The sequence below is a fragment of the Platalea leucorodia genome, assembly GCF_965183815.1.
Source record: "Platalea leucorodia genome assembly, chromosome: 2".
In the NCBI taxonomy this organism is placed as follows: domain Eukaryota; kingdom Metazoa; phylum Chordata; class Aves; order Pelecaniformes; family Threskiornithidae; genus Platalea; species Platalea leucorodia.
This window is the reverse complement of record NC_138824.1, coordinates 131,781,757-131,853,845: the sequence shown is the minus strand read 5'-3', so window position 1 is coordinate 131,853,845 and position 72,089 is coordinate 131,781,757. Positions and strand designations below refer to the sequence as shown.

At 43.6% G+C, this 72,089-nt stretch overlaps 1 protein-coding gene across 1 annotated transcript in view; it reads left to right on the top strand.

Annotated features, from left to right (window-relative positions):
• Positions 1-71,199: 71,199 nt before the first annotated feature.
• HAO2 (hydroxyacid oxidase 2) overlaps positions 71,200-72,089 on the top strand; it is a gene marked incomplete at both ends in the record, with an annotated part of 8,480 nt that continues 7,590 nt past the window's right edge. Inside the window, one exon of the mRNA XM_082337680.1 lies at positions 71,200-71,330. Within this exon, the coding sequence (XP_082193806.1) occupies positions 71,200-71,330 (131 nt within the window). The remainder of the gene's footprint in view (positions 71,331-72,089) is intronic.

Below are 72,089 nucleotides of genomic sequence, written 5' to 3'. Positions count from 1 at the left end.
CTGTGATTGATCCATGACTGAGGCCTAGGAAAAATGAATTTTGGTAATGAGATTAGAGACAGATTAAAGCATTTTTCTTAAAAATAGCAGACCTCTGAGTTCTTTGACAGATCCCCTTTTGGTTTTGTGTCCTTCCCAAAACATCTTGTGATTTTCTGCAGTCAGACAGAATAGTATCAGGTATTATGACATACATACAATGCGATGCACCTAACCGATTCTCCACATAAATATATACTCACAATTTTGTAGGTTTAGATACCTCAACTGATGCTGGATATCCACAGATACTGCATGCTGTGTATGTACAGAATGACACTAAGGGCTAGTTATACACTGGAAGCTAATTAAAAATATCCCTGATGGGATCAAGTTTGTCTTTCAATGATGCCAGAGCACACTAGTTTATATTAACACACATTAGTTAAGCACGTTAGTTGAGTTTAGATCAACAAATCGAAATGGAATCAGACGATAGCTGGTTTCTTTCTGGCTTGCACATACTTCTTACATATTTAGGTCCTACTCTGGACAAGCAGAGCTCAGTGCAGTAACGTATTTCTTTTTGCTAGCTTTGCACTTCACCTGATGGATTCTGGAGGACCATTCGCTTCCCCTCTTTAACATGTTTCAAGAATGGCCAAACTATGGCTTGCAAGGTAGGTATTTCCTGACACATGGTGAGTCCAGCGTGCAATCCATTTCTTGCCATCCTCTTCTGAAGGCCCTCAAGGCATGCGTACAGAGAGCAAGTCGTAGGCTCTGTGGGTTGTTCTCCTGGTTAGTGCCACCAGGTAATCCCTGTAGTCCTCATTCCCAAAGATACGTGTAAGTGATGTGATGCCATGTGATAGGACACATCAGGTGATGGAAGTCCAGCTATTGATCACATAACAGGTACATATCTGGGAACTTAACAGAAAGGCTCTAGCTGAAGAGAACAACCCAAAAATGTCCCCATAGGAGGGTCTAGGGCCCACCTCAGCAGAAAGGTGGGAAGTGAGTGCTGTCCCAGGGCATAAGGCACTCCGGCCATACCTTGTGCCTTCTCCAGCACATTGTCCGTGCCCTTGTGCCAGATTCTTCAAGCAAGCAGGATGGCCCGGGTGAGCAGTGCCATGGAAACTCCGCTGTGTCCCAGGGATTTCCAACTCATTCGTTCTGCCGCTCTTCCAGTCCTGGTACGGAGGCCACAGTGAAACACAGCCTTTGTTTTTGTACATGGATCCGCACCGCTTTAAGCTGTGCTGGTTCAGCACGATCAGAAAGAAATCAGTAGGTGTTAAAAGATATACTTTTCTGAGTAAAGGGAAAAAATCAACCCTCAGGAGATCAATCTGGGTTGAAGATTGAAATACGAATACAAAGAGTGAAGAAGTAACATTGCAACCTGGTCATTTGGTTGGACTTTAGTGTATTTTGATGTATGTGAGGATAGGGGAAAAGATAATAAATTAAATTTTGTTGTCTAAAATAAGCAAGGGTGCACTCACCTAATCCTGGGCAGACATGTAGTTTTTGTCACTGGCTCTTGAGCATATATATTTAAATTGGAAAACCCAAAGCTTTTGGGTTTGGGTTTTGCAACATAGTTCAGTTGGATTATGAATCGGGAATTATGAAATCTGAAGTGGCAAATGGTTGTTGTTGATGCTTTTCTTTAAAGGTTTGACTGCTTCCCCTTTTGTCTAGTTTTCCTTCTGTGTGTATCTTGTGTGTCCCTACTTTATTTCTGTGTCTCTCACCTGCGCCTAACATGCCTGTTGTTAACATGTGCTGTTAATACCATAGACTTAATTTTCGGAGGGGCAGCACAAAACCAAAAGCAGCTGCCTTTGGCTTCAACTGGAATTCAGCACCTCTGAAAATCAGGCGCTGGCATTTTTCAGTTGGAAGAACAGATTCCCTTCTATAAAATAACGCTTTGCATTTACAATTTAAGGAACTTCCAATCTATGTAGGTTTTAAAACACTGTGTGCACGCTACATTCGCACAGGAATCTGGCAGCCATTGCTAGGGAGCATTAAGCAACAAGATCTTGTAGTGAACAGCGGAATTATTTTTTATTTAGAGATTACATAACTCTGACAAAATGGAAACCAGCCCCCGTGCTTCACTGTAGACCAGAACTTTCTCTTCCCATATGGAGGATGACCTTTAATTGTGTCAGTTCCACCCCACATCCTCAGAAAACAAGGGCAGCTGCTTCACACATGAAGGGAAGGGGAGACTGAAGCAGCCATGTTGATCAAGGATAGATCATGACTGAGGTAACCTTACAATAGCTACACGAATCAGACCCCATCCGTCAGTCAGGTCTGCAAGAGTCTCCAGGCAAAAAGAATTGATCTTAAATGTCACAAATTGAATTAGCCCCTCCCTGCCTCTGTCCCGTTAGCAGCCACTGTCGTAGCAATACTGACGTATCTGGAGAAGCTGCCCGTCACGGTTAACCCGTGGGGGACCGAGCAGGGTGTGATGCTAGCAGTGCAAAGAGTGACGCTGCACTGGAGCTCACGTGGCGGTGGCCGTAGGGGAGGACTGGGCAGACGGGGAGCTGATGGTGCCCTCGGGCTCAGTTTGCTGGAGGAGGAGTTGCCACGTGGACTTCATGTAGCCGGGACTCATAGCAAAGACAGAGAAACTAGAAACACACCAAGTGTTCTGCCCCGAGTTATTCATCGGTAGTCCCATACATGCCTCATCAGTAATTGTCCTAAGAACTCCAGCACCACTTATGCTCCCCGATCTTTCACTCTTTTTGTTCCAGCCACTCTCCTAAACGTTCAGGTTTTTGATTCTCTTTCCCTGTTCCTTTAATGTCTTCCTGGTGCTGAGGGGGTGGGTAGGCAGGAGGTGCTGGGACCCCTTCTGTGGAGCAGCTGTGATTGCTTCCCGAGGATGTGTGAGAGTCGGGAAAGATAGCGAGGCATGATTTTTTGCTGTACGCTGAAAGGCTTTCTCCATCAACCTGAAGAAGGACCTGAGAAGTGGTGAAAAGGTATAGAGTTGTCAGCCCCGAAACAAAAGCGTTCGCACAGTTGGGAAGTACCTGGACAGTGTCTGCATCCTCTGATGAGCTGAGACAATTCCATTACCCACAACTTGCCGTAAATCAGCAGGTCCTCTGCGCTGAAATAGGCATTCGGTGTTTGCTCTGCTCTTCCTTAAAGGCTGGGGCTCTTGGGCAGAGAAATGACTTCGGCGCAGTGTGGAGTCGCGGCAGTAAAGACTTTATCATTTCTTTTGACAAAGTTGTCGCTGAACGCAGTCGCATGCTAAAATACGATTTTAAAATATGAATTCACTTTGACTATGTTTATGTTAACTTTCTGTGAACAGTCAAGCAATTTACTTTTATTGACAAGAAAATCTGTAAAAAGTCAGTGTCGAAGATCCATATGTGTGCGTTTAAGTGAACTAGTTTTAAGTTCTCATGCATAGGCATTCAGTTTTGAAGTGCTTACACATTCCCTGGGCAAAAGGAATGGAAACAATACGATGTGATTTATCTGGCCAATCAAACCTAACCCAGACAGCTGCAGCGCAGGCTCTCCTGCTGGCTGCTATTTCCACGCCGGCAGAAGAGGAGGGTGGATGCCTCAGATGATGGTATTTTTGTTGTGAGCTGGTCACTCGGCTCTTCTTGCTGATGACTTGGAAGCTAGAAAAAGCACAACCTGCACCCGAGGGTCACATTTGAAAAGCACAGGAGCCCACTAAACCTGGCGCTCCCCGAACCGCTGCCTATCGGTGGCATTCACTAAATTGGGCCTTTCATTTCTGTATTTAAATGTGAATATGTTGCTAGGGAGCAGTTTGGATGCCGTGCTGGGTATGAAATCTCACGCCCCGCAATTGATTCAAAATCGTTAAAAGAACTGTTGACAAGTTCCATGCAGCAAGTAGCATATTAGGACAAAATGGTAAAAAATATGCTGACGTTTGGTGTCGCAGTGTTGTTCTCATGTAACACGGGGGATGCATGACATCATCACTGAAATAACAGCTTCAGGCTATACCTGTGCAACACTCCTGTGTGAACGTTCCGATGAACAATTCAGAAATGGAATGCAAAGGCCTCATTAAAAAGAAAAAAATACACCACCAAGAACCAACATCTAGATCGCTCAAGGATATCACAGAATCACAGAGTCACGGAATCATTTTGGTCGGAAAAGACTTTTAAGATCATCAAGTCCAACCGTTAACTATGGATATGCCAAAATGCTGGCAAAGCTGCTGCCAAACCTGAAGGTGTCTAAATTCCCTACAGGGCTATACCTTTGCCAGCAAAGCTCCGTGTGATCTCGAAGGTCTGCCACTGAGCAGTTAAGTCTTGACTGCGTTAGGTAGCACGGCACGTAACCTGCAAGATCTCGAGAAGAAAACCAGCGTGGTGTGAGCGAGGTTCCCCTGTGCACCCCTTGGGTTTCTGTGACACAGCAGAAGTCCAAGCCCGGGGTGCGAGCAGGTCATCCGCGGGCTCGTCCCATCACCTCCTCTGCCGGTGATCCCACCCGGCAGCACGGATTAGTTCGTAGCTCTCTGTCCACGCTAGTCCTTGCCATCTCTCTGACTTGTCCTTCCTCCATCTTCATCCATCGCAGGGAGTCTCTGCGAAGAACTTGGGAGAAAAGGTAATCTGAGGACAGATCTGTATTTTCAAGGGGTGCGGTTTGACTGAGGTGTGGATTTGGAACAAATGCACTCAATGCAATACTCCTCAAGTCGTGTACTTCATCAGCTCTGGTAGCATGACCTGCTTGCTGTCTAAAGTGTGTTTTCAAACAAAGGTCTCCCTTTAAAAACATATTATTTTGAAAATCAGAAAAAGTGGGGTTTTTTTCCCTTTTTAAAACAGAAATCAAACCCAGATGGATTTATAAATTTGTGAATACCGTGATTTTCGGCTTGTCACTGAGCTCCTCCGCGCTTTCGGGCCAAACCCGAGTGCAGCCCCGCGTGCCCGTTGCGGGGAAGGGGCCTTTCTCCCAGGCGGGGGGCAGCTCCCGGGGCTGCTCCGGCCCCCGGCGCGGCCCGGCCCCCGCAGCGGGGCGGGTGCCGTTTGCCCCCGGCCGCCCCCCGGGGTGGCTGGCTGCGCCCAGGGAGCTTCGGGTGGCCCCTGCGAGGGCGGCAGCGGCGGACATCTGCTGCACACGTTTTACTTATGTCTTGTTTGGAACGGCTGTGTGAGTGGCGCGGTAAATCTCACACGTTTTCTCAATCTGTACCCCAACCAGGTAGGATTGACAGCTGGAGAAAACCATATATTCCAAGTGCTAAATAGGTTATCCACCGTCCGTAAGAAAGAAAAGCAGTGAGCTTTACAACCGTGCCTCCCAGCCGTGCCCTTGTTTTTGACTTTGCCACTGGCAAGGCTGAGTGCCTGACCCCTGCTAACGTGCGGTGCCTTTAATAAGGAGAGGGAGGGAAGTAATTTTATACTCAGCGTGTGAGTGATTCATGTTCTCAAAGGGGATAAAAATGTTATTAGAAAATTCTCCTGCCAAATGTGTGGCAAACGAAACCAATTTATTAATGCTGTGAAGCCAATGTGTGAAATTGGGATAAAAGGTGAGGTGCGGTCTCAGCCCCGTGCTCGCTGCGGCAGAACGGGCGGCAAGACAAAGGGCTCTTGTCCTCGGGAAGGGGATGCTGCTGTTGTGACCACAAGCACTAGCAGCAAACAAACAAAACATTTTCTTCAGCCTAGATTCACTTCAAAGTGCTGGGGTGAGAGATGGCGAGTCTGACCTTGATCATGAGCCATCGAGCTGCTGCTTGAAACCTGTAAAACATTGTCAGGACACCTTTGAAAAGGCTTTTATTCTTTCCGTAGTTCAAGGCTTCCTCTTCATTTAGGGTTATTATTTATTTTATTATGTGTTAAGCAGTCTCAGTGTGCTCTGTGCTGAACACGACACAAAACAAAAACAGTCCCAGACCCCAGAATACTCCCAATTTGAAACAAAGTTCACACGAGTAAGGCATGGTGTTGGAGCCAAGCGAGAGGCCCAGACATGGCCCGCGCGTTTATACCGATGTATTTTACAGGGGATAATGGTGAAGGTGACCATATGTTCATGAAGCACCTATAAAGCAGGTGCTGTACTATTGACAAAAGCAAGGTGAAAGAAGTTTATATTGAATGACTCCTGAAGGGTCGAGAGTCCTCTGCCTGGTGCCCTTAAACTGAAGAAGTCTGTGACTCTTCCTACATCCCCCTCATTTTTGCTCTCTCTGCCAATGCCATGTTCGATGCGACTGAACGAGACTGAAACAGCCGGGATGGAGCCATCAGCAGGATGAGCAAGTCTCGGCTCTACATCTTTTTACCTCATATGCAAATAGCGTCATCTCCCTGTTTTCAGCACCTGGAAAACATCAGCAGCCGGACAAAGAAGAGCCAGGCAGAGCCTGGCAGGACAGGGGAAATCTGCGGGGGAATTTCTGCCTTGAAAAACTCATCTTCTCCAGAACAGAACGTACTCCTTCATCTAACGGTATCTGACTTCAAATTATCATGGAAGTAGGCATGCTCAGTTCTTCTGGATTCCTTTCTCTTCCTGAATAGCCCCCCAAACATAGATACTAACAACTCCATTTCTTAGCTGCAGGTATCTCGATATCTGGGCCTTGTTCCATCAGATTTTGATTTCACTGTGGCAATCATCATCTCCAAGGTTGGTTTGTTGAATTATTTTGTACGCAGAAACAAGGCTGAGGATTGTTCTGATGAGTTTCTGGAGAACTATAACCCAGCCGTTGGCTCACTTAGCCCATCCAAGCCCAGTCTTTCTGCTCACCTTTCATTCAGGAAAGCACTTACCATATTATCCCCAGACTCTGGCAGTAGGGCAGAAGAGGCGACGTGAAGTCAAACTTTGAGCAAAGAAGTGAAATCTGTCAGATGTTCCTGAGCAAGAAGTGTGACAACTGTCTATTACTCTTTCAGGCTAAAGAGGAATGTTCAGGAATTTGATGGAAGAGTATAAGGAATAAAATTTAGCTGCTGTAGTCGAGCACGCACACGGTATAAGTGGCTGCATATCTTTTTTCATTTTCTTCATGGACTTGACCTCTAAATAAACTTATGCAGATTTAGCTAGTCTCAAAACTGTAAGGGTTTCTTTTGTTGTTGGATTCGATTTTTTTCAGTCTAACTTCTATTAATGAATCTCGTCCTGGTAAATTTATTCAGATACAGGATTTCTTCAAGCTTCCCTCAGCTCCCATTGTACCACTTTTCTGCCTGCCTTTGAACCAGCAAGCTCATTCCACAAGATCTTAACATTACTTGTATTTTATCTACAGCAGGGATAAATTAATTAGTTTCTGACATAAAATTAACATATTATTAGTGTTGGTCACACAGCACGGTAGCTCAACCAGAGCTGAGTGATCCAGAATCCGAATTAATTGTTGGAGTTAGTATGAAGTACCCATGGTCATCTGCCAGATGAGTGTCTCCGTCTGGCTCTGTTTGTGGCTGGAGTCGAAGGGGGAAGGTCACACAACCCGTAGCCCTGTCCCTGTACTCCATATCATCAGATTACAGCGTTCAGCTTTCTTGCCGTTACACACAAGTCCTTGGAAGAGCGAGGTGATTGTCAGGACGTAGTATTCGGAAGTAGAATCCAAGGTCTCTAACATATAAACAACCATAAATAAATAAAACCTACAACTGACCGGCAGAAAAAAAGATACAAACTCTAAGTCCATATATGCCTCAGAGTTCCCAGCTTCATGGGAGGGTCCTGTGTAATTCTCCTAATCCAAGTCCCACAGTGTTTTTACCTTCATAAGCTGGTCCTTGTTGTTGCAAGTTCCTGGTTCCTGCGTCTCTTAACTTTCTGGGTGAGCTTCTACATACTCTACATTTTACGAAGAGCTTTGAGACTCAAAGCCTAATTCTGGCGTTTCTCCACCCTCTTTATGGAAGTGACCTCAGAAGTACTCAGCCGTGGGCTTACTCTGTTGTCACAGCCAAGGAAAAATCTTAGGTGTTTACTGCACTTTGAAATACGTTCAAGTATACGCTTGCCTGTAGTATGGACGTACTTAGTATTTTCCATCTGATTAGCTCTTTCAATGTATTCTTTGGGCCCTTCAACAACGTCAAGAACCCAGTACAGTCAATCCATGGACTTTCCTAGAGGGGCCTTCGGAGAAGGTGGAATCTGTAGACTCCTAGGCAAAGGATACCTGTGCGTAGATTAAGGCAAGATGGACACCTGGAACTGCATCTCAGAAGCCCTGAGATGAACAGGCTGTTCAAACTGTTCTCCAGCAATCTGTTAACCATATTCCCACCATTTTTTTTCTTCTCTCTCATTAACAGGAAACTATCGCGACAATCCGCTCAGCCATCAAGAAAGCCAGGAAATTGTCCCTGTTGGCAGAGGAAGCGAAGTCTCCTCCATGGGGTCCCTGGAGAGCATTATGTTGCATTTCATGGGATCTAAGAGTTTACAGTCTAGTGCTAATTCTGGAAATGCATTCCTTGAATAGAGGCTGTTATTTTCTCAGTTCCAGTTTGCAGACCTATTGTCTGAATTGGCTAATCCCCTGCTAAAGCCTGTCCTGGGTCAGCAATTACAGGAGTATCGTCTGAATAGCCGTAAACACAATAGAAGACAAATAACTCCATGAATTCTGGAATTAAGGGGTTGCATGGTTGGCATTTGGTGGTAGTTTGACTTTGGTGTCTGATAATGACACCAGAGAACTGAAGTTCTTCCTCTAATTGGCTTCAAGAGCGGCTTCCTGAATGGGTTCTCTGGGGTCAGTGAAGAGCTGAGCTTACCTTGCCGAAGCACTGGTAAAGGCTCTCCTCAACAGCTAGTGACTGACATGTTGGCTATCTGGAGTTAATAACCCTGAAATGTTGTCACCTGTGTCAGCTGTAGTTGAAACTGGCTAACCTCTTCGAGCAACATTGTGAGAAGAAAGAGAATAGAAAGGAAATCAGAAGCAAACGAACATGACAATCTTCCATCTTCCCCTTCGACAACCCACATGTCTTTATAAACACCCAACAGTCTTTTCTGCCACAGTTTGATAATTTTGTATGCTGCGTGGACACTTAACGGGCAGAGCGACGGGAAGCACAATTAACCACTTTCTGGCATCACCTGTGCTGGTGTGTCGGTCCTCGGGAGCTCTGCTGAAGTCACCGGAGTTACTCCACATTTCCACTGGTGTGAGTAGATCAAAACATAGCCTCATTTGTGCCATAACTTACTTTTTTAGGGAAGCATAAGAATTTCCATGTTGTATTACAATACTTAATTGGGAGTTATTTATTATTATACCATGCTTATCATATGGCCTAAGAGTTAGTGGTCAGAGTCATCTCTCAGTGTAATTTTGCGTTTCCTTGGATCCCAGACCCTTGGATGTCTCAGATACAGGGCTTTCGCCAGTAGCAGCGCAGACGTGACTGAGCTGTAACAACCTCCTGGGATTGCTTTACCATATAAACTGTGATTTATAGCTGGGTAGCGCCTCATTTGCATTTGTTGTTGTTTGCAGCTATGTGACAGCAGTGCTCTTCACAGCGTGCCAGAACTGTATCTGGTCTCGGATGTTAACATTTTCACAACAGGACTGTGATTTTGGCTGGGGCTGGTTTGCATTCGTATGTATATATATGTATGCATTCATGTACGTATCCCCTTGTGCCTGCTCCACTGTTCTGCGAATCCATTTGATGCTCATCTCGTACAAGTAGCACAATTACCCTGCTTAGGGAATTCCTCAGAGGGAAGATGTGGGCCATAGCCTGGCACTTTCTGTTGAAGTGAGCTTGCCACCTACGCGACGATCAGCGCTTCGGCCGTCAGGAGCGTTCAGTACATGGGCTGCGTTCTGCGTGGAGCAGTAACTGCGCTCCTTTGCACCTGTTTTTCTGTAAACTCAAAGAAAGACATTTTCTTTAGTCACAGTTTACTCTGATCGTAATGCTTATCTGTAGGAAACTTAGTGTTTGTATCTCAGCAACTAGACGTTTCAAAGTATTGAGACTTTTTTTTGCATACTGTCTCAGCAAGAGCGGTTTGCCCTGCAAGGAAAGGCGAGGTGGGAGCTGAGGGTGACAGCAGGGCAGGCAGGGGCTGGCACCTCACCGGCAACGCAGCGCAGTCCCTCAGCACCCAAGCAGGTTGAGCGGGGCAGGCCCAGTGAAGCTAACAGGGCTCAGCCAAGGAGCCAGGGATCGCCACGCAGGTCTACAGCGGCAGGGCAGGTGCAAGGCCAAGCCAGGAGGTCAAGTCCGTGAGTCAGGCACAGGATTAATGTGGTATGAGGCCAGGCACCGTCAGGGAGCAAAGCCCTGAGCCTCCATGCAGTTCCTGAGCAAAAGTGGATGCTTCCCTTCCTCCAACGAGGCATCTTCAAACTCTTTCCGCGGCACCTGATCCAAGTTACACAGCTGTGCCATTCCAGAGCTGGTCGTGCTCCAGGTGGCCAAGCCTCTTGGATGGGGAGAGAAGAGGTTGCAGAGCATGTTGATAAACTCGGGGCGGGCTCTGGTACATATTGAGACACTTTAATTCATGCGTTTATTCAGCAATCATGGATACCTCATGGATTCCTGTTCTTATCTAGTCTCCTTGTATCTGAGAGACAATTGACCAAGTTACCTCCTCTTTCTCTTTTATTTGCTTCAGGAAAATAAATGAATACTTCAGGAAAGTTCTTCATTATCATATTTCAGAAGGCTTGAAAATAACCTTTTTGCTGGCCTTTTTGCTGTCTCATGGTCTCCTTGTGCACCCCTACCTGTCTAGTGTCCCCGCTTAAGGAGGAAGATTCGTCTTTATCACAGTCACCATTCTAAGAAATAATAAAATGCAGAAGCTACTGTCATGAGGTGCTATCTGAAATAGTTTTTCTGTACCAAATAGTTGTTCAGGTTGTTCCCATTCGCATAATTTGGTGTTTACATTCAGCTTTTTAGTGCATTCTTCCCTGCGGTCAGGGGATGGCAGGGGCCATCACGGTTCTGGTGCTTTCAGTATTTGAAGAACTATTGCTTTGATCAACACGATGTCTATACACAATGAAGGTACAGAATTTTCTGCGTGTCCAATATCTTATGGGACATGGTGAGTTTTAGCACACCCAGTCCCTGTGGACCAGACCCTTCTGCCTTTGAAAGACTTTCCAGAATTACAGAATATTTTTCCTTATGGACTCAAAATGTTACAGCTTTGTTTGGAGTCTATTCTGGGCTGCTCGTGTATGGAAAACATTCGCCAGACTTTCTGCTAGTTCTAGGCTGCTGGTTCCCAAAACAAAGCCATCTCAGGCAGCAAGGACTAGGCAGCATTGGAAGTAGTTGTCTGGAACAGAGGTAAGACAGGAAAATGGGGAAAATATGATACGTGTTCCCTAGTCCTACCTTTCATTTCATTTGTCCATAAGTAATGCATTTACCCAAACACAAGGCAGCTTTGAATGGAAGACAGTCAATATTTTCTGTGTGTGTGCACTTTGGAAAGAGGGTGTTTAACTGCACACAAGACAAAAAATACAGTGTTTGCCTATATTCAGATTATAAACTAGGTCAGGATTGTCCAGTCTTCCAGCACAGCAAGCCTGCTGCTGTGAACTGCTTCCGTCTCTGTGTGAGGTGCTGGGAAGCATGCCTCCTTGGGAAGCTGGCTGGAAGCAGGGGTCCTGCCTGCCCTCCTCTGTCAGGGAGGGCAGTCTATGGGCATTCAGTATAGAACGAGACACTAATGTGGAGCGGGAGTTCAGACTGTATTTTCTGAAGCTCTTTCTTCCCCCATCCCACAAATTGTCTTATATTTAGGGGAGTCTGAAAGGTTGGGGTTTTTTTATTTTTTATTATTGAACTTTTGAAGAAGGCCTTCAAAAGTACAAAGTGAATTCAAGATACATCTTCCTGACTTTGTAGACCATCTATAATGATAAGAAGCCATATGATATGGATGCTCTGTTCGTATTGGTGGGAGGTACTAGACTCCAGTAATAATATTTAAGTACTACAGTGTTTATCACCACAAAGAAATATTCATAAAATCATAGAATACCAGGTTTGAAGGGACGTCAAGGATCATCTAGTCCAACCTTTCTAGGCAAGAATTTGCACAGTCTAGATGAGATGGCCCAGCACCATGTCCAGCTGAGTCTTAAATGTGTTCAGCGTAGCGGAGTCAACCACTTCCCTGGGGAGATTATTCCAATGACTGGCTGACAAGCAGCTACACTGGCATTTCCCATGGCCTAGGCTGCGAGTTCCTGACTGAGAGATGAAGGTCATGGTGGGAGATGTAGGAAATCTGTGCCATTACGATGAAGAGTCTTTCAACAGTATGTGTGGGGGCAGTTGGATTAATTTACCTAAAATTTGGGAAGCACATCTTTAAGGAGTTCTCTTCTTAGTAGCTGAGTGTTGCCAGGGAGCAGTGAGGGCCAGCTGCTCCCTAAGGATGGGGACCTGGGAGCCGAGGACAATAACATGCCTGGCAGGGCAACGGCTTTACCAGGCAAGGTCTAGTTCCACCATGCCCTCATGAGGTGAGCAGAGCAGACCAGTGCTAGGTTTAGCCAAGAGTCCAGATCATCAGGCAAGCTTGTGTTGATGAAGCAAGTCCAAAGTCAAGCCAGGAAGCCAATCCACAAGTCAAGGTTAGGTCTGGTGGGGTAACAGGGTCAGACAGAGACCAGTGATCGTGAGGAAGGTCTGTAGTGACAAGATAGGTCCATGGTCAATGTCCAAATCAATGGGGTTGAAGATCAGGCACAGGCAAGGCTGTGGCTGATCTGAAGACCGGTAGTCCTACAACAAAGCTCAAGCAAGGGCTGAAGTTAGCCCAGGGCTGAACTTGCAGGGAGCTCCTGGGCCCATGGGCAAGGTGTGTGGGAGAGGTCCAGAGGAAAGGCTGGTCAGGGCAACTAAAGCCTATTAGTGCAGTCAGGGCCCTGGCAGCTATTAAACTGAAAATACTGTAGGGAGAGTTAGAAATTTGGCTCATTGCGTAGATGAAATTTTTCTCTGTACAAAATGCTCTGTGAGTATCTTTCCTATGTGCTTGAATTTGACTTGAACTAGCCCGTGTGAAAAAAACATTTTCTGTCAGGAAATAGATTCTTCTATCTAAATTGATCACTGTCTAGAGCCAATGTGGGGCTGCAGCTTCACCTGCAGGAGCTCACAGAGGAGCTTTGCCTGCAAGATTCAACCCATTTCCACAGAATGTGGGTAGTGTGTGTTCATCGGGCTTTTTCTTAGGCTCTTGGTCTCATTTTGTGTGAAAGGGAGTCAAGATCATGATCTCTTCTCTTAATAGAAACAGATGCTATGCCTTCTGTTTGGGGAAGTATTAGATTAGGTTAAAAGAAACACTCGTCTGAGAACAGGTCTCCAAAAGAGACTTGTTCTGCAAACAAGAGAGAGGTATCTTCACCTTCTCTGGAAGACCTGTAGGCTAAGTGGCTCAACTACATTGTGGGAAACTCTGCTTAAAGTCCCCACGCTGCCTGATCCACACTTGCAGTCCTTCTCTCATGCATTTCCAGTGAGAACTGAGGCCAGAGAGCTGTTGAGGCTTCTCTGGAAATCCAGCAGTTCGTGTGGCAAATGCCACTTTCCATGAGTAAAAGTATTAATTGGAGCAGGGACTTGAACTTTGGTTTCACCTGCACCAGACAAGTGCCATATCTGCTAATCTGCAGAACCAGTTACTTGGAGTCAATGGGAGTCACTTTGACTCCCATTCTGGCCCACCAAATATCTGATTGTTTATTTGAAGTGGAATCCTGTCAACAGGAGAAATCAAAAGGCAGAAAACTTGTCTCTTCATTTCCTTCTTTCAAAGTCAGAACAAAATCTCCTAACTTATTTTTAGAATAGCAGTAGTGAGCACAGCGCAATTCTTTTGTTTCATAGCTAAAATGGCTTCAATGGTTGGTCAAAAGTGTTGTTAGTTTTCTAGTTAAAAAGGCTCTAAGTATACGCAGCATAGTTTTCATGCAGCCAGCAGCATGGTGTTTTGAGAGAAGTTCAAGTAATTGGGCTTTGCATGGGTAAAACTCAAATCCACAGGTCTGGTCAGGAAAATGTGGCTGCAGCAAAGAGTCCTTTGCACCGTTAGATCAATATAATTACAGCTCTTAGTGATTGCCATCTCTCCTAGCACTGGACTATATGGTGTTGGAGTCGATACTCCACAACTGAGTGGAAGGAAAGAATGCAAGATAATAGGAATAACATATGTTGCTGTCTTGATAGGATGCTGAGCATTGTAAATCAGTGTGGACTTCAGCCAGAAACAGTCTTCAGCCCCTGCTGAGAGTGTCAGGAGCATAGAGTTCCCCGAGTTTATGTCCCTTTGCGCAAAACTTGTGCAAATTGGAGCTCCTCCTCTCTGGTCCAATAAATTCTGAAATAGAGAGATCTTGATTCTCCGTTCCTGGAACTGCTGATTTCAATCTCTAGGGATTTAGCTTTTTTCTGTATATTTCCCCCTTAAATTGTCTCTAGTTGAATGAAATAAAACTGTTTTGCTACAGTGTATTGGCAGAAATAATAGACCATCAATCATAGAATCCCAATATATTTTCAGCCAGTGCCTACAAGCCTGTTCAGATATGCTGAGAATGGACAGTCAAACCCGATGCTGGCCTTAACATCAGCTAGTAATATACTGTCTTCAGACAAATTGCATCAGCTTACACTAAGGTTAAGTTGGGTATTTGGAGGGCAGTTGCTTTATGCTTTTGCTCCTGTTTTGACAGAGCGTGCCCTTTGTGGTGAGCTCTTTGAGTGAAATTCCACAGTCCCCAGCTGGAATGTCAATAGAAGTGGAAATCCTTAGGTGGTGAAAAGTGTTGTATCTGTAGTTGGCCAAAAGTCAGGTGAGTAAACACCATTTCCATGACAAATATAACCCATACTCAATGAATAGCGTGACTGAGTGGCACATGATCAATTTATTTTTCTCTGCATGTAGCTGAGCACTCAAGTAGGATTCTGTATCTAGAAATAACCCACACTGGGATCTCACCTAGACTCCTCCTTACCTGGTAGGTTTCTTCCTTTTTGGTTCATGTTCAATTTCCCTCTCTCTCAGGATGTAAATGGTGCAGCCTGCAGAATTCTTGTTGAGCTGTCGCACAAAAGATATTCCTTCGATAGCAGGAAACGCAACTTAAATACATGGTCTGAAAAGGAACTGGCTAGATCTGTTAAATCCCACAGTTAGTGCCACGCTGTAGGGGTGAGTTGTCAAAGTGCTCGTATTGTGAAGTTCTGGATGAGGCTGACACAGCGTACTCCTCTCCTGCTGGAATAAAGTCCTTTTTTTCACCCATTTGGGGTTAATGGAATGCTATACACTAGGAGGACAAAGCAAGTAGGTAGCCCTTGTGTGACAAAGTCTGTCAGTTGTGAAGCAGTAACCCAGAAAGGAAAGTCCAGCTTGCGGTGAATGACTGCCTATGACCTTTTGGTGCAGTGCTATGGCTGAGTGAGCCCAGTGAGTGATGGCTGGGTCATCACTGAGTGTATAAACAGGCAATACTGAATAAAGAGATCATATTTCCTCTGCAAACAGCGCTGGTGATACGTATCTGGCACTAGATGTGTGCCCGGTTCTGCTGTCTACACTTCAAAAAGGTGATGAAAAAATGACGAGGGTTTAGAAACAATTACAAATATGACCACAAAGGGAGTCTTCATAATGAGAGAGCAACTCAAGTGGCAGTTAGAAGAAAGCTCTGCAATGGTCTGTAGGTAACTATACAGGCAGAAGATTTTGCTCAAACAGCTCAGACAAAGGCAGAAATGATCCAGGGACTGCAAATTTACACCTTGCGAGATAGGCAAATTCACATGGAAAATCAAGTTCAGACACTTATGGTGAGGCCAAAGAGTTGCTGGAAAAAACTCCTCAGCAAATGCCTTGTATTCCTCTTTACTTGAAGTGCCTGAGTAAATTTACGTTATGGCTGGCTGTTTGCCTGTGAGATGTCCTCCAGCTGAGCAAGAAGTTTTGGGGATTTATATAGGAGGTCTGTGCCTCGTGTTGCACTGGAAAGTCAAGATAACCTTCCAGTTTTCTCCTTTAGCCATAAAATCTATGTGCCTACCTGTTCATCTGCTTCTTTGGCATGTGGGATTGCTTATTCTCCTTTGTGGTGGGCTTTGAGCACAATCCTGAAAGCTGAGATAGTTTTCTATTCAGACTCTACAGGAAGAGAGAATTAAAGTCACTGGGATCATCTTTCAAACTCTCATCATAAACAAAGAAGCTTGCCTATGCTTATTTCAGTTTTGTTCTTGTATGAAAATGTCACGTTTGGCAAATAACTGGGATCTTGCTGCTGCTGCTGCTTGTGTCTTCACCTCACTCCTCAGTTTCTTCGGGCCAACTGTAGCTGTTGTGTTGGTGCTGAGTGGCTAGGAAAATAATGATCTGGAACTCAGCAGCATATTGTGTGCGAGCAATGGATTTATTGCCAAGAGTATGTATAAAATAAATTACTGCCATGACCCATTTAGAAATCCTCACTTTCCGTAGCTGTGGTGTCTCCTTAGACAGCTCGGCCGTCGCTGGCAGGCTGGAGCTCGGGCAGGGACCGGGTGTACCTGGGCAAGAGCCTGTGGCTTGGCACGTGGCGGCAGGAGGGTAAGAGAGGGAATCAGAAGGGGCTGGCGGAAAGGCTGAGGCGAGGTTTTGCTCTGTCGTGGTGTGGGGCCAAGGTAATTTTTCTAAGGAAGGCAGCTGTGAACAGCTGGATGAGGAGAGCAGGACTATGTGCCCAGAGGTGAGAAAGAAGCAGGACAGAGACACAGAGTAGGACGGGTTAAAAGGGCCAAACTGGAAGGAAAAGGAAGAGTCTTCATTCCTTTCCAGGCTCTGGGGGAAAACTGAGAATCGTGAATTCCCTTTTTATTCACTTACCTGTGAATAATACTGTGAGAGGGCTTCATCTCTGTACGTAGGAATAAAGAAGCTGACAACCTAATATTGCTGTCAGGTATTTGATAACACAACTTAGAGCTGTGCTGTGTGAAAAGATCTCGTATCCCGTTGGTGAGCCATACACATGCCACTAGTGTGCCGTATTTTAGTGGTTCTGATTTTCCAGCTTGAAGGCGAAACTTTTAAAGAAAAAATGTGATGTGGTCATGTAATTAAAGGGAGAACCATAGTGTGCATCCGCAGGAGAGCCTAACTAACGCAGGCAGCATAAAACCCAGGCACACTAATTTATTTCTGACTTCAGGTTATCTGTCATTGCAATGGCTACTAGTGTTTTTATAACTTCATTTTTCTGTTTGTTGAATAGCATGGTTCAGCCCGGCAGGTAACCTTCATCTCTAATCTAGTAGGCAGGGACTGCTTTTTGCAAGGCTTGTGCCTGAGCACACTGGTGTTGCAACTCAGTTGCTGCTGAAGTCCTCAGTCTGCCCTCATTTTCTCCTACTCTTATAATTCCCTTGCTATGGCTTCCCCGAGTCCCAGCTGTCCAAACCAGCACATGCCGAATTCTGCTGCCCATCTGTTCGTCTACACAGAGAAGCGTGACCACATCCCCACAGCCTCAACCAATTTCATTCACTTCCTGCTGTCTTTGGATTCCAGATAAAGCTTTTTTTTTTTAAGAAACCTTCCCCTAATCTGTCCACTTACTGATGTTAAAGTGTGTGCTTTCATTTAGAAGGAGGCTTTATCAGAATTGCACTGCATTGGCTGTATTGCCCTCCTAAAAATGACTCTGTAAAGTTTGTGACTTAAGACCATGGGAAGGGCATGCATTTCTTTGTGTCTGTTCCCGTTATGCCTTCTGGGTGTCTCCACATCTCAGCTGTCACCTGGTTTCACCAGGAAGTTCCTGTATCAAGAGCCTGCATTTATCCATTGCTATGTTAGCAGTAGCATCAAAAGCTCATCATCAGAAGTCATCAATATGGCCCCGTTATGCTTGATGGTATATGAACACATGGTTAAGGAACTGGGGGAAGATCTTTCTGTGAATGCTTTTTTTTCTCTTTGGTCAAAATGTAGCTTTTTACTCGAAAGGTTCTACTCTACAGATTTTTTGGAGACTCTTTTGTTCTTATCCTGTTTCCCTATTCAAAGTACGCTAAGACGGCACTTAGGGACATGGTTTAGTGGTGGACTTGGCAGTGTTAGTGGACTCAATGATCTTAAAGGTCTTTTCCAACCTAAATGATTCTACAATTCTATGAAAATACAGCCTCTTCCCCAAATTGCCTACAATGTGCTAGCACCACGCGACTCATACCCCTGCAGCAAGCGGTTCTCTTCTCATTTTATTCCCTGGTATGGATGCCTGCAAAATGAACATCGTCTGGAGGCAATGGATCATTTTACCTAGGCCACCAAACATGTGTTTGTTGCTAATAACTTTAGTTCACTGTTCAAGCATGGCCAGGCAAAACGAATGGTCTGGATTCAGAAGCCTTTGTATCCCAGCTCCACTCTTCCCCGCACATTATTCTATAACGTAAGTCCCTGATCTATGGATGTTTGTTTTATAGCCCTGTGTAACGTACCATGTGTTTTACAGAACAGAACAATAGTGACAGCCACATTTTCAGTCAATGTGGTTTGGGATTTGGGTGTCTTTCCTCTCTCTCTCTCTCTCTCTCCTCTTTAGGTCACTGTATTGTTTTCAGAACTGGCATATCTCAGGAATCAGCAAGTTCCGTACGATCGGTCTCTGCTTTACCTGGGAGCTCCTTGAGTCCTGTGCCAAGAGTTTGTCACAAATTTAAGACATGCAGTTTTTAGAAAAGGTAATCCCAGCAAAATGGTAAAATTTAGCTTCTTTTTTTGCAGTCGTGACATCCAAGCAACGAGTAAACCCACCAGAATACCTGTCTGGCAGTGTACACGACTGTAGTGCCGGTCTGTAAGCCAAAGCACTTCAAGTGATGACCAGGGAAAGCAGGACACCATTGCCTGGGAAACCAAATAAATAGAAGCACACAGCCATCCATCACTGCCATCTGGAAAAGATTGGGCTGAACGTCTTCCTGTCAGGATCTGCTACAGTATTTATTTGTATAGCTGAGCTTTGACTTTGGGGATTTCAGCAAAATATTCCTGTCAGCGATGATTCGAAGAGAAGATTTGGGTCTGATTGTCAGGCTAGTGTTAATTCCGCTGTTCAATTTTGCAAAATTACAATTGTAACTAATAGTTGCATTTCTTTTTTCACATGTAGGGACTTCACGTGTGTGGAAACAACACGTAAGAGATGATCTCATTTTGGCGTTATGTACACGTGTTACCAACGCACCGTGAATGATCATGAGTTGGTGACATGTACAGGTGTAAATGATTCATGATAGATGAGTTTGCCTCTCCAGTGTATGTCTAAACCTGATAAGAAGCACAAGTTTTTGCTTAACACAAATAGTCTGGTGGGTTCTCCCAACATCAGAAGATAAACAAAGGCTGAAAGATGGAGTTACTTTAAACATTAAAAATAGGAACATCTGAATGTACTAATGTACAAGGAGCTTGCGAATCAGATAAGTAGTTCTGACAATGCAGTAAACAAACCTTGAAATTTAATAAAGTGATACTTAAAAGTGGAAGGACAGCGTGAGGCGTACAAGCTGTGCAGAACAGAAGAGGGCAAAGAGGCAATTTTAGCTGGCTACAACTCAGCAACAAAAAGCGTACGGATTCTTTTTTTTTAAGTGAGGATACAAGAAAAGGGAACAAACAAATGTAAATGTGCATTTACTGCTAACCGCCGAGGCAGAAGAGAATAAGAATTACATGCTCTCAGACCAGCCAGTGCCACAAAATGCCAAGTTTAGGGAGGAGCGTAAGCTTTATGTATGCTGATAACTGTCAGAAGTTTCCTTTAGTCAAAGAAGGACAAAACGGTTTCCTAAACTGAATCCGAAAAATAACTTCATGGTTCAGAAGGGAGGGAGCATAGTCAGTGAAGACACTGCTTTGCCATCTGAGAGGGCTGGAGAGGATGAGAGAGGCAGAGTAGTTTGGCACCAGGACCCAGGAGGTTCTGCCGGCAGAGGACATGGAGCGAATTACTGAATTCACTAGTGTAGTGAAGAAGTAAAAGAAAGAAAAGAAAAAAAGTTAAGAAACAAATAGAGAGGATAAAAGAAGATTAGGAAATGTAGGACCAAACCCTCAATCCCATGTTCATTGTTTGCTTACTTTTTACTCAAGTTGGTTCCATTTGACTTCCATGGGAATTTATAGGAATAAAACCACAGTCACGTAGAATTGGGGCACTGCAATTTTGATTCTAGTGGATGAGAGAACAAGCACTAAAAAACTGGGATCCTCAGTGGAAGAGGAAGGGCAGCCGTGTGCTTTCATGTCGTCCTTTTCTGAATGGACATAGTGAGGCTGACAAAAAGCTAGTTCTCCCATCAGTGTCTTCACTTTTACACCCTCCCGCTAGTGTTAAATGTGTAGGAGCAGGGAAATCCAGAGCTTTTCCACAGATGGCCTTGCCTTCAGTATATCCCTGAGGATACTTGTGCTCTGGGAGAGGAACCATTTTCCTTCCTGGGAGAGCTGTGTCCTTCCCAATAGCCCTCCTAAGAAGTCACCATGAAGACATCCTCACAGAGTTTGTCTTTCCCCAGAGCCTTCGCTTGCAGACCCATTGTAATTACAGCACAAAGAGCTAGCATTCCTTTAGGAAAAACACATTTTCAGAGAACAAGAAGCAGGCAGCATATGTAACGAGGGGCTGTTCTGAGACGGGAGGTTTGAAATGCAGCCGATCCATAAACGAAATTGTTGGGACAGAGAGCATCAAAGCAAAAATTACCCGAGACCCGAAGGGAGAGGAGAAGAGCAGCAAAGGAAGAAGAATGAGTTAATGCTTAACCTAGACTCTTTAAAATCTGTTTTTCAAAGGGAAAAGAAGGCAGAAGGGCAAACCATTCAGAGAGCATGAATTGTTGAACTAGTTCTCAGAAAGTCTAGCCTTTGGAAGGATGGCTGCCCAGGAATATAGATGATTTCAAGTAATGGGTAACTCTTGATGTTATTTTTTATTTCTTGCATTATTGGTGTCATTTTCTAGACAGGAAAATGGAAACGCAGTATGCTTATTCTGTGGGAGGAAAGGCAGAGATTTAATTAACACATTCAGGAAAGAACCAGTCATAGTCAAGAACAGAATTCAGGAGTCAAACACTCTTTAGTCTGCAAAGCTGAAGTGAACATATCTGAGAGGGAGAGCCACTATTAAGGAAAAAACCATGCTGCAGAAGACCTTGGTCTGGCCAAAACCAAGCGCTGCTGATTTGCAGGAAATTTATTTATAATAGCTGCGGTCCAGAGAAAACCGAACCTCAGAGTACGTGCAGACAAGGATCTTCCTTACCTTTCAGCTCTTTGCTAAAACTGTCATTCTTTCCAGTTGAGCAACAGCATTTGCTGCCAAATAGTTTGCAAGAGCAATAATACATAGGTGAAGAAATAAATTAAGTGATAAACAAATGTGAGGTTCTACGCTTTCAGGGTTAAAATGATATAGTGTATAGTTTCTATATTATTTTGCAGGAAGTGTTATGAAACTGTCAGACTGGAAAGCAGTGGCATGAGAGCAGGAGACGACATTTTCCCAGCGATTGGCTTGCTTTCCAGTGGAGATGGGACCTTGGCATTCTGTGAATAAAATGTAGAAACTTCTGTCTTCACTAAAGCTTAAAACAACAACAACAACAACAACAAGAGGAGAATGGAAAATGAGGAGAAGAAATAAAATTAAAAATCCCCTCAGCTGCTGGACTGTGGCTTTATGTTGTTGGGATAATAACTCTGGGACTTTCATATATCATGGTGATGTATGTACTACAAATGCTTAGATATTTAGATGGACAGATGTTGCAGAGATGCTAAAAAGATCACACCTGCTTTCTATATCCAGTGTCTTGCTTACTGGGAGGACTCACTCTAGAGATGTCAAACAGCATTGCTTCTGCATTTCTTGGATATACTCCATCGGAGGAGACAGCAGCTTTATTTTCTGCTTAGCTCTCTAGAGAAATCATGATGCACAGTTATAACTCGTTGGTTGTATTGTTAGCATATCCCTAACGACTTCAGCTCGCCTCTCTTCCTGGGCAATGATGCCTTCTTTGGCTGCGTTATTGGCATGTAGTAGCTAGCTCACGGTGTCCTGCCAACATGGAATGCATTATCGGGTCTTCTGAGTGCAGATGTCTCTTTATTTTTGTTACCTCATATTCTGTCTCAGAACTTGGAAAAGAGGAGCGTTTGTCTAAAATCAGACTGAACTTCCACTATGCCTTTTCACCTCACTTCGTGCCACTAATTCATCTTATTTACCTGTGTGTCTTGTGATAGATAATATTTTGGTTTATTTGTTTTGCAGAAGGGATTGTCCATAAAAATAGCATATTTGTTTCTTAAGACGGCCAAATGTGAAGGCTGAAAATATAGAAAGACATTAAAATATTACAATTTACTGTTCTTAATTATATTTAATGACTTTCGAGTGAGTCTAACAGTTTTCTTGCATTTGAGTCATGGTTTCTGAACTCTACGATTGGCAATGCTTTAGTCTGAAGCTAAAGGGGAATTTTTGCTGTTGGCTTCCATAGGTGCAAAACTACACTACTGTGTAGGGCTCAGATCAGTTGACCTAATCTCTGCTAATAAACTCAGTTTTATTTTGTTTATATAAGCTGCCTCCAAATATGCTGTATGCACTGGTCTGATGAGAGAGGGATTTATTTCGTTTTAGAAAAAAAGATACACAGGAAGTCTCTGGTGAAAAGAAAGAAAGAAAAAAAAAAAAAAGAAAATTGCCTGCTTGAAAAGAGGCTAGATTTTGCTTTGATGAAGCTGCAAAGAATTTGAGCACATATGAAGAATGTCTTATGAAAGTTTTTAGAACCCAAGTAAGACATGCTTCACCCCTTAAAGCATTAACATAGAGCAAGCCCTCGTGTCCTGTGTGGTACCTCAGTCACAACGCATCAAGCATCTTCAATTTATGACTCCAACCTCTCTCAAGTACCTTCTGTTCAATTGCCTCCTTCAACCTCAGCAGCTGTCCTTATTCTAGGGCACCTTTGAGTGCAGGAAGACTAGGAAGGCAGAAGAAGGACAAAAACCAGCTTATATGATGCTACTGACAATTATTTTAAACTGACAGAAAATGAGGGAGGAAGCAGGAGGCTGAGTGAAAGCAAATGTAGAGCCCGTCATCAAAAAAACGGAGCAAGATTGATGCTAGTGAATGCTGTGGCTGTCTCAGATGGCATACAGGCTAGCAGCTGGACTGTTAGCTATGATATAAATACTTTGGGGTTTTTTTTTGTAAAATATTCATGGTAACTTCTTGAAAACATTTTTCTCATTTCTTGAGTCACACTCTATGATCTGTAAAGTCACAGTAATGTGCTCCTAGGCCAGGAATTGTTTAGAGTCAGGCGTAGAGCTGGTAGATATTTTTCACTTGAAAACAATTTTTGATGAAAAATGGCCTCTTTTGTGAAACCCTCTGTATTTAATGAAAAACAGAAAGCAAATATGTTCTTTGACTCTAAGTTAAGAGTAAATATCATCCCAAGGCAGTGTGAGCTCCACATGAAGGGGAAATCAAAGAGTGGGAAAGCACACACACTCCCTAGAGCTTCTTTCACTCAGAACCTGTCATTTCCGCCATAGGGGTGCTTAATTTAAACTGGTGCGGGATACAAGTCTTGAATACAGAGGAAAATAACAGTTACAGGAGGAAGACTACAGCTGTTGAATGCCTTATCAGAGAATATCAGCTAAGAGTTGAGCATAGTTGTCTTTAGATCCAGAGTACGTGGCCCACCTGTTTGAAAGGCTTACCCATGCAATGATACCTTCTAGGTACTTTTCATTTTAGTGTTATTCACAGTCTTCCAGTGAATATTTATGGCCTGTTGTGGGTTCCCAAACACAGTGAGCTGCGGCTGACACATTTTTCAGTCTAAACATCATTACCTTCAAGTTGTCATCATTTCCTGATGTGCTTAGTCTCTGTTTAGAGCTAGTAATAAGCTGGATTCCTCTCTATCATTTAAGTGTTTGTGTAGTAAATAGTTTTGGAGTCATATGTCATTGAACATCTCGGTGCTTAAACATATGTGAACTCTCAAGGACTAAATTTAATCCCCAACATCATGCTTTGTAGCGGGTGTAAGCCTTGCACTGTACAAGGGGGTTTGTTTATTGACTAGCTTGGTGCTTCATTCCTTAAGCACACAGTAGAGGAGAGACTAATACTGTGGCTGGTTGCATTTTATTGATGTACTCTTATAAGCTGATGTCTTAATTACATTACTTGTCAAGGGGAAGGGTTACAGACAGTCCCCAGAGGCACAGATACACTGAACAGGACCTCTGGTGACTTGGGGTTTTCTTATGGGAAGCTTATCCCAGGTAAAGGTCCCTCTTTAGAGGAGCAATGAACAGAGGCCATGGATCACCTGAGAATTCAGCTGGCAGCTCTGACAGCTGTGAAATTGTCCTATCAGCATTCTCAATGAAGGGAGGGCCGCACAGCTCCCAACACAGAACTAAATCACGAGGTATCCCCCGTTGGACTTCATTTCCTTGTACTTGTTCCTGAACTGAGCAACTTCTTCCCTAGTGGTGCATCATGTTGGAATAAGCTTCGTACTTTTCCCTTAAGTCTGATCTGGTCAGACAGCACTGGGAACCCTCTGCATGAAGGATCACAAGGAGCACGTGCTCCCTTAGAGGCTGCCCTGCACCCACTGCAGGTGTAGGAGTCCTCGCTGTTCTGCATGAGCTTCCTCCACTAAATTGCAAGGAACCAGACACGCGGTGTTTGGGAAGGGAAGTCTCCCTTGGTAAGCAGTATCCACAGCTCATTGGCAACCAATAGCGGTCCTAGAAAAGGGTTAGTAACTTGCCATTGACTTAATTTTTCCTTGACTCCTAGTCTAATAGCACCTCTGATGCCCAAGGTTGTTTCATCTGCACCAAGGTGAGTGTTAGATAGCCAGTGGAGGCTGAACCTCAGCCTGTCGGAAGTGTAGATGTCCTCCCAACCTCAGATGGACGAAGGAACAGTTGCAACTCTGTGACAAAGCTTATCAGTATCAGTCTAGTGGGGATGATTGCTAAACCTGGGGCTGCAGGATTTTTTTCAGTTCAAAGCCTCTCTTTGATTTGCCTATCACCATCTGAAATTTCCACCTATGGGATTCACATTTTCCAGCCTCACCACTGGTCGGATTTTTTAAAAAGTGTGAGCAAAAGTGATTTAGTCATTCCTGAGCATGAGGAAAAGTGCAAACCCTGTGCTTTCTGACTCTATAAAGAGAGATGGAAGTGCTCTCGTGATAAAAGACAGAATTGCAGACAGAAACTGCAAACTAGGCAGAAAAAAAACCTTCTTCACTAAAGACAAAAGTTTGTGAGTGTTGTTCTGATGAAAATGGATTTCCGTTTGTCTGAATTACAAGCACTCAGAAATGGCACTCGGTCTAGGCTCAGTTCATTTTAAAGAGCTCTTGTGGTACTCTTAATAACAAACGCCCACTGGAGCCTTGACTGTGTTCATTGTGTTTCCTGTATATAAATTATTTTCATTAACTGTTTCTCTGGCATACGCAGTAGTGGAGGGCACTGTACGTGTGTATTTAAAGTAGGGGAAATGGTATGGCAGAAGTAGGCAGATTTCATTGGCGCTGTAGCATTATGATCTCCGTTTTAATAATTGCCTTGGCATTCTTGTGGATCAAAATACTACGGAAACACAAGTTATAATGTAGTTATATAAAATTAGAGCGGCAGTAAAAATGAGAGTGGGCTAGCGGCGGGAGAGGATACATGAGAAAACAATTCCTAAACTGAAACGTGGATTAAAGGTTCATTTAAGCAGGTTGCTATGTAACTCTGGACTGACCACAAGCATGTTAAGGCAGCATTCAGCTCCTCTGTAAAACATTTGCTGGTCCACAGGAAGAGTTTGTTGCATTAAGTAATTTATGGGGTGCTAAGAAGTTCCTTAAGCTATTATTAAAAACATACAAAATCTTCCCTGGTTAGGACTCTAGTAACTCAGACTTCTAACTAAGCAGAACTGATAGGGCAGGCCTTTTGATGTTTAATGAGTTCTGAAGCAGATGTGAGATGTGATAGACAGGGGAGCCGGGGTGATTTAGTGCTCATGGAACAAAATGATGAGATCCCCTCCTGAAAAAGAAAATGTAGCTAAAAAGGACAGGTTTTTTTTTTTTTTTCCCCCTTCTTCCTTCTCGGTGCATGTGTTTTTGATTTCCTCACCCCGTGCCTCTCAGTGCTGGCTCGTTTCCATTCAAACACACACAGAACACTGAAAACTAATTAGCCCTGGATGCAGCCACAGGAAGTTAGCCTGCCAAGTCCCCTTTCCCCCACAATTCCTCAACTTTCTCAGCTTGCCTCAGGCCAAGGGCCTTGCACTGGGCCTCTCTGTGTAGGTTGCCAGGTCTAATTTTACAATTTCCCTTCACCTTATCAAGTGTGCCCCAGGCCCAACAAGGGGGAAAGGATCAGAGCCAATGTTGTGTTGTGGGCCTTTCTCCCCCACACCCAGTCCCCACCCACCTCTTTTCTTTTCTGCATCAATTTTGGGAGTCTTGGTCCTATCTAGTTTCAGTGTTGACTTGTTAATCTGACCTTTGCTAATGCTTTTTAAAGGAACCAAAGAGAACTTCACCATCTTGTAAAACTTGAAAGTCCCTCCTCTCCAAGACTTTTCTTGAAGGTTAACAAATTTTCCCGAGAGCCAGAGGACTACAGGTGTCAACCATTTTCAGGCATCTCATTTCAAAGCAGAGCCCACCACAATCCCAATGCGAGAAGCCAGAGTCTGATTAGAAGAAAGCAGCAGGCTGGATGCCAGCCTACAGTGGGCAGAGTCATGACATGTGCAACTCAACTAGAAAATACCAGCATGGCTGCAAAGTTATGAAGGTCTAGAAGCAGACTGGAGTTTTCTTCTTGATTCTTATGCTCAGTTGCTGTGCGACACTTGGCAAAAGTCACTTCAGGTCTTTCGACGTCGCTTTCTAGGCTGGTGATAACAGGACACAACCTCTACAGAGAGTACTTTGAGCTTTGTGGGTGAGAGGCACTGAAGTTCATGACAGCTGTTATCAAATCTCACCAGAAAGGGATGAAGAAGGAAAAACATCAGGCAAGTGAACTCCCCTCTTCCTTCTTCTGTGGTACAGACAAGTGGGAACCAATGGCCTTATTGGACTGTTGCTCATCCAGTCCAGTGTCCAGATCCCACGGGATGTAGAACAAAGTCTTCAGAGGAAGACTTGAGGATCCTGTGGTACAATGGGTGAGAAAAGAGAAGAGGCTAATTTGACCTTGTTGTCCAGTGCCATTCAGATCTCCAGGAGTTAGGAAGCGGCATAAGCCCTCAAGTACAAAATGTTTGCTATTGCCTGTGACAACTGTGGATGTTCTTGAGAGCCACGTAAATATCTGGTCCTTTTTTATTGATGTTATGTTTCGAGCCATACCAGTTTCCCGGAGCAATGAGATCCAGAGTGTAATTGCATGTTGTGTGAACACAGTCCTTTTTCCATGGATGTGCTCTGTGAATATGTGAGAAACTCGTGCTACATCTGCTGGTGCTGCACCTGCCCTGTAGACAGCCCGCACGGCTGGGAGAGAGAGGTCATCTGGGAACCAGCTCTAAATGAACTCGGAGTTTGAAAATAACCTGAAGGAAAATATTAAGTACAGTGGGAAGGGCTGCTCTAGGAAAGGAATAAGATCCTATTGTTGTTTCCTTCTCCCCTGATGCAAGACTTGAGAAGAGTTTTGTATGAGTTTTGTAGTGAAGTTACATTTTAAACACATTTACCATCTTGCCTTTGATTTCCATGAATGTTCTTCCTGTAGAGCAGGTGGTGGCACCTGGTGTACCGTGCGTGGAATCATGCCTGTCGCCAGTCTCTTTTCACAGCCTGCGAAATGCCTGTTGTAATGTTTTATTTAATATTTCGTATGTGTTAGTCAGAGACAACCCAGTTACGGAGAAGTGACTTCACCGTGCAGGCACACTGTTCTGGAGAGGAGGTCAAATGGGAGCACAGGAACGTGATGTTCCAGACTCCAGTTTGGAGCATCCTTAAATGTGTGGTGTGGAGCATGCGAGTAGTCCATTAAGATGAAAGGGACTACTCCGGTGACTGCCATAATATTATGTTCAAGCACCTTACTGAACTCAGGCAGGCTGGATCATTTTTAGGAAAAAACCCTCTTCTGCGGATAGAGGCAGCCCTGTTAATCCGGTTTCGGCGATGTCAGTGGCGTTTGTAGCATAAGCTCTGTGCGGCAGAGTCTGGTTTTCCCTTCTGCATCTGGACCTGGCACAAGTGGCCCCCAGTCTGTTTGGCCTGTCCCAGTGAGAACCCTAATAAATGTGATTTTGGCAGGATGGCAGCACTAGCAGCCTGCTAGTTGACCTGTATGCTCTCCCTCTGCCTCCAAGTTTTAACACTTCCGAGATTACTTGCCAGAAAATAGCCTTTTTAGGTTTTTTTGATCTTTGCCCGAGTGTCAGGACTCTAGTCCAGGATCATCACATTGCTCTTGGTTGCTCTGAGGAAATCTGTGAATTCTGGTGAGAACTAAACAGTGGGACACATGCATTTTTAAAAAAACAAAATTAAGATCAAAGCAGTTTTTATGCAAATATCCGTATTTCTTTTAGTGGGAGGAGAGCGATGCAGAAAGTGGAGTGTTCAATAAAAATTATTTCTGCCTGACTCTTGTTTTTAAGTTTTCTGGGAGGTATTACAAATATAATGACCTACAATTCTGGAACCACAGCATGCATGTGTTGTGTCTATTTTCCGAGCTTGCATGCCTCTAATTCAGCTTATTTTTTTGAACTCTGCATTTGTCCTGAAGAGCAGAAGGAGGAAAACAAAAGTTTAACATAAGAAGCTGGCTTACTTTCATATCTGTGAAGTCAAAGAAAAGCTAATATTTTACTAGAGTCCTAGCAAAATGAGCCCATGTGGCTGGTCTTAGACCTACGACATGTATCTGATTGTAAGTAGAGCTAGCCAAAAAATGTCCATTGAAACTTTATAAAAAAAAAAAAAGAAGAGTTTTTACTGAAATGGAGGATTCCTCAAAATAATCTTCTTTTTTCTAAGTTGTTCATATATTCTTCTCAAAACCTAAACTCCAAATTTTAGAGTGCCATTTCTGAGCTTAAGTACTTTGGGGCCAGGATTTGTCAGCTTTTGTCACTTGTTCAAAAATGTGTGCGTTTGTTTTTCTTTTCTTTTTCTTTTCTTTTTTTTCTTTTCTCAGTTCTAGGCTTTTAAAAAGGAAATGTTAAAAATATTATGCACACCCTTTTCTTTCCTAGCACAGACTTAATGAGGCAGGGCTAAGACACCAGCAGCCCTGAATTCGCTCTCCAAGTCACTGGATGTGTCTGGTGCTCCGTGGTTACTCAGAGCCTCCGCAGCATGGTGGGGTAAGCTCAGATCTGTAGCGTGTGGCTTGTCTTTCTGTGGCTACAGTTTGTTGGCACTGGCTTGTATCCAGACTCCTGGAAGAGCACAGAATGTTGTTCTGGCACCCCTCTGCCTGGTGAGAAGGTACAATCAGGTATCTACGTGGCTCAGTCCTCACTTTGCTAACCCTTGGGTCCCTGAAGCCTGCTTCAGTAGGAAGAACACCTTTGTTTTCTATATTTGCTCCTTAAATAACTAATTATACCCTTAAGAAACTTGCCTGATGCCAGTTCTAAGTGGTTCTAAGTGTGGCATAGTCTTTGCTGGAGAGGGAAATAAATAGGTCAGAATTCATAAGATCCTGTTCAAAATCAAGGTGTAATAACAACTAACTACAGCACGAATGTTTTCATCACAATTAACCTGCTGCAATTAATTGTCCATTTTGATGCATTTATGTCCATTTTGAAGAGGATCTCACGTGAGACTTGTCTGACACGCTAAAATGCTGAATTTATCTTTCTCCCATCAAGTTTCTCTTTTAGAAATTTTCACATTTCTAAGGTTATTATTGCAAAAGTCCCAGTGTGTTCACTTTCAATAATTCTGTGAGGGAGAAATACAAGTGTAGCCACTGGTGATGCCTGAGCACGGGGAACAGCTTCAACTGAGTGCACGTGGTTGGGTGTGAGGAGATAGGATTGCCAGAGCCGAGGGTCTTAACAGAAAGATCAGATTTTAAGATGTGTGAGGAGCTGATCTCTCACCACTGAATTTGTGATCAACAATAATCTGAATAGGCAAGATCTTTATTATCTTTCTGCGCAGTCTTGCAAATCAGCCCAGGTTCCTTCAGATCCTCCTTATCTAATACAGAAGAGAATCTAGGAAACCCTTTCTCTGGAAAGTGCCTTTGTGCGTTATATACACAGAGACTTACCAGAATAAAATTTCTGTTATATTTTGCCATGTAAAACCAGTGCGTGGGAATGGTCTAGATCAGGACTCAGAGCCTGATGCAACACCCTCACCTGCTGCTATCATCTTGGAAGATAAAAGGAGCAGGAGGAAGGACACCCAAGTTCAGCTGTGATGCCCAGTGCTCTCTCCATCACCTTGGGTCACGTCTTCAGGCTGTGACCCGCAGAGCGTAGGTGCTGGATATTATTTTGGCATTAATAACTAGCAGCCTTCTTGACTTTTCCTCCATGTTCCTTACCCTGTTCCTTTCCTCCGCTCCATTTCTGTGCCATCTCTCCTTTATGTGTCCTCAGGCTTTGATCTGCATTTCCCTCCATGTACACCCTGCTCTTCTAATACAGGGAAAGGCAAAATTCATATTCCCCAAACAGATCGAGCCCCCAAAAGAAAATCAAGCAAATTGGATAATAATGAGCATAAAACACTTCCAAATTACTGTAGTTGGATGTCTTGTCTTCGTTTTCTCCCTCTCTTTTTGTTTATATGCTAGAGCAGGGTGGAAAGTGTTGAATTTTATTTGATTTGGGCGTTTTCCCAGGGAATTTGGATTCTTTCAGTAAAAAAGTCAACATGTCCCCAGAAATCAAGATTTGCAGTGTACTCATTTATGTGGTTTACTTGATGCCTCTCCTCTCCCTAGTTGTCAGACTCCTGTTTCACACAGCATCTCTCCACCATCTCTCCTCTCCTGGTGCACCATTGTGCTAGGGCATTAAGAAGTTATCATCTAGGGCACCATACTAGAGAAGCATAGCGGCATGAGCCACCCAAAACAATTCTTCATAGGCGCAAGCTAACGTTTCTTAATAGAAATGTCATTAATGCTGGTGGTCCTGCTGTGCAGTACGGGTTATGGGGCTGTGTGGTGTCAGCGCTTCCGATCAATCTTCCCTCTGTTCGGAGCACTGGAAGGCGAAGATATCTTATGGGCAGCTTTATGGCGAGGAACTTTTGGGACATGACACTAAAGTTATATTTGATATGTTTTGGAAAGGGCTAATGATTCCAATACCTGATCTCCTATGGGCATTTTACACAGATGAATACTTGGCACATTTCTGGTACTTATCAGTCACAAACAGAGCAGAATGTGGCAGATGGGAACTAGTGAGAGATAAATATTTAAGTTGCTGTATGAAAAGCAAATAAATAAAAATAGTATCTCTTGTGAAAGTGAAATAATGAAATTAATTACCCCTGCTCTGTCAGTGGAAAGCAAGAGACCTCTCTGGTGCAGCTGACATGCTGAGAAAGTGTCATCTTGGCTTCCCATTTCTGAGAAGCTATCTGTCTCTCTCTAAAATATATCCATATATATATCCATAATATATCCATAATATATCCATATAAACATGGCTTTTTATTTTTGAAACACGTGCAATAATTTAGTACAAACTAGAAAATAACTTCCAAATACCCTCTTTTGCGTGCATTCTTCTGAGAACATATGGGGAAGATAGCGCATACTTTTCTTACAAAGAAAATGAAAATGTCATTGTTTTCCCCAAATGAACTTGAAAAATTGATTTTGAAAAAATGTATCTTTGAGATCAACCCCTCCCATATCAATACATCATACAAGAAACCAGTCACCTCTGCAGAAACATTTATTGGTTTCCATCATGTTGCATTGCTTAAAAGATGAGACGGCACGGTCTGCAGAGCGCAGAACTTCCTCTCCTCTCCTCTCTACTTTAATTGCATTTCTGTTCTCAGCATTACATAACTTTAAAGGCATGTTATAAATATTGTTCTGCGTCATAGATCATGTCTATAATTTATACAGCATTTTCACTTTGACATAGTCTCCTAAAGAAAAAGCAAAACAGGGGAAATTTAAATGAAAGAAGCCAACCTGCCAAGTTGAAAGACATTTTGCTTTTGTTTTGCAGAAGCCGATTTGATGTATTTTGCGTAGCATGATTCTTCTCCAAGTCAGTTCGGAAAGGTTTGATTAAGAACCGTGACATTTTTTAAAGTCAGAAAACATATTTACAGAATTTTTTTCCCATGTCTATGGTTCCATGTAATTGTTTTTGTTGTATTGTTTTAAATTCAAGATGAAATCATGGCTGACTCCCACCCAGAGTGAGGTAAACCGATTAACAGTAGTGGGGAATGCCACACTGAGAACACGGGCAGATGTGCCAGCAACCAGCTTAATCCCATGAGTTTTACATACTAGAGCAAGAAAGAGGGGTGCTACAGGTACAGACATTTACTCTTCTTTCAATTTGCTCCAGCAAGCCAAAAGTTCAGCTACTATGACAGAGAATAGGGTCATAGTCCCAACACACGTTACTCCTTGTTACAAAATCCATATTATGGATGGGGAGTGTGTTGCTCAGGTAGCAACCTTGCAATCTAGCCTGCATTTTCCCATTGTTTTTGCTTATGAAATAACTACGCAAACTATCACCTGTATCATTTGGTGTATAAATATATTAATATTTGTCTTAGAATTTAATGTCTCTGAGTCTCATGTGGCTGATCCAAAAGTGACCTTCATTTTGAATTGTAGTAATGAACAGAAATAAATATTTAGGTAACGTATTTTTCTAAAAATAGCCTTAACATTAGCATATCAAATGCTTGGAGCATCCACCTTCCTGCAGAGTGGAAGTTCTGAAAGGCTTTACCCAGAAAGGTAATTTTTTTTTTGACATCTTCACCTAAACCACAACATTTCAACATCCCGAATTATGTTTTCTTTTGATTTTTTGAACCATATTTCATTATTAAAATAAACTTGTGTATTGTGTTATAAGCTCTGTAGTTCAAGTTCCCGTTCTCTCTTGGGGCTGGACAACATTTTTCCATGATGTACCCAAAATCTAGTGATTCCCAGGACAGACTTTCTCGGGAAAGGAGCAGTATGGGAGGTGCGTGTGGAGGTGGGACGGATCTCATCTAACAGTTTCAGTAATGTGCAAAACATGGGAAAGCACTGACAGGTTTTGCTGATGGCACAGAGCTGGGGACATCACCAGTACAGAAAATGTCATGATCCACACAGGAAAAAGCAGATGGCCGTGAATATTGGTGCATAGAAAGTGGACGGCGAATTTGCTCCGAACAAGGTAAGAACTGGAGTTTTTTACTTGATTGCAGGTTGGCTGTGAGTTGCCAGTGCGATACGACTGTGGAGAGAGCAAATGTCATCCTACGGTTTACTGAGGCATTTCTAGCAGAGGTTGGCTTTTAATATCATGGTATAAGAGTTCAGTGAGAACACACCGAGAAAGCTAAACTGGAAGTAAAATTGCAGAGGGTGCCTGCTGGAGCGGCTGCGAATAGGAAGCCTGTCTTATGTGTGGAGACCAAGACAATTTGTCTTTTTTAACTCAGCTGTGGGAAGAAGAGGAAGAAGATACTCATGTTCTCTGTGCAGAATTCAGGGCCAAGTGGCTGGGGTACAGGAGACCAATATAAGCTGAGTGACCATCCTGGCAGGAGAACAAATGGCTCTGAGCAAACATGTGCTGTGAATTGGGAGAGTGAGGAAAAGCATAAGTAGGGATAATGGAAACTGGAAGCTGAACAAACTTTAAGACAGGGCTGGTAAATATTTTAAAAGGATTACATGATGCGATTGCCTGCTTTGGTGACTCGGGAGGTTCATTACGGTCCTGTGTTCTGCTTCCTTTCAGCCAACATAGTCCTTCCCTGGACGCCAGCCCTTGGAGGAAACGAGGGCTAAAAGAGAGTTCCTGGGATAAAACATCTGCCCATGGATCAGTTGCACGGGTTGTGCCAGTGGCCCCTTGGCACATCTCAAAGGATGAGGATCGCGCCTGTTGCGTCTCAGTGGAGCAGTTCTCCCTGGTCCCAGCCACACGGCATCTGCCACAGGTTTGCCAGGAGCTGGGTAGAAAACTTCCATTTCATGTTCTCCATATGGCTGCTGGCTAGCACATGACATCACCTAAATGCCCGTAGTCCTGGCTCTCCCCTCAACAGGCAGAACAATTAGGGAAAAAATAAACTAAACCTCCTCCCTGCTCCCCCTTGCCCCTAAAAAAAAGTGCAAAAGTCAAAAGTCTTAATGAGTTGTGTTAACTCAGGAGCAACGACCCATCTTCAGGGTTCATAATTTGTTACGGATCCTTAATTGCAGAGTTGTTTTCTGTGTTTTTGTTTGGGTGGGAAGCCTGCAATCCCTGTTAATGCTTTGTACCGTACTTTGTGACATGTGGTAACGCTAGGGAGAATAAAGACCAGGAAACACATGCGGCTGACAGGCAGGGCCAGGCGTCTTCCTCCTGCCAAGTAGGCTGCCTTCATAGGCGTTTCTGGCAATGAGCTGCGTGACACCTCAGGTTCCCTCCCGTGTCTTTCCAAGAGTAACAGAGATTTTCTTCCTTGCAAAGGAAAAATGAAATCATGACAAAAAGTAATAAAAGCCATCATCCCAAGGCGTTCAACGGCGTTCAAGACAGGAGTTGGGGGGGTTTCTAGCTCAGAATTATTTTGTTGCAGATTATTACTGTGTGCTGTAGTTCATCATTATGTATTTTATTTTGAAGTGTTTCATTTCTTTAAGGTGGTGACCTTGAGTATACTGAAAGCATAACTGGATGATCTTACCCAGTTTTCTGTAGCCCAGGTAACCTTATGCATGTTTCAAGCAGCGTAAGCTGCTTCTAAGGCATTTTGAGAACATGGTTTGCTAATTAAATTTTTGTGTTGACTTTGCCCTTTGACAGCGCCTGCATGGGTGCACTCTGGGGGAGCGCTGGTAGATCCCCCTGCAGCGCGGAAGGAGCTGGCGGCAAGGTGGGTGCTGCTGCACTGGAGATCTCCGGCAGCACACCCGCTGGGACGGTGGGTGTCCCAAGCCCACTCAGGTAATGAGTCCAACTGCTTTTTTATATATGTATAATTCCAGCAATGGCATAAAGTGGCTTTCCCTTCTCTCTGACCTGAGACTGCTCTCGTTATTCCATCCTCTCTCAGAAAATGACTTTTTCTTTCTTCCTTTTTCCTCAGAAGGGTCTTCACCTCCCCAGTCTCTCAGCATCTTTGTCCTTTCTTGTCTGTACTTTACAGTCCCCTATGGTCCTTAAAATCCTACTACACCACACGGTCCCCTGAGCTCCCTGTCAGCTCTTCCTTGCACACAGCATCTTCACAAGTTTTTGTAACTCCTTCCTCTTTATTCTCTGCGGTCTCCCCACACATCCCTAGTTTCCTTACGTCTCATCCTCCTCCTACATGCTTTATGATCTCTTTGCCAGTGCAAAGTAGTTCCCAGTAATGTATTTACTGCTCTTTTAATCATTTCTAATGATTAAAGTGTCACAAGTGGCAGGACTTTCCTACATAGGTGATAATTCAAAGATGAGACCCTAATTCTCTTTTTAAAAATACAATCCAATTTGTCTTCTCTCCCAGCTTTGCCAAAACTACAAACCAGTCTGTCTTACATTTCACATATATGATCTCATGTCAGAGCAGAAGTTTTCTGGAAAATTTGAAACAAATTAGATGAGGCATTTTTGGATTCATAGAGAAATTGAAGCATTCTTTTAAAGAGGTTTTTTTTTTTTTTTTTTTTACTCTTTTGGCTTGTCATGACTCAAAAGCAATATGGGCTGGAAAATTCCAGATCTGCCAAGACCATGGGTTTTCTCCACAGACTCTAGGTTTTCAGGTTCTTCTAGGGGCCCAGAGAATAAAATCTGTAAAAGGGGCAGTCTTTTTCAGTTGGTTGGCTTTCTCCCTTCCCTGCCTGATGGAGGACGGCCAGTTGGAGCTGCGATGCGTACTGAAGGACAACCTCCCGTGTAAGTATGTGTTACCTCTCGATTGCAGAAACAGAGGGTTAGGGGCCGGGGAAAGAGCTGACCAAATGGAGCCAAGTCCACGCGTGTTCAGTGTCAACCTCTTTTATGGTTACTGAATGCTGGCTGGTGAATGTGTCATAGTAGCTCTTTATCAATAGGTGGTTTTTCAGCTTGAGTTCTGAGTTGATAATACTGAAATAAATGGTTTTTGCTAATACAAATTGAATTTTTTCTCCAAGCAGAATAAAAAATTGTTCCAAGATGCCTTTTTTTTCTTTAATATCAAAGCAGATAGTTCATTTCAATTTTGTGAATTGTTTTTCAATTCTTAAGGATACTATCTGTAGACAAATTTAAAAACAAAATATTGGGGGGAAAAATCAGAACGCTTATCAAGAAAAATGTCAAAAATTTTTTTTTCCTCTCCTCCCCAAAAAACCTCTGTAGTCTTGCTCAATTCAGTATGAATTTATGAATAGTTTTGATTAACCCCAAATTATATTTTTTTTCTGGGCAGACACGTTAATTATTTATAGCAATATCTTTTGTAGCTCTATTTTACCATTTTTTTTCTCTGATGATGTCATCAATGACTGGTGCCTATGACTAGTTTGGTAAAAGTTTATTAACTAAGCTAAAAAAACCCTATGGATGCTGTAAGAACTTTGCTCGCTGATTTTTATGAGCCTCAAGAAGCCCATCCCAGGCAGCTACGACATATTTAAAATTTTGTGTAGCTTCCCTTCTCAGATACAGCATATGCTGAATTCTCAGTGGGTGTGGAGGAATTTACCTAAGCAGTGATAAACCCTGAGGAGGGGATTGGGAGCTGTGTATATCTGATTTTCCTCCATGAAAACGCCATCAATCCAAAGATTCAGAAGACTTTGTCAGCTGCGGTTGAACTTCTCAGGTGACAGATGCTCTCCCCTTGTGCAAACAGTAAGCTATGAGTGTGGGTTTTCTTCTTTGCCTGATCAGTTCCTATCAGAAGTAGAGGAAATGGTGCTTTGAGAGGGTACGCAGTATGCTAAAAAATAAAGCATAAAGTAGTAGAAAATGTGATTTGTTTTGTCTTGAGAGTGAGTAGAGTGGAGAGGCAACCCTCCATCTTTTCTTGCTCCCTTTTTCCTCCTTCTCTCTCATACAAAACCTGTGATAACTCATGAGTAGCGTGGATATAGTCTGCTATATATGGCTAGAGTTTTGTGAGGGCTTAAGCTAGAAGCAAGGCTTGCATTAACTTTTTATGGTGGACAAATTGGCAGCGATGGCCAGTGTGGTGCAGTGCTGCTAGGAGAACAGTGTGACTGTGAGGGCAGAATGTGACCACAGTGGCCAACACAGATGTCATGTCCCACCCTGGAATTTAAATTAGGTCTTGTGCTGGCCTTTTGCATAAGAATAATTTTATTCTAGAAAGGGGTGACTTTTCTTCCACAGAAAAGCCAGCAGCTCCAACAATCTAAATTAAATTAAAATAAAATGAAAAAAAATTATTCATATCTGAAGAGTGAAAAATTATGGTGAAAGACTAGAGTTTAAAATAAGTAGGTTTAATGGGAAATTTAGCAAGGTAACTTCAAATTCAAAAACCCCAGAAAGTTCAAGATCTCAACAACTTTTAGCCTGCCTTCATCTCACTGGACATCTTCCATGTATAATACTGAAAAAATCCCATAGATTTGCAATCCCTATGTACAGTGACAAGATGATCCATCACGGTGCATCTTACGGGATTTAAGGATGTCTTAAGCGCCCACCCAGGACACATGGACATTACAAAACCAGAAACTATCTTCCAGCTCTTGTGTCTATGTCAAAATCTTGACCTTTATGTTTCACATAAGGAACAAAGATTCCCAGCTTCCCATTAAATTCCCCCTTCCATGTACTGAAAATATTAAAACAATTTAATCTCCTTACAATCCCCAGTGGTGCCCTTTAGATCAGCTTTTCATTGGGAATTGACTACATACCTTCTGTAACATGACCTGAAATCTGGGAGTTGTAAGCTGCCAGCAAAATATGAAGGTATGCTACATTTGCCCAGATATATAAGATATGACAAGATTTAATATGTATTAAATTTAACAGGTGCTGTGATCTCCAGCGTAGATACACAATATTCAAAGGCGTACTCCAGAGAACTCTGAATTCCCTGCTAGTTCTGCATTTCTGTCCTTTCCAGCATATTTTTATCTGTAATCTTACCTCCCATTTCTTACAATTCAGATCAATTTTATTTAAGCAACATTATCTATATTTTTATCAAGTTCCTAAATTACAGGCAGCATATGCAACCTTAGCTCCAGCTTCCCAGAGGTGTTAGTTGGGGTAATTGCAAACTGTTTAGATAAGCTGTAGACTTTGACAGAAACAGAACAAAAGTTGGATGCCACATTTCTCACCCAGTCAGGAAAGCTGTTTCTCTCACATACTTACTGTTGGAATCTTTAGGTGGAGAAATTACTAGGGAGGAGGTGGATGGGGAGAAAGGAGAGTGGTTTTATTTTTGTGAAAGCTCCTTAGATTATGGAGAACCATCCATTGCTACCTTGCAGCTGGGATGTAAAGCCAAACATGTCAAATGCTGGCAAATATGAGCGATCGCATTTTACGCGTGTTTTACATAGACTTGAACATTGACAAGAGATGTAAGGCAGCCCAACATAGGGAATAAGATGCTGAACTACTGGGACATAGGGCCTCTCTTGAGCTTGCCAGCAAAGCTCAAGAGTCCACGTTAATCTAAAAATTATAGGTCTTGCTGGGAAGAAGTGCTTCTTGATTGCCATTTACAGTGCCCACACTTTGATTTCACTGGTACTGCAGGTTCTATCTCCCAAATAGTGACCCTTAGGTTTTTTTAATGTCCAACCCATTCAGACATTAATAAAGACACCACCCCCACCCCCGTATTCGCAGTCATGTTGTTTGTTTCTGAACATACAACACACACCCTCGGTCACTCAGCATTCCCACATCCAGCAGTCCTTTTGTAGCTCAAGGAAGCCACAGTGAGCTTTCCAACCCAGTTTTCAGTGGGGATCTGCCAGCTGGTGAGAGGCAGGTTCTCTGAAAGTTTGTTTTCCGTCTTCTGTCAAAGGAGGATGTTGAAACATCACTTACTGAAAAAGCTATGTGAGAGGAAAATGTCATCCTCTCAGTGGGCTAAATAGAACCATATTTTGCTCTCTGTCTGGATCAGTATTTTTAAAAAAGAGCAAAATTTTCCACTGATGACGCCCTCTACGCAAAAGGAAGGAGGCTGCTCAACACAGAAACAGAGACACTTACAGACATGAAGAAGCTGCATGTGGCTAAAAGCTAAAAATCATCCTATTAAAAACAGAAGAGGTAAACCAAAGACTGGACCCCTGTAAACACAAGGCGCTGATGATGTTTCCAGAGATCTTAAAGCCCAGAGGAACCACTACGATACTGTAGCCTAGGCTTTTCCATAAGATAGGCCAAGCAGTTGCACTTGGTCGTTCCATCAATAGAACAGTATCTTCTGCTTTATCTCTAAATGATCTTTTAGAAGTACATTTGATTTCTTATTTGAAAGTCTCAACTGATGAAGTGTTGTTTGGGTAAGTGGTTTCAATGGCTATTTTCATGAACAAGAATGTATATCTTCTTTATACCCTGAAATGCTCTTCCCTCAGTTTCCAGTCACTGGATTTCTTTTTACTTTTATCTGTCTTTTGCTGGAAATCTTTTCCCCATGAACATACTTTTAAGGATTGCATCACACTTAACTTCTACTTGTATAAACTAACCAGGATGATGTTTTCTCACTGTGAAGAAGACCATGTCACTGAATTTCATATGAAAAATGATGGGAACACTTGAGGGTCCTTTCCAAACGTAACTTTCTACAGTTCTGTGGTGGACAGTACATCAGTTGAAATTGTTCTGTCAAGATGTAATGTCATTCTAAAAGGCTGCTGTGTCTTTGAAAAGGTATCCTAAACATCAGATCGAACTTGTTTTCATAACCTAGAAACAAACAGGAATTAAGCACTTCTGCAACATGGTTAGATCTTGCTCCATGATCAGAATGAAGTCTCAAATACAGTTGTCCCCAGCCCAGGTGGTTGTCCAGCAGAGGACCTGGGTACAGATATGACTAGTTTCCTTGAGAGGAGAAAAATGTTAATCTGGGAATGCACATTAGTTGTGGAGGGTGGAAGTGTATACATTCTGTCTGTTGGATGCATAAGTCACATCCTTTGTATGGGAATCTGGTGCCCTTCTGGACTTCATTGGTTTATGGCTAATGTGAACTGATGAGTTTATTTACTGCTGCAACAGGCTGATTACACTCCCCTGAAAAAAAAAAAGAAGAAGGAGGAAGTTTAAGATTCCTTAGTGCTGGGTCCACATATGTTAGCCGAGATAATTTCAGAATCAGCAAGAATATTGACTGCTAGTCCTCTTTGGAATAGACACCTCTGACAGCCAGTGCCGCGCTAGCCCAATCACATTTCACATTTATGAAGCTTTCATCTAGAAAAATGAGTCTTCTATAAAAATTTCTGTTAGCCTTGGTCTTTTTTAATAAGGCATCAACCTCCATATATATAGTGGAAGTGCTAAATCCTCCAAGGGATTAGTTTAAGAGTCGAGCCGCTACAATATCATTTAGCTTTTAAAAATCAATAAAGTGTGTACCTTAAGCTCTATGTTACATGACAGGTTACAACTCTGGCACAAAAGACCCAGTGTTTGAAAGCTAAATCTGGTCAAATTGAGACTGGATACGAAGCACGTGCATGACTGTAGAGTTCGTTAACTGCTGAAGAAACTTATTTAGGGACATGGCTGGTTTTCCAGTACTTGAAGACTTTAAATCAAGCCTTTGAGCATATGGATAGGGTGAGTATCAGGACTGGTGTAGAGAGAAATGTTTTGGATAATTTGTTTGTCTTTCAGAGAACATTCTAGTAAAACCTACAAGTGAAGAGGATGACAGGACAAAAAGCTAGCTTCATTTGTTGGGACCACACAGTACGTGCAAAATGAACAAACTTGCGTGGTCAGCCCTGAAAGCTGATGGTCACTGTACTGACAAATTCACGTTATAATGTCACACATCTCATCTCTAAACTCTTCACACCTTCTTACAAAGTGAATTTTTTATGCTGGAAATCATGCCTCTTCCCATCCCGGCACCTGTTAGTTAATTTAAAACCATTTAGACTAATAGGGATATACACGGAAATATAGTAATAGAATACACAGAAAATAGAAGCAAAGTTGAGTGAGGAGCTGGGGTTACTGGAAAGACAGGTATCTGTAGACTGAAAGCCTTACTGAGTCCCACAGAGTGGATATATTACTTGTCATCTTGAATGACACTTGGCACTTCAAGACGTACAAGTAATTACCGGAACGAAGAATGGGAATGCTGCATGCTGCAGGGATCTCGAGACCATGTCCAGCGTGTTGGGGGAAAGGTGGGTCACTGTTGTCCAGTCTGGTTGAGTCTGGGCGATGCAGATCACGTAGCCTGGTTGTACTCCGTGAGCCAGAATGCCATTGCCAAGGGCAGCTTCACACAGCGCGGGCTTGGGGAGTGAAGCAGCTCTGAGGGACCTGAGAGTCCTCAAACGCTGCCGCAGCTGCCCTCTCGCCCTTTGTGAAGGGTATTAATGCCCAGATCGACGCAGTGGTTAACTGCTCTTCTGTTCCCCTCTTGATAAAATTATATGAACTCCAACCGAAAAGGAACTGGGAGGACACACTTTAATGCTGCAAATACTTTGACATTATATTAAAGTGAGTACTTCAGAAAAACCTTCCTAAGGCAGAAGAAAATGTTAAAGGAGAGGTTTATCAACTAAGTGACTAGATTCCTCCAGAACAGGAAATATAATGACAGTGAGGGCACCACTTCTTAATTAAGGTAAACAAACAAAATATCTCTACAAGAAACCCAGATGAGGAGAAAGTTTTGTGGTTGGTATTCTAGTATGACTATCAGGATCCGCAGAACCTATAAATGTAGAAGGTCACAAGGTAAATCATAGAGATGAATCCCCTGTCTGAGGAGGTAAGGCATCCAGTTAAGAAATGTTACCGCATTGCCACTAATTATGGATGACTTGATGGCTGTCTTACGGACTTGCTTTCAATGGGGATATGCCAGAGAAATGTTTGTTAGCCAGTATTTTCAGTGTTCCCATTGACTGTCTGACAACAGATGCTAAAGTAGGAGTAAAAATTACAGAGCCATCTTTGGCTGATCTTGAATATGTTGATAATATTACCTGGCACAGGGACTGCCAAGACGCTAAGAGGTTATTGGAAGAGCTGCAAAAAACTGTAGGCCTCTAGAGGATTTAAGATCAAAGTCATAAAACTAAAGGGTTTAGAATTTTTTTCAGTGACTTTAGTAGCCTGTGGTTGAGTTATAGCATATTCTTTGCAAATCTTTTCAGTCTTGATGTAAAGCATTTTTGTAATGGAAAATCCCTCATGTCTCCCAGTAGGTGATTTCAGTGTTTAATTAGAAATGCTTTCTAATCCAAATTTCTAAGTCTCATAGTCTTTTCTTGCCAAACTAAAGAGCTCTTTCTTACCAGATATCTCTTCCCCACATAGGTATTTGTAGGTAAGATTGAAATCCCTTCTCAATTGTCTATTGGATAAGCTAGTAAGTTTGTCTTTCTTCATTCCTCACTATAGAGCAGATTTTCCTGACCTCATATTAGTCATCAAATTATTTTCTGAACCCCTTCCAATTTCTACCATCCTCTCATGGGTGTGGACACCAGAACTAGAACCTTTGCTCCAATCACAATAATACTTTAGCTGTTGGCTAAAGTGTCCATTGCCTATTTCATTGCCTATTTCTGTGCTGAAATTAGAAAGATGAGGGACGCACAGTTGTATAGGCAGCTCCAGGAAGCAATGCAGAAGAGCCTAAGATCCCATCCTCCAAGGTGCCTCTGGGAAAAGCCATTCTCTCTGGGAAAAACCATTCTCAAGAGACCACTTTCCCTAAGCCAAGGTTAGCCTTTGTAAGAAGCCTCAGAGATAAAATTGCTTTGCCCATATTGTCGCTACATGCCTATCTAGCAGTGTGTAGACAGATTTTCTCAGGCAGTTGATTCAGAGAGAACCAGATTTACTCTTTGGCCATGAACCAGGTTCCTGGTTCAAGAACTTTCCTGACAGTTTTCCATGTGGGATATTATTCTGATTCATGTTTGGTCTGCAGCAATAACTCAGTCCTTCCATACAGTAATTTTATGCTTTTCTAGTTTGTTTTCTTGGAAGATCTCAAAAATGCCGTAAATATTCATTGATTTACATTCACAGCAATCCAAGGAAGAAAATAAATATGATGGCCTTAACGAGATTATTCTGAGTCTTGTTTTAGTGCTACATGCGAAGTCAGTTGCCGAGCGTGAAATAGAGCCAGTTTCTCATGCAAATATTATACTGACTCCATCATATCTCTCTACTTGATATTAGAATTATTGCAGTCCACGCTGAAAATTATCTCCTCCTTTATCTATGTAAGTAGCCAAGCCTGTTGCTTCATGACTCCCTTGCTATACTCCACAAATACCTCGCTATGTGCTGGAAAGGAACCTCAAGTATGTGACTTAGCCTGTTGGGATATACTTGAAGACAAGGTGTTGAATGTGCCTCCTTTTTTCAGCAGCAGGGTATTTTCCTCTCAACATTCAAAAGAAGACGGAAATGTGAGAATAACCGCCCCAAAAGCATAATGGAATATTTCTGGTTCGTGCATTCCTCCTTTTGGACTGCGTCCCCTTGGCTTGCAGAGAAAAGCTCCAAAAGGAGAGGGTAGGGAGTTGTTTTTTCAGTGTGTTTGTCTAATCTGTGGTCCTTCGTGCTATGAGAAACCTCTCAAGCAGCTCCAACAAGAATCTTCGTTCTGCTCTCTTCCACATCCTCCCTTATTCCTAGGTCCCCCTCCCCTTCCTCACTTTCTTTCATGTGGATCAAGGCCTGGAAAATGACAAGCCTCTTGATTAATAGATACAGAAAGTCTTCTTATGTAATTTATTTGCTTTCTGCACCTGACTAGAATCACTAGGTTTATCTGGAAAGGAAAATATATCGCCCTTCCTGACTCCGAGTGGCAGCAGAGAGAGCTGAGCATGTGATATCAAGCTGCGCATGGAAAGCAAACAAAACGCCATTTCTGTATTTTGTAAGCATCTCAGGTCATAAAAGTGTCAGCACGCTATATTTCTTGCTGAGATCCTCTCTGTTTTATTATCTGAGCCCTTTCCATTGTGTTGAATGTGCAAGGAGAGTCTCCAAAGCAGGCAACATCTGTTTCCCTGTCATGTTTTTGATTATCAGCTCCATATTCCTTGCAAGTCTCCTGCTCACATATTCCAATCAAACTCAATGGGGGCTTCAACAGCGAGGACACTTCCTTATCTCCCTTCCCCCAGACTCTCCATCCATCATTCTCACATGCTGGCCCACTAAATGCTGATGCAAGAGGCCTGTTCTTTACACTTGGGTAACACACTCGTGACCTCTCCAATTTGTTTTGTTTGCATAAGTCTAATTGCTGTGAGTATACCTGCCTCTTGGTCCTTAGCAGGGGAGAGGGGAGAGGAAGGAGGAAGGTGGGACATCTGGCTGATTTTTGTTTTGGTACCTGTGAGGAACAGTTTTCTACTGTAGTTTTAGATTTGTTTCCCAGTTTTCTTCCCTCAAGAGGAAGTTTCTTCCCCTCTTTCTTAGCTCCCGGTTGCTAAATCAATCTCTCTGTCCTTTGCCAAGAGATCTGTTTTACCATTTATGCAGGAATTTCAATCTGCAGATGGGGATTCTGCCAATAAGAATCAATTAAAACAATTGTCTTTTGCCTATGGTATTGCAGTTGCAGGATATCTGGCACAGTGAGATCTGGGAATGCAGAGACGTAAGTTACATTGAGCTACGAGTTGTTTATCCAGTGATGTTTTTCATTTATTTTCACAGAATATTTTTGTGTCCTTGTGCAGAACGGCAATGAACAATTGTAGGGTTATGCAACTAGTGTCGCAGTTGAGATGCAGAAGTGGCAGTCCGTACAGGTGAATTGTATTTATTTATTTAAAGGGTAGATTCCTGCCACTGTAGGTAACTCACTCATCCATCCACCCACAATAAAGCCACATTGTGAATCCACGTGGCAGGATTATCCAGATTCAGCCAGAAATGTTGCTGACATTCGTACTCAGGCTCAAAGCCTGCACAGAAGAAATGTATCCTACAGATACTATAGATCCTATATTGCTAGCAGTCCTGAGGTTACTGATGCATCTCTTAGGTTCCAGGCATGGCATGGCTTGCTTGCACACTCCAGCTTAAAGCACTCTTCAGATTTAGGGTCATAAAGGCATTTTTCTCCAGGTCCGGTTGGTCAGCACAAGTGCTACATCTGCCCTGTTATGCCATGCATCCCTTAGACGCCCCCACATCTAGGGCTTCCTAGATGTGGAAATAGCCACTAAAATTACTTGCTTGCTGGGCATCTGTTTGACCAGTTCTGATGCGATTTCTGGTGTGGGGAAGGGAGGGACCCCAGGCTGTGCTGGTGTTTGAAGGGCTTTGCATCCCGTGGCTACCTGCTGAGCTCCTGGCCTTTGGTGCAGCTTCCCCTTCCCCTTCTGGGGCTGGTGCTAGGCAAATGGAGCATACCTGGGGCAGAAGCCCTGCAGTTCATCTTACAGGGATTCAGACACGGGTGTTGGGTGGCAATCTGTGCGCAGCCTAAGCTCAGGCTGAGCGCCAGCTGTCCTCAAAGCCCGACAGAGACACCAGCTTGTAGGACATGCTGGAATTTAGGTCTCTGCCAGGTCCAGCGTGGTAATAACATAAGTTTGTTTTTTTTTACCTTGAAGCCAGATCTGCACAAAATGTTTCCATCAAAGTTTCCCCGCTGTCATATTTTTTATATCACCAGTTCTTTCCTTGGGACACATGTAGCTTTTGTGCTTTGTGCTACAGGTTAGGAACTGGGTTTTAGCAGCGCTACGTTGCTTGTGATGAGGTGTGTGTATGGAATGCGACCATTTGGGCCCTTCTGTCTACCCTTTCTTACAGTTTTGTCCTGGGCCTGGAGGAGACTGGACTTCATATTTATGTTGATTCTTGACAGTTCCTCATGCAGCTTGGTGAATAGGTGTGTGAAAGAGATTATGGCCTCGGCTGGTCATTAGCGGCACTGAACTGACTACATGATGAAAGGCAACAAGGACTGAATAGAGAAGAAGAGCAAAAGAAAGTGGATGCTTGCAGAGTACCTATCACTGAAGATGACTGCAGGAAACAAAAGATAAGGGTGAGGAAAAGCGGGGAGAAGAGATGGATGGACATAGCTCAAGGATCAGCCAGGTATGGAAGACCGTAGCCTTTGTCGATGGGCTCACAGAGCTCACTGTGAGGGCAAAGGCAGACTGTTGTGAGCGCCTGCCGTGCTCCAAAATATGAGTGTCCTAGAGAGGGAGTAGGAATTCCTGAGAAAATAAAGGGTGGGGGACAAGAAAGGGAGCTGTAGTAAGGTGGGTTACTGGGATGCGTCAGAAGAGGATGCAGGGTATGAATAGCCTGACCGGGAGTCACGGGCTGGGACAGAGAAATAGAAACGAGTGATCAGCAAGAGGAGGCAACAGAAACTTAGGGGGGAGGAGATTCACAGGGTGCTGTACAGGAAAAAGAGATAGGGCAGGTGAGGAGAGAAGCAAAAAAGTGCAAATGAACTTGGGGGCGTCCATGAAAGGCAGAAAAGGAGGGGAAGCAGAGATTACAAACAGCAGAAGCTTGCTGTCAGGGATCCAGGCACAGAACACAGAGTGCCACCGCTGGGGTTACTCATCCACAGCCTTTTGCTTATGTTTCCTACACCCTTTAATTATATGAGAAGACTTTTTTTTTTCCATTTTTCATGTGATTGCTACCTTTCCTACCTATCGCAATGGTCAGAAACGTATTTACATAATCTACTATTTCCTGGTTTTCTACACTCTATATAGAAATCCTTTGTATCATTTTCGTATTTACTGCATACTTATGTGATTGAAGCTAGCTAAAATTATTTCCTAGGCTGCTTTTTTTTATTATATTTCCACTACATAAAAGCATGAATGGCCTCATTAGTTTCATTGGTATAACTTGCCATAATGTTTTGATTAGTTCTCTTGGAAATTTCTATTATTAGACTGTTCTATTTAATACAATATTTTAATAAAAGCATAATAATAAGCTTTGTCCTTTAATAAAATGCACAACAGTGAGTTTGCATTAATGAAATGAAATATTTCAGCTTGAAAGCAAAGCATCACCTAGAGAAAGCATCTAAAGAAAACATAGCGGTTATCGTGAATTAAAATTTGGAGGAGTTTGCCCTGTCCCTGGGGCAAAATCTGGGGGCTGAGCACCACCCTGGGCCACCGATCAGTGGGGCATGGCCATCCAGGACACACTTTCTGATTGGCTAGCTGGAAGCTATGTGTATTCTGATTGGCCAGTCAGAGGTCATGTGTATTCTGACTGGCTGGCCAGAAGTTGTGAGTCTTCTGATTGGCCGGTCAGAAGTCATGTGTGATCTGATTGGCCACCAGGCTGCCCTGGTGGGGCCGCAGAGCTGTCCGGAGCCACCCGCCTGCGCTCCTGCAGGCGTGGGGTGCGGTGGGATGCGGGCGGCTGCGAACCCAGCCCGCTTCGTCCACAGCATCGGCAGGCCACAGCTCCGCTTACGGTGAATTACGGCCCTGCCGAGGAGAGCAGTGATGTGCTTCTGGGTACGATAAAAGCAGAAGCAACCACGAGCACCACAGGAAAGGGAAAAATTACATGAAAAATTCTTGGATTGGATATCTGGGAACCCAAAAGCCTTTGGGAGGACACTGTACTTCTGAGGAGGGAGATGGGAAGAGGAGATTGCTGCTGGTGATACTTTAAAAAAGCCATTCAGCTAAACATTCAACAAAGAGGTTCTTGAGGATGAATTAGAGTTAAAATTGTCAAAGCAGTCACTCTCATTGTAGAATCAACCACATATCAAGACAGTAGCAGAAATTGAATGAGACTCTAGGGAAATACGGATCCTGTTACTGTGAATTAGTGACTTCAGTTTTGTTCATGGATATTTCAAATGTGCTCACCAGGAAATACAGCCCAATAAAGGGCGATGTACTATAATTTAGTACAGGGGGATTCAGTTGCAAGAAAACAACAGATTGACCCAGAGCCTAGATATGCAATGGCTATAAAAGCAAGAGGAAGGAGCATTGAACTCCAAGTGCAGTTTGGCCATAACTTGCTATCTGGCCCCCTGTACAGTATAAAAGTAGCGCAGAGTTCTGCGCTGTCTCGGTCTCATCCGCTGGACTTTCCCAGTTGTCTCCCCCACACTCTGCCAACTCTTCTGCCCTTTCTGCTCTATTTAGGATCATCCATCTTGCCCCTGCCTTCCACACTGTTCCCTTGCAATGCATCCCCCTGGCCCGGGAAGATTACAACCTTCCCGTACACTGTGTGGTCCCTTCTTTGAAAAGAAGGTCCCTTCATCTTGCCTTCTGCTACAGGTTTCTACACCGAGGTTGTACCAAGAGGCAGTTGCAATGATTTAACAAGGAGATGATAGTGCACCAGTTCTATTACCTGGGCCTGGCTGTTGTTTAATATTTAGGGTAGATACTAGGGTAGATGTAGGCTATGCTTTTTTGGCAGGCAAGTTTCCGTTCCATTTGCAAATGTAGTGTTTAAGCTGTATGCATGATTCATAACAGCAGAGACAATACTGAAAAACCTGAGGAAAGCAATTACAATGTTATTAAAAACAGTGTCCTGCATGTTTAATTTCTATTCTGTTTAAAAATATTTACTCATGAACCCTGTATGCCAGTATTTTGTGGTGCAACACCACAATATCTGTGATTTTATGGTCCAGACGCACCAGACTGGTATATGGGTTCAGACTGGGAGAGTAGCTGTGGCCATGCTTTGGAGTTTGGGGTGTGCTCCCTTATGACCGAAGAGATCCTGGCAAAGTTTATGTGCTTCAGCTCTTGCCTTCTGCTGCAGCTGCATCCCCACAATCCCACAGGGTGTGCATCGTTTGACTGCCTAAAGCCAGTGCTCTCTTCGAGTGAGACGAATGGGAAGAGGGAGGGCAGTAGGTGGAGAAGGTCTGACATGAGATCTTTGGCAGAGAGCTAGCTTCCAACGTGCCTGACGGCCCCTGAGCACCCGCCTTTCTGTCCCGCAGGGCAGCAAGCCAGCCCCACCGCCTCCGGATTTATCCCTCCTCCAGGTCTCCCATGCAGCCATGTCACCTTCGCTTTCTTCCCGGCCCCGCCATGTCTGGCTTCCACCTGCCTGAGGTCAGTGAGATGAATCAGAGCAGCCTTCAAGCAGTTTTAGCTTTCAGGATGCACCGGCCTGGCAGCCAGATTGGGAAGTGCTGAGAGTGCTTTGCTGCTAAGGTACCACAGTGCTAAGCTGCTTTGCCCTGTCTTATTTTTAGGGCTATGTCAATCATGTTGTAGCTCTAGACTTGGGCCTTTGATTACTGAAATCAAACTTAAAATGTTTTGTCAATAACAGGGAAGTTGAAAACTACCTGAAAACCAGCTTACAATCAGTAGCTCTCCAGAAGATTGCAGAACACATTGCACACTGAGTAATAATTTTAATATTTTCTAGTTTTTTCATAATGGAAAAGAGGGTAAGCCTCAACTTCCTCGCGTCTGCAGGCAGGAGGGTACTGCCTCAGAGTAATGTGAATAGAGCAAAACTGGAGAAGCCAAAGAATCAGAAAGTAGGTCAGTGGGTGACAAAATGAAATCCTGCTTGGGAAAAAATATAAACTAATACATATGGGGAAAATGATCTAAAACACATTATTCACCAGGGGAGCCATGGAAATAGGTAGGCTGAAAGAGACCTAAGTTTGAGAGCGGACAGTAAATTAGACATGAGTTTGCAATGTGTCAGCGACGCAGTTTGGGCTGCGTACACAAAGGCACCACATCAGAGAACATGATAATAAACGCCCTCTCTACATGCCTGGTGTGACCACACCTGAAAGCTTCAGGGACTTTGAAGTCGGTGGAGCTGTGCCAATTAACACCAGCTGAGCCTCTGCCTGTTGTGTTTGGTTATAAAGCTGCCTTATTACTAGGCAGTTAGTGACAAATTGGAAGAATCCAGTGGAAAGGAACGAAAATTATGACAGAGCTGGTAAGGCTGACACACACGTGTGTATATATATATCTAAATGATTAAGTAAACTCTATATGAGGAATGTTCAAATGCTGGGAAAATCCCATTTATTCAAATTCCAAACAGCTGGCTGGTTTGACTGCAGCTATGATGCCCTGCAGGATGTAGTCCCTAAGGATGTTTGTGGAATGGTTGTCTTTGATTGCAGACATTTGCATAAGAACAAAGGTGTGTTTGTGAACAAACATGGGTATCCGTTGTTAAATACAGGGTCTCTTCCTGGATGCATCCCTCCAATTAATCTGTATTTAGGCTCCTCAGCAAGAAACCAGGTTTTTAGATCTGAGCAGCACCCACAGTTGTCATGAACTTCAATGGCAAGTGCTAAGAGCTCATCCTCTCTGCATGTCTGACCTCAGTTATATAGATGTTAAATATAGATGTATACATCTCAGTGTAGGTGTCTAGATTTGAATTGCTTAGTGGACAACAGCTGAAGTTGCCATGAAGATCCAAACATTTTCAATTTCGTTATCTAAAGATACACTGACCCTGACAGCTAGTAGAAGCCATTTAATGCAATGTCCCTTGAAAGGCATTCCCGAAGATGAAAGTTCTCTCTCATTCTGTATAACACTATCCAGGACCTGATCCAGAGCTCTGGAAGTCAGTGAAAATCTTTCCATTGACTTCAAAGTGTTTTGGACCATTCCTAGATAATAGCACAAATTTCACTTCATTCTTTCTTTCCAATTGGGTCGTCTGAAATCGCACAATGCGTGATTGAATCCCTATGTCCCTTGCATAGCTTGCATGCCAGCTCCCTTTAACACCTTCTGTGAAGCTTACGATGTTAAATGACATATTCAGTTGCTGTAGGCATCTTCTTTCCAATCTGGACCCCAGCTGCTTGAGGTCTAACAGATTGTTCTTAAAGGACAATGTGAAAGCAACAATTAATGTATCTAAAGAAGTCAGTTTAGCTAAGCACCTCTAAACATATGACTATGAAAGTTATGGAGTTAATCTAGTTTTGGACACGTAAGCCTCAGCAGCAGACAAGCGATTGCAAAGTTACCTATTCATTAACCTTGATAAAAGTAGAGATTTTTCGTGCTGCTAATGATCATAATGCAGAAGAATCTCAATGCTGAAATGCTTAAACAGAGAATCTGACCACTTAAGCATCAGAGACCCAGATGACCCACATCACATACACAGATGAATGTGAATATATGACCAGTTCTGCAGGGAGGCTTTTACTCCCAGAAAATGACAAAACTTATAAAGTATGCAATCAAAAAAGTGTGTTAAAGACACATAAGCTTTATATGGTGAAAACTCTTGAGTTTCTGTCATGTTCTGTTGCCACCAGATGATGCCAGAGGTTAAAACAGGGTTATTCATCTTTGTATGCCACATGTAGAGTAAAAATACTGGAGCTACCTCTCTGCTGTCCCCAGTATTGTTCAGTCCCTCCACCATCTGACTGATGTCAACATCCTCCAGCCAGGATTTAGCTACTATTTAGATCCTATTGTTACTTCTGGAACCACAAAGTCTGCTAGCTTCATTAACATCTGGCATTATTAAAACAAAAACTGAAGTTGGAGGAGCTGGAATTATCTATTCCAAATTAATTACGTGAGTGTTTCTCAGGGGAATTCAGGGCAATCGGACGTATCCCTGGAGCTTGTCTACCCCGTGGACAGTTCTCTCAAAGGGTAAATTCACAGACGCTGTTTCTTTCCACCACTGCACGATTCACCTGTGCTGTTAGCCTCCACACTTGGAGATTTCTATTGTATCTGACAGCAGAAAACGACATCACTAACTAATATTGATGTCTGATGAATGCAAAGAGCGGGTACTTTCTCTGGAGTGGAAAAAATACATAGAAGAGGAGGCAAGGCCATTTATCCTTGTCATGTCAGCTGATGGGGGAGTGGATAAAGAACAAAGTTGAGCAAAGCAGAGGAGAGGTCAGTGTATTCCCCATCATAGGGGCAAAGTAACAGTATGCCTTACTAATAAAACCTGCACAGAACCGAATAAGAAAGCCCTCATATGTAGAAACACACTCCAAATACCGCAGTCACTGATGGAGAGGAAATGAGATGATGGGTGAGTGGAATGGGGGAGAGCACATCTGGCAAATCAAACAGTAACTCTCCATATCAAACGGCCGCGGATATCGGACTCCACCCTGCATTTTGGAGGCTCTCAGAAGCTGCTCTGACCATGTCAGACAGCCCTGCTTTGGTGCTTCTGTATCAGTCCCAGGCATCTCTAGGCAGGTGGAGGCAACTGTCACAGCTTCACGCTACCTTTCTTGAATTAATCCCTATCTCCTAGAGCAGTGCCTGATCCCTGTTGTGAGTCATGTTTTGCAACATCTTTGTGAGACCGAGTGCCCAGTCCTCTAATGTGAAGTCCTCTCTCAAAGGCAATAGGAATTATGAAATAATTATGGATTAATCTGACATGACCTGTGGTGAGCCAGGAACACCTTCCATGACTGAGGGCTTGGAGGTGGCCATCAGACAAAATCATGTCTAATCTTCTGCAGAGCAGAGCAGAGGAGAAGGGGACAGACAGCAGTGGAATGCACTTAAGAGAAATAGATACACACATGAAAGAAAAAGGCCTTGATATTTAAAATATTTATGGCCTTAAAAGGCATGAAAACTGATACTAGCCATTAACTAATAGATGTTCTGCCTTTGTGATGCAGCTTACATCCCTAACTAAAACCACATCTTTGCTCTGACTTTGTCTGAAGCCAGGTGCACAGATGATTAAATTTTGGGCCAGCTATAAGGAGAGTGTCTCCATCCTGTCCTCTCTAAGCACACACCATCTGTATGATACTTATTCATCTCCTTTTGCTGGGCTGACATACTGAGCCCATATTCTTCCAGCATTAGTTGTTCCTCATACTGTCAAGCTGTGCAAATGGAAGGGATCTAAGCCTAAGGGAGTAACAGACTCTGGGAGGAGGCTTGTGCTGTATTAAGTCAGTAGTAACTGCTCTGCTGTAACCTTCATGTTGTTCATATGTGTTTCCACAAAAGAGATTTGGGGGTCTAGCTGTCCACTGTTGCCAGCATGCCTTTTACTTCTGTGTTCACTATATTTAAATGCTATGTTGCTGTGTAACTCCTTTGTGTGAATCGGAAAAGGGAAGAGGCTGGCTTTGTATCTCAAAGCATATGGATTCCTTGTAATGAGTGGAGGGTAGATTGCTTAAAGCATTTTTATTTTATTTTCTGAACAGAATTTTTGAGCCCCTGTTCCTGTGTTGTAGGCCTGCTTGTAGCAGGAAATGATAAACCCAGACCCTGCCTCTTTGAGGAAAGGATAGGTGGAGAAAAGGACTTCAAATACATATATGTTTTTTATAAAAAGATAAGACAGCTACTTTAAGTGTGCTGAACATACCAGAGAATAGACACAGGCTCCATTTTTTTTCTTTTTTTTTCTTTTTTTGGTTCTTTCTCTGGTCTAAGCCATAGAGCCTAACAAGATCAAATATATGCAATACATTTGACCCAAATACATGCAAATGGATCCAAAGCTGTCACCCAGCTTTTCCACTCTACCAAATGTTGAGCCACACAAGATGCATTCAAACTTCCATTTCAAGAAGTTCCTCCAAAGCAGGGCACTACTGACTGGCCTTACCCTTCAGTCTTTCTTTGTTTCCTCTAAAATGCAAAAAGGCATTTTCTTCCTAATTTTTCACAGGCTTTAGGAGCTGTTTTCAGCTGTTTTCAGATGATGCCTTGTTGACGTGACTCTGCCCCATAGTTCTCAGGATTATTTCTGGGATGGCGGACTCAGGCTGCAGAGGGTACAGCCATAAGGACTGAGACCTTGAACGTGTGTGCTTTGAGCAGAGCAGGTAGAGAGCACAGAAAACGTCTGATGGGCTCCACGGGTAAAGAGGCTGATTGTGGAGATGCAGCCTCCCACCACTGCTCGTTGAATGCATCTTTGCAGGAAACATCAGCACCCTGTACCCCACATCACTCACAGCTGGTATCTTATGAGAGGCCCCAGATCACCCACAGCTGGTACTTGTGAGACACCTGAACGGTGCACAAGAGCCCCGAAGGACGAGGATAGATCCGTGCTCTCTCTGCTTTACCAGCAGACCGTCCATCAGTACCGCATCAGTTTCCATCTCATAGGCTGGCTAGAATTTTGGGTGTGCTGGGTCTAGGAGAGGCCAGCCAGGAGGACAGATGTAAACATTTCTAGAGATAAGGAGAGAAAATTAAAATGTTGACATAGCAGGCAACTACTTGCCAATATATGGCAATTGCATTCTGTCATGTGTCCTGTACCATTCTTTGGATGACATAAATAGCACATCCTCCAGGACATTGTCCCTTGGTAAAAATAGAAGTCCCAAGTGAAAGACCATCCTGAGAAGTGAATTGCTAAAGGTCAGCTAGCCTGCTGGTGCCTGAGGAGAGTGTGGGAATCACACCCTAGGCTTCGCAGGCTTTTCCTAGCCCCAAAGTCCTTGCTTTCCTCAGCCATTTAAGAAAGCTTGTAGAGGAGAACCGTAGCTCAAGTAGAAGTACAAACAGAAAATATAATAACTAAATACGTATTTATCTGCATAGTCTATTGGATTGGCTGTTTAGCAGGCAGATATAGGTGTAATGGAAAAGTGGAACAGCACATCATAGAAGGGCTGCTTACAGAAATACTAAGTTCCACATCAAGATAGTTTTTAGTGAGCTCTTACAGTAAATAGGGCAAGAAATTTTTTACACCATCAATTCACATGTAAATGTTACAAACATATTCAGTCTTATTTCTTTATTTGTTCGGTAATGGTCAAGGAGTTGTTAAACTTGGTATAAACATGCTAAATATCCGCTCTGCCACATGTAAAATACAGCCCAAACGTGGTACATTTGGGACAAAAATGGATCTTGGTTTTAACTCAGATTTACCCCAGGGTCTTTCTTGGAGCGCATCCTTAATTCTGCTCTGAGAAAGGCTGTATATCCTCTTCTCTCCAGCACGGAGCTTGGGGAAAAATGTGGAAACACTGCAAATTAATTAAGAATAATGAGATATAATGATTTTATGGTGACATTATTAGTGAGGTGATTTACTATACTTGAGATTATAATGCTTTCACTGGGGAAAGAATTGGCCTTGCTGGAGGAAAAGTAAGCAGGAGAGCAACGCAGTAGCCAACAAGCAAGCAACGTTTCCAACCAACCTCCAAACTAACAGGGCAACAGCCAAATTTCAGGCTTCAAAAGTGACACAGCTGGAAAAGACATTGAACAGTTAAAAGGCCCTCAGAGCAGATGAAGGCAGAGGAGATGAATGTACAGGACTGTCAGTGGGTTCTAACCTGCAAGCAGATAGGTTAAAACCTGTTTACCCTTTAAGCTTTTTGCTCTAAAGAAATAATCCTTTTCATCAGGGATAGTACTGCCATTGCTTCTGGAGGGAACAGGGCTGGAGGGGCTGGAGGGAATGTAGGCCCAGCAAAGAAGTTCTGATGTCCTCCAGACCAGCCTGAACACCCCTTTCACAGCCACCGACACCGGCCCTGAACAGCCCCCCTGGCCCCAAACCTTGCCAAGGCTCCAGACCTGCATGGAAATGCATTCAGGGAGGCTGGTTTTAGAGCTACTGCCACAGACAGCAGAAATTTCATACTTAAAATCTGTGTAAATTGAGGAAAAACACTACATTAGAAATATAAGAATTCCTATCAGACACCCTCATATTAAGTTTGGCTGTCTAAGGGAGAATTATTTTTTTCAATAGACTGAGAAGACTGATAAGAAATTGATTCCTAGAGCAAGTACATTTATTATTTTCTGTATATACTTGTCTTTGTTAGAGAAACTCAATACCAGAAAAAGAAACCAGAATACAAAGATTTTTCCCTTCACTATACCTCAGCTACCATAGTACAGCGTCTTCCCCTGCTACAGCACAATAAAAGATAAGAGCAGCACTGAAGAGCTAAAAAAAGCTGGAAATTTAATTCACAGACAAATTAGCTGCATTGCATTTAATATTCCCAGTGAGGAAATGAAAAGAAATTTATTCTGTTCCTGCTCTCCACAAATTCACCAGAGGGAATGATATCCCTTAATTAAGGAAGACTGATTGCTTATTTTTTTTTCCCAAGCCTTCGTTTTCCCTAAAATAAAATGATGAGAAATAAATGGTGCATATAAAAAAATCAAAACCACACTGGAAATGCTGCAGTCATTCAAATTTCTCATTGTAGTAGATACTACATTCTTAAAGAGTTCTTTAATAACCTAGTAGGAGAGGTGGCCAAATGGAGCAATTCATGCCCTGTTTCAATGGAGCAAAACAATTCAACCAAACAAATTAAAACTTCTGTTCATTCAGGGCTGATAATTTAGCATTGTGGGATAATATGAAAGTATACATATTTGACGGCCAATTTTTTTGCATAAACACTATGCGTAAATACGAAGAAAAAAGGAAGATTTGGATCAAGAAGGAGATGGATGGCAAAGTAGAAGGGAGCCTAGGACTGGAACCGCATTGGTGACACCTTGGCACGATCAGAAGAAATTGAATGAGAAATGCAGGCTGAACAGCAAGAACTGATCCTAACGTGGGCTTAACAAAGACATGTGGTTGTGTCTAGACAGCTATAAACGGTTACAGTATTTGTCATTGTTTAAGGAACTAGATGTGAACTAGTAACTGTTTTTGCAGCTCGTATTTATAAAGAATGTTTATCTTTCCATTTATTTAAAAATGCCAACTAGAGGAGTTTGAAAGTCTATTCAGAGAGAAGACAGCTCAGTACCTTCTACTGCATACTTAGACTACGAAGGCACAGTGAAGAGGCTGAATGCAAGGGGGACTTTGATAATGCGTAGATAAGGTAGAAGATGCCCCTTGTGCTGTTTGTTGCTCCTGGCCTGAATGGGACCAGGGGACTACAGGGACACCCTAGACTGGTCACTCAAAGAGCTATGGAAGAAAGAGGTACATGAAAACTGCTCTCCTGGTTTTGATCGAGGATCCTTGTAGCCTGGTAGCTTCTCTACAGCAATGACCATAGCAGATGCCTTTAGAAGGGTAAGAACAGGTGAGGCATTAATGACACTCTCCTAACCACCAAACAAATTTAGCTCCAGAGATTTCTTTATCCTGATGCTTTAACACCCTTTGATGTAGTGCACTTCCAAACATTTGTCTAGTCCTTGAACCCATGTATGTTTTTCATATCCATAACATCCTTAGGCAAAGTACTCCACAATTTTATTGTTTGTATGAAAACTCACTTTCCTTTATTGTTTTTTAACGTGGCTTCTGCTAGCTTCATTTTGTTGTCCCTAGTTCCTGAGTTGGAAGAGATAGTCTATCATAATGCATCATCACCATTTCATTCAGGCTTTTGCAGACTTCTCTCATACACCTTTTCTTTTCCAGGCAGAAACGTTCCAGTCTACTGAGTCATTCCTCCTACAGAAGGCATCCCATGCTTTTGATCATCCTTGTAGCCATTCTTTGAATGTTTTCCAGTTCAGTTCTATCTTTTTTTGAGATGGTGACAACAGAATTGCGCAGAGATTCAAGTTTGGGGCCAACCATGGGCTTATACACGGGCGTGATACACTGTTTTGTTGTCTGTTGTTTTCCTAGTAACTCCTAACTTCTAATTTGCTCTTTACTTGCTCCTGAGCACTGAGCTAATGTCCTCAGGGAGTTGTACCTTCATGTTTCATTCCTTAGTGGCAATGGTCAGCATGAGGTCATCAATTTGTATGAGAAATGGCAACTTTTTCTCGTGTGCATTGTTTTATATTTATCTGCATTGAATTTCACCTGCCAATTTATTCATTCATTACTCAGTCATCTAACATCCCTCCACCGTCCTTCACAGTCTGCCGTCATCCTCATTAACTTGGATAGCTTTGTACCATCAGCTAATGTCACCTGACAGCTCACGCTCTTCTTCAGGTCATTTATGAGTATGTTGAACGTAGGACCCAGCACAGACCCTTGTGCAACTTCTCTAGTGACATCCATCCGTTCTGAAAATGACTGTTTCTCTCTACCCTCTATTTTCTTTATTTCAATTAATTCTTTTTCAGGATATTTCCTTCTTATATTTTGGCTGCTTTGTGTACTTAACAGCCTTTGGCGAGGGACTTTTCAAAGCATATTCTATCTACAGGGCCATCTTCACCTGTCTGCTGCTGGTCCCTTCAGAGACAATCAAGGAAGCCTCTCAGACAGGACTTCTCTTTACACAAGTAATTTTTACTCTTTTGAAGTATATCCTATTTCTTCACATATCAATGGATTCTCTACTGAGTGCTAATGATTTGTCAAGAGCAGAACTTCCCCTCTCACACATGCACACCCTGGTCTCCTGGAGCTGCGCTGCTCACCTTTCCAGGCTTAAAAAATAGTATGAAACATAAGACCTGTGTTTCCTTGGATGCCCCCCGCAGACCTCTTTTAAAGATTGGCTTCATATATGCTACCTTCCAGTCTTCAGGTCCCAAGGAGGTTTCAAATGGGAGGTTGCACGCTGTGATTGGCAATTTAATGTTTCCAGCCTTGATTTCTGCTAGGTACCATCTGGCTCCAGCGATTTGTTAGTTTTCACTGTGTCTGTTTGAAACACAATCATCTCATCCACAATTATTTTGATTTCAGATATATCCTCTGCATTTTCCCCCTTATGAAAACTTACTCCAGTGAACAGCAATGCAGAATGGCTTCATTGTCTCTTGAGTTTTGCCTTATCACTGTGGCCATACAGAGTCCATAGCAGGTTTTTTGCTCCTGGCATTTTTGATGGACTTTGTACTGGTTTTGAGTCCTTTAGCTAGTTGTCTTCAAACTCTTTTTTAGCTTTCCTAATGAGGATTTTGCTTTTAATCTGCCTGACTACACTATTCATTTCATTTTATTGGTTTGGATACAATAGGCATCGTTTTGAAAAATGCCTGCTTACTGCTTATAAACTTACTTACTTGGTTTTTTATGTGTGCTGGCCTCCTTTAATCCATTCTCTGGCCTTTCTCAATAGGTCATACGCAGCGGTGTTATGCTTCCAGTCTGGTGTTCTTCAGAAGTTTCCATGCTGCTTGTTAGGATTTCTCTTTGCTGACCTTTCTAGCTCCTTTTTAACAAGCCTCCTTATTTCTGCATAGCTTTTCTTGAAGCTGAGGACAATGGCAGTGGCGTATTTGGCCTGTGGTGCTCCTGTAGAGCTGGTGAAGCCGAGTCCTCTGTGGTCACTGTCACAGAGTGGGGCTTCCACTGGAAGGGCCAGAGCCACAAAGCTGAGGACTGCATCTGCTCCTGTGGGCTCTCTGACCAGCTGCTCCATGGAATAATTGCTGACAGAGCCCCAAAATGTCATCTCTGTTTCATGTCCTGGCATGACGTTTGTTGATCTACAGGAGGGCAGTTGAAGTCTCCCGTTACTACTGTTTTTCCTGCCCACACTGCCTCTCTGATCTCTTTCAACTTATCGAATTCAAGGTATTTTGCTATCCTGGGTCAGTAACATTATCTATCATAACTATAGTCTTCCTATTTAGGTCTGGAATTTCAACCTGTACAGACTTTATGTTACTGGTTGAGTTGGTGAGCTTGTAAATTCGATTTGATGCTGAGCTTTTAATAAGGCAGTGCACTGCTCTGCCTCTGGCACCGTTTATCTTTACTGTGCACTTTATATTCTGGGTTTAGTGTCCCATTGACTGCCTTCCTCTCCCCAGGTTTCCAATATGTCTGGTGTATCGTCTGTGTTTTGGATCAGACATTCTGGTTCCTCATATTTTAGATTTCAAACATCATTGTGTAAAAGTGAGTGTACCACTATGTTGGTTCTTTTATTGGCACCTTGTATAATACCCAGTATGTTTGTTTCCCTTTCCCTGCTGGATTACTTGCATCTTCTGAATCGTGCTTTCCTTCAGGATTCAGAACTTTCCCATTTTTTTTCCTTATAAAGGTACTCATGCTGAGCCCGGGCTTTCCCACACCTGTCAGCTTTCCCCAACTACTTCTTTTTTCCAGCCAGTAAGGGAATATTTTCATTTCAGAATGACTGTCTAGGGTCTTCATTTTGCTACAAATGTCTGAGAATGTTTTCAATTTGCTGCAAGACCAAGAAATATCATGGTAGAGAGATATGTTGGATGTTTTCAAATCAGCTGGACTTGATGAAATTCCTGCTAGGATACTGGGAGGACTGTCTGAAGCAGTACCAGAACTATTAGCTGTTTGTCCTGGTTTCAGCTGGGGTAGAGTTAATTTTCTTCTTAGGAGCTGGTATAGTGCTGTGGTTTGGATTTAGGATGAGAACAATGTTGATAACACCCTGATGTTTAGTTGTTGCTCAGCAGTGCTTACAGTAGCCAAGGCCTTTTGAGCTCCCCGTGCTCTGCCAGGTGCACAAGTAGCTGGGAGGGGGCACAGCCCCCACAGCTGACCCAGACTGGCCCAAGGGCTGTTCTGTACCATCTGTCATCATGCTCAGTATATAAAGCTGGGGGAAGAAGAAGGAAGGGGTGGGGATGTTTGGGGTGATGGTGTTTGTCTTCCCGAGTAACTGTTATGTGTGATGGAGCCCTGCTTTCCTGGGGATGGCTGAACACCTGCCTGCCGATGGGAAGGAGGGAATGAATTCCTTGCCTTGCTTTGCTTGTATGTGTGGCTTTTGCTTTACCTATAAAACTGTCTTTATCTCAGCCCATGAGTTTTCTCACTTTTGCTCTTCTGATTCTCTCCCCTACCCCACCAGGAGAGAGTGAGTGAGTGGCTGCGTGGGGCTTAGTTGCCAGCTGGTGTTAAACCACAACACTGTTAGCTTTGAGGAATCATGGACTACGGAGATAAGTGTGTTGCCTCTTACTATTTTTTTTTAAATAATGAGGGGGCAGGGGCCCCAGGAGCCTCCAGAAGTTAATTTCAAGGTAGGTGGCAACCAGTATGGATTTATCAAGAACAAATCATACCAAACCAATCTAATATGCTTCTGTGATAGGACTTGTGGATAGGGAAGAATAGCAGAAAGATATATCTTAACTTTAGTCAGGCTTTAAATGTTGTCTCATATGAGCTTCTCAGAAGCAAGCTAAGGAAGCATTGGCTATATACAGTTTTTAGCAGGTGAGTGCAATATTGGTTGAAAAGTATATTCAGAGAGTAGTTCTTGATAGTTCACTGTTAGCCCGAGGGCTCTATTACTAACTTTTTCATTAATCAAATGGATGACAGAATAGAGAATATATTTATTATATTTCTGTATTACACTGAACTGGGAGGGGTTGCAATTACTTTAGATGACCTTGACAAACTGGAGGAATAGTCTGTAAAACCTAGGATGCAGTTTTATTAGGACAAACATCTTCTGCCTTTAGCTCCCAATCATCAGCTGTGCATGAGCTAGAGAGCAGCACTGCAGGGAGGAATATGGAGGCTGTGGTGTGCCCCAGGCTGAAATGTCCCATGAAATGCTGCTGCAAGACAGAGAAACCTCTCAGCAGAAGGTTGCCGCAGATCAATGTGCAAACAGGGTCATGCTGCCTCAACTCAGCTGCTTCCCTGCTGTCTTAGTTAGACTCTTAGTTAGACTCTTAGACTTAGTGTCAGCCAGAGGACTACCTCCAAAGTGGATCAACCTCGGGCTCTTTGGGACCGGGGCAGTGCTCTGATACCACGCTGTGGCCTCCCAAGAGCAGGTCCTCTGCTTTCATGAGAGGACTCAAGCTGTACTGGGAGTCTGGACATTAACAATAATAGACAGGCCAACTTCCAAGGCACTAGTATGGTTTTACTTTCCTGAAGGCATCAGTTCTGGTATTCCAGAAACCTAGGCTCAGATTAAATACTAATTCAGTCTCAAATCTAAAAGCATTTGATCAGTTGTGGTTCTGAGTTCACATTCGTATTCAGACTGAGAGTAACGAAAACCTCCTTTATTTTCTGCCCTTCCATCACCATGAGATCTCAAGGCTGAGGTGGGTCTTTCAGGATAACAGACTGTTCTTGACACTGTTGTTCAAAGGCCTCCTTTATATCATATATCGTGCCAGGTTTTCTCTGTCTCTGTTTCTCTGGGGAGACATCCTGGAGGTATTAGGGTGTCTCTGTTGTGTATTTGGGATGGCGTCTTTTTATGACATCTATTTCTGCTCAACATTTTTAGCAAAAAATGAGAGTTCTTTGCTAGGTGGTTGATCTCTGGGGTTTGAGACTTCTATTATCCTTAGCCTGACCTCTTATACTCATTGAAAAAGAGATGAGACTACTTTGTCTGGAAGAGGTGAACAGAAGGGTTTGTCTCCTTTATCTCAGGATGGAATGGCATATCTGAAGAAATGAGTAAGGAACATACTGCTGAGTAATGAACACAAAAATACTCTTCTGTCATCCCAGCTGAATAAACAGGAGTATTGGCATATTCTTTCTGCTCTCTTCCAGATAAGGGCAGGAGAGGACTCAGCTGGATGATCATGTCCTGTTTCTGGTGCTTTAATTAAGGGAGGATGTGGTACAGTTGGAGAGTCAGAGGAGAGAACTGGGGATGGCCACAGGTCCAGAAAACATGGCTCATGAGGAAAGGCCAAGGGAATTTGCATAGCTTGATTTAGAAAAGAGACAATGGAGGGGGTGGCCCAGCAATGATCTTTAAATATTTTGAAGATAGACTTAAATAGAATGGGAGCGAATCTTTTTCCGTGTCCAGTATGGGTGGATAATAGCTTACATTACGGGAAATGAGATCCAGGTGAAATATCTGTAAATTTTCCTTGTGTTGAGGGTAGTACACCAATGAAACTGGTCGTCTTTGGAGCATGTGGAATCTCCATGAATGGAGACGGGCACAGGTATAGCTGATTCTGATTTCAGGAAGAGGAGCGGACTAGATGGCCTCTCTGGCCTCCTCTCAGCCCTACTTTTCTATTCTTCTATGGTGGTTTTGCAATGGCAGATAAAGACTTAGTCCTCACTGATTCTCAAATAGTGGTCAGATAGCAGCATCACTCCCACTGCAGACCAAAGTTGCCAGGACTTTGCCCAGCTTATAAAATGGAAGTGGGACATCAAGCCCAGAGTGCTTTTCGTCTCAGGCAGGTACAGCTCCCGGATACCTCTTGTTTCTGTTTTTATTGTGCTTTGTGGATTTGCATGAGCTACTTCTTTCACTGTCAGTACCACAGTACTTTAAAAACCAAGAAGGAATAGAAAGGCTGGATATCTACACAAGCCTAATTAGCCTATTAGGCCAGATAAGGTTACGGACAAAGTAATCTCTGGCCAACCCTACATAAGGGTGTATCATGATTAATGGCATATCCAGCTGCCTCTGACTCCCTGGCTTTAAGAAGGACAGCCGCCCATGGAAGTCAAAGGGGAGACTCAAAGCTGAGTCATGCCTGAGCTCCTCTGCTGCTCCACCTTGTGTGAGCTCAGTGTCTTTGGAGGCAGCTTTGGCAGCAGCTAGTGAGGACCAAAGGGTGTTCTGGGAAACGCAGCATCTGCAGCCCTTCTTCCCTGACTCTTCTCTTGCTCACTTCACACCCTTAACCCTATTTTGCATACATACTGTAGGTTGTAGTTATTTGTGCAGTTATTTGCTTGATGGTAGTCTTAGATATGTGTCTGAGATGAGCAGTGCTGTATGTTTTCATAGGGAGAATAGACAGTCATTGTCCTCCCTCCTTCAGCCTTTCCCAGCAGCATGACCCTGGAACTGCTCTCTGAAATCTCTTTTTTGTGGTTGTGTGCTCAGTCCATGACCCTGCTTGTGCACTCCCTCCTTGCTACCTGCAGCCCATGACTCCTCACATGACGGTAAGTGAGTCTCCTACATCAAACCCTGATGTGATCTTCCTCCCACCCTATTGGCTTGATTCCAGCATTGCTGGTGAAGAGGTCTGTGGCTCCAGTATCTTTATGAAGAGGGGTAACCTGGCGAAAAGACCGCATCATCTCTCTTCAGTGCCACAAAGCACTCCAGACCTCCCTCGCTTGAAGAGATGCAAGGGAACAGACATCCACAGCAGGACCCAGAAGCATGCTCCTGATTTCTCCTGTTTTTTTGGGGGAGGAAAGAAGGAATGAAGAAAAAGGGTAAGGATGAGGTGAAAGAAAGGATACCACAAAAATTCAGGTTACTGAGAGAATCTAGAGATGTAGGAAGACTCAGACTGATGGATGGCAGAATACATTGTGCTCCACCTATGAACTCCGCGTCCAGGGAGGCTAAGACATGTGGTGTGGGAGAGAGGTAGACTCCTGCACGCCAAAGGAGTTGTCAGCTGAAAGGTCTTGCCATGACTTGGGCTGGGTTGAAGTTGGAAATCCAGCCTGTGATTTGGAAAAATCCACTGTGCTTGATTCTCTTCCCCTTGTGAGAGGACAGAAGGGACCCCTGCACCTTGCAAGGGAAGAGGATCATTGTTTTTCTGACCTGAACTCTCTAGAGGAAAAAGAAGAGATTCCACGTACAGGGCCATAGTGGCAACGTGAGGCAACTGGGATAGGACCCTATGAGACATGGTTTTCCCAACATGTCCATGAATTTGGATTGCCTTATTTCAGGCAATCTAACTCCACTAGCTCTTGCAGACCCTAGCCAAAAAAGAATGGTCCTGAACCAGTGTTGTACATAGTAACAAAGTCATCTCTATTTTACAGCCAAGGGCGTAGAGCGCAGAAGTTGGGACCACTGTGCTGATAACCTCAAGAACAGCTCTGAATGCTCAGAGACTGGAAGCAGGGAGGCTGTGCCGACACAGCGTTGCTAGCAGGTAACTGGCTGTGGATTACCAGCCTCAGGGTTTCTTTCCAGACCCAATCTGCTTTTGCATCCTGCAATTTCACTGTGCCCTGTTGTCACTGGTTTAGCAGATCTTTGATGGGTGCTCTCTGATGCACGCTAGTTGAACCAGATCTGCTTCAGACCCTTTCTCTAATGCTGATGCAGATGTCAAACTGAGATGCAGCTACCTTACGGGAAGGCTTGTAGTTAGGTGGCACATTGGCACGCTAGGTAAGCCAGAAAGAAAGGCTCAGAAATGACATTTTACCACGTGACAGCACACAGGAGATGTGAGACTTTATATGGTTGGACTGGCAGACACGCAGTACCGAGTCCAGCTGCATGAGCTAGAGGAGTCATCTGCTAGTGGGAAACACTTTTTCTTTTTGAGAATCTAGCACTGGGGATAGATAAGACACATTTTCCCAAAGGGCTCTGTAGCTATTTGCTGTTCTGCAAAGTAATGCTGAGAATAAATCAAGCTCTCTTCTGGGTGTTGGAGACAGAGGTGGTTACAGAAAGAACAGCCAAATATTTGGTAGTCTACTAGAACTCTTTCTGCCCAGCGTGTCACAGGCTGTCCCCTTCTGCCCCTTCCCCAAATTCGTCCCCTTCTCTTGATTCTTCTGTCCCCCTGAAGTCCTGTTATCCTGGCACGTCCCTGTCCTGTTTTACTCCCTCTGTCTCTGACCTTGTTGGTTCTGCACATCCCACCCTGCCTGTCCCTCCGTGCTGTCCTGCAGCTCCTCTTTTAAGCCATTATTTTTATCTTCCTTCTCCCCTCCAGTGCTGTTTAAGGCTGAATCCAAGCACAGGTGGCATTGGGGGTGGGAGAGTGCGGGGTGCCCAGCTCTCTGCCCTCTCCTCGTATTTGGGGCTTTCTGAGCTCCCCGGCCATGGGCAGAAACACGCTCTGCACTAGGCAAGTCTTCAGTAAAGATAACATCTGGATTTCAGACAAGCTTTGCTGAGCATGTGCAAGAACAGAGCAGTGATTTACAGCTAGGTCAGATCTGGCTGGATTTTCATATGGCCAGCAAGTACAGGCTGATGCCCCCAGGGATCAGCCCCCGCTAATTTCAAGCCCCTGCACGAAGCACTGAACTGCAGTGTAAACCACTGTAAGACATTTTCAGCATGGGCCAACCACCATATTTTTCACTAACCTCATTCTTGGAAGTTGCTGACCGGTTTTCAGTGAAACGCTCCCAAAAAAATTCAGCCCAACACAGAGACCAAGGATGGAAAATTTCAGCCTAGAATGATTAAAATATGACAAAATTAAAAGCAACTGAAAACTGGATCTTATAATTGAAAGTGTTAGGCAATGTTAAATATAAGATTTGTTGCCCTCTCCACCTATAATGGAGGGATGGCTATTTAAATATTTAATTTTGGGAAAACTTTCTTGCATGACTCACAAGCAAGGAAAAAGAGTTTTCCTTCCAAACGTGGAGCATATGCCCAAGAAAGACATCTGATAAGGAAAACCAGTGGTGACTGTATGCAAACTGTTATGTGAGCTGAGTTATTTACATTGCTTAGAGTTCACCAGATTCTTCACCGAAGTGCTGTGACGTCCCAGACCGAGCCCACCACTAGTGGATGCATCAGTGAGATAGATGTCAGCTTGACCCATGGCGATTTGCCATCTCTGAAAAGCAAACAAATATAACCAACTGGAGTAATGAGCATCGTTGCTTGTAATACGAACTGGAGCACAGATTTGCACAGGATCTTTGTGTTCGGACTCACGAGCCTTTGGCTATGTTAGTATTGAAAAGTAAGCAACTGCAAAACCCCAGCTGTGCAGATATGTGCAAGAATGAAGCTTTGGCTGTTGACTGCTTGACACAATACCTGCAAGGCTGGACCAGATGTGCGAGTATTTCCTATATTATTTTCTTCACTTCTCAAAAGAAGGCAGCAAGGTTTCCTGTAAAGTTTTTAGAGACTCTTTTCAAGTCTTTTCTTGTACGCCAATGGAAGAGCTCCAGAACTCCAAAACCTGTCCACTTTTTTCAAGTATATTGCAGGGGCTCTAATAAAAAGTATTATCTCTGTGGCAAATTTGGATTTCCTTAGGACTTTAGAGCTTCACAGCTAAATCAGAAGTCTAACTAGTATCAGAGAAAATGCTACTTATGGGACAAGAAGTCATTGCTACTTTGAACTGAGTCCATTGCTGAAGGGAGAGAATATATCTAGATGCAAAGTACAGTCTCTTAAAAGCCACAGCACAAAAGCAGAGATTTTTTCCCCTCTCCTGATCTAAAATGCAGTAGTCACAGACTGTTTTTAATTCATGTAAAATTATGATAACAATGAAACCATAAACTTTAAGGTTTGGTGAGTTGGCTGCAATTCGCATCCCTAAAGTAGGAGCGTACTGAGATGAGCATAACGAGAAATATGACAGAGGACCCTGCGGATAACTCGTAGGCTGAAACGAAGATCAGGCCAGCCCAGATGTTGCTACATTTATTGCTATGCTGTGCACCAGAAAATGTTAAGAATAAAACACAGGGAATGAAGATTTCCAAACATATTAGCAAGCACTCTTGTGATGTGATCATATCAGTTTTAAGGCCATAGTGCCTGGCAGGCCATAGTGCCTGGCAGGCCATCAAGGACTGGGTTTTGTTGTTGTTATTGCCACCATAGATTGATATATATGACCCAAAGCTGACATCTAGCGGAGGGAGAATGAACGCAGGATTTTCCTTCCCTTCCCAGGGATGCGCTCCGTTGTGTGCAGATGGAGATGGCACTTTGCTCTTCTCTTCAGAAGTGACCTGAAGGCTGGCTGCTGCACGGGTTGTCCTGGGCAGGAAAGCCAACCATGGGCCCGCTCGCTAAGCGTGCACACCTTGCCTCGTTCGTGAGACATCTGTCCATAGCCAGATGCCAGAAGCTGGCTTCACGGTGCTGTCGGCGGATAATGAGCTCTACAGGCAGAATTTAAAAAAGCTTCAAAAGACGGCATTATAGATGCTCATGCCTGGTAGAGTTTGGGCAGGGTCTCGTGACTACATCTAACAGAATAACAGATGTTCACTACAGCTGCAAAGATGGTGTCAGCGACCTAGGATTTCTGCTGCCAGGAACGTCACATCTGCAGTCTTGGATCAGATCAGTCTCTTGAACACCAGGTCCAGAGGTTGCAGCTCTGTTCGGCTTCCAGCGCTTCCCTGGTCCTTTGGCTCGCTTGGTGCCCCAGCTGTGCTGCTTGGGCTGGGAGGGCAACAACACTGGTAAAACTCCGGGAATGTTTCCACAAGTTTCTGCCTTACCCTTTGCACCTGGCACCACATGTTTATGAGAAAAATATCTCAATTTTCAGTTAGTAAAAATCAAAGTTTCAAGCTCTCATGCTTGCATAGAAAAATTGAAAACATGAACCCTAAAGGCTTAAAAAAACTAAGAGATAAATAAAACTGTCCAGTGTTTACTTTTCATATCTTGCAAATTTAAGTCGATGTCATAAATCTGTTTGCACCTCAGTCCCGGTCTGTAACGCTTAGCAGGGGAGGCAGCGGGAAGCACAGAGAAGTCTCACCAGCTCCAAGCAAAGGAAAGGGAGAGGACCCGTGGTCCTCCTGGGAGAGGGCTGGGTGGCGAGCCAAAGGAGGGAATCTGCAAGCCCAGTGGGAGAGCAACTGGATCACGACAGCACTCATAGCCCTTTAAAAATGGTAGAAGACAAAGGGTACTTTATGTATTCATATACTGTAGGAAGCGAAAAATGTCTTCCACGCATGGTGGTAAAGACTCAAGGCTCTGTAGCTGTGGGCTGTAACAACTCGCACTGCCCGTGGCTCATCGTTTTGGTGGGATTTGTAGCACATTCAGCAGCAAGTTACCAACGGTTTAGGGATTCAGTCAAAACCCCTGAAATACTTCTGCTCCCCTTCAGCCACGGCCGAAGAGCACAGCCCCAGGGCCGTGTCCCAAGCAATCGCGTTGCTGACAAGGTGATGCGTGTTTTTGAAAGGAACTTTTAATCATCTGATAGCAAAACAAAGTTAGTGTTATACAAACAGTACAAAGTTTACTGCAGGATTGAGCTTTAATCTCTGGTGGTTGCTTATTGACTCCAGAAAAACCAGCAGCTGCTCACTGAAAAGACCTCCTCTACATCCTCTTTGCAGGCGATCTTGAAGGAGAGGATCTCCCCTCCTGCGCTCTCCCCGAAACCCAAAGTAAGTCTGAACTGAGGTCTGAGTTGGGAAACAATGAGGACCAGGCCTGGGTTGTTTAAAATTCCCATTTATTCTGCCATGAGAGGACTTGGTTTATCTTTTTGTGTTCGCTGGCTTTGACCTTTCTAACAGCTGGAAAAGCAGAAGTTGTGATATGTGGTTTACGGTATGTCACGATGTATGACATATGAAGACTTGTGCTATCAGCAGTGCTTGATGTCTTGAAGGCATACAGAGAGGGCTTGGGATACTTTTACCACCTGCTACCTAATGCTTGTCAGAGGAGACAAAACAATACTGAAGAAATCAGTCACGCTGCTTCTTCATCTCCCAGTGAGCCCCTCATCTTCGGCTCTTTGCTAACGGAGAATTGTGAGTCCTGATTTTCAAGTGTGTACACAGGCACCTCAGTCGGTGAGACATATCCCTGTCTGCAGCTTGACAGGTTGGATCTGTGTACGTAACCTATGTGTTTATCCGTGCCAGAAGCGTACAGCATCGGACACATGGGACTGGTTTTGGTGAAACTTGTAACCCCTCCTAATCTGTGGTGGGAGGCTAATCCTGAAAACTAGGGTATTTATTTCTTCCTGTACATTTTTAGAAAAATTAGGCCCAAACCACAGCTGTTTTAAAACTTCTTGTTTTTGTATACCTTGCAAAATACCTATTTTAATCAGAGCTGCAGAAGTAATTGCAACAAACGATTTAGCAAATTGATTTTGTCTGTGTTTTGTACATGTTTCCTTGCACACGGGCATGGTTTGCTGAAACATTAATTTGCATAGCTTTTAGTCCTGGCTGGTTCAAAAGCATGTACGTGCAGGCATTTATGTTGGTTTGACGAAACATCTAGGTCACCCAGTGTCACTTCCATTCCCTGAAAGATTGAGGGTAGTTCTTAGAGTCATGTTTCATGTTGTGGAAGTTGCTTTTTGCCAGTGTTCTCTCATAGTTTGTCCAAATTTCATATGCTCCTTTTTTAGCAGGTATCAATGCTGCCGTATGTAATGCAAACACCCAGAAGATATTTGTTACAAAAGAGAAATGAAGATCTGTAGAAAATACTTTTTTTTTTTCACAGCTCTGGCCTTGACAGTGACTGGCACTCAGAGTCTGGACATAGTTTTACAATGCTTTCATGCTGGAGGAGGATAGATGTAGACTCTGTATTTACTTGCTTCCCGATTTTTTGAGCTTGAATTTAGTCACTGCACTCCATAACTAATTGTTCAGTCAGGGAGTCGTCCTAAGGGGCAATCCAGCAAATGATGTTTTGCGCCAACCTTTGAGGAGAACTAGTGGAACAAATAACCCGGCTAGTTTTAAGATGGAATTTATAATAGAATTATACAACTGCTGTGTCTTAAAATAGCAGAGGACTGAAAATGTCCTCTTTGGGTTTCTGTTCATTAAGACAGAGTAAGGAGAGGCACAGAGATGCAAGCTTCTTCCTACTCTTATGGCTGCAGCCGCAAGTTTTCCTCGTACTAGGGGAGAGGATGAATGGCAAGATAGACTGAGAGAACCTCTCAGCAACTCTTCTATGAGACAGATAGGCCCAAGGTTTGCCTTAAGTGACATTAGAGTCCCCGGGAGAGAGAATGACGGTTCAGGGATCTAATTTCCGCTCCATGTTATTCTTTTCTTCAGGGTTCCCAGAGCCTCTCTTGGCAATGGCTATGGTGTGTCTTTCAGACTTCGAAGCTTATGCTAAAAAGTATTTACCCAAGATTGCTTGGGATTTTTTTGCAGCTGGAGCAGATGACTGTAGCACCCGAGATGAAAACATCCTGGCATATAAAAGGTAAGGTGAGGACGAAATGAGGGGTGTTGTACTGGAAGCTTTTAAACTAAATTTTTGTGCAAGTGTTTGGACTTCACAAGCCAAGAAGCTTGTGGTGGGCTGCATGTGGGTCACAACAACCCCAAGCAATGCTACAGGCTTGGGGAAGAGTGGATGGAGAGCTGCTCGGTGGAAAAGGGCCTGGGGGTGTTGGTCGACAGCCAGCTGAACATGAGCCAGCAGTGTGCCCAGGTGGCCAAGAGGGCCAGTGGCACCCTGGCTTGTATCAGGAATAGCGTAGCCAGCAGGAGCAGGGAGGTGATGGTCCCCCTGCGCTGGGCACCGGTGAGGCCGCCCCTCGAATGCTGTGCTCAGCGCTGGGCCCCGCACCCCAAGGCGGCCATGGAGGGGCTGGAGCGTGGCCAGAGCAGGGCAGCGAGGCTGGGGCAGGGGCTGGAGCACAAGGCTGGGGAGGAGCGGCTGGGGGAGCTGGGGGGGCTCAGCCTGGAGAAGAGGAGGCTGAGGGGAGCCCTCATCGCTCTCTGCAACGGCCTGAAAGGAGGCTGGAGCCGGGGGGGTCGGTCTCTGCTCCCCAGGAACAAGCGCTGGGACGAGAGGGAACGGCCTCAAGCTGCGCCAGGGCAGGGTTGGGTTGGGTATGGGGAAAAACTTCTTCACGGAGAGAGTGGTCAGGCCCTGGCCCAGGCTGCCCAGGGCAGGGGCTGAGTCCCCACCCCTGGAGGTATTTAAAAGCCGGGGAGATGTGGTGCTTGGGGACAT